This window comes from Euprymna scolopes, chromosome 46 (assembly GCF_053919585.1).
Source record: "Euprymna scolopes isolate OS-2025 chromosome 46, ASM5391958v1, whole genome shotgun sequence".
NCBI classification, from domain to species: domain Eukaryota; kingdom Metazoa; phylum Mollusca; class Cephalopoda; order Sepiida; family Sepiolidae; genus Euprymna; species Euprymna scolopes.
Window position 1 is genome coordinate 167,391,345 of NC_136527.1, and position 72,089 is coordinate 167,463,433.

At 31.5% G+C, this 72,089-nt stretch overlaps 1 pseudogene; it reads right to left on the minus strand.

The window, feature by feature from the left end:
• Positions 1-50,334: 50,334 nt before the first annotated feature.
• LOC145271997 (U4 spliceosomal RNA) lies at positions 50,335-50,455 on the minus strand (annotated as a pseudogene).
• Between the last annotated feature and the right edge of the window lie 21,634 nt (positions 50,456-72,089).

Genomic DNA, 72,089 nt, shown 5'->3' on the forward strand with positions numbered 1-72,089 from the left:
GTGTTTTTAGGGAAGGTTATTATTTTACCTTCCTAATAAAATATATTTAAAGAACACAACACAAAAGAACAACAAATCACTAAAAGGGACTTGTTCGGTAGTATCGCTTAAGCAGAAGTTTTTAGGGAAGGTAATTGCTTTACCTTCCTAATAAAATATATTTAAAGAAGACAACACAAAAGAACAACAAAATCTGTTTAACAATTTGAAATATTTATTTGTGACAGGAACTGGCAGGTCGGACGACGAAAAAGGAAGAAGGAACAGAAAGTTCTTTTTGGGGTCGTCGGTCAGTCAGTACTGTGTCGTCCTCAGCTAATAGCAGTTGTCTCCAGTCGAGGCCGTCGATGCTAGTGCAAGATATCCAGAGAAGAGGTGTTGCTTGGCTGAAGATCCGGTCCTGACTGATTGACTTTTCCTCAAGACTTTTCAGAAGCAGATGAATCAATGCACCCTTTTAGCTGATAGGTCAGCCTGTGGCCGAAGAACTCAGAGGGGAGCATTGATTCACCAGAGAAAATAGTTCTCTGTAACTGCTATAGACTACTGTTCTCATCTTGGATGTTGACTGTAATTCGACTAATCTAAATAATATTAATAAAAAAATCTGATTTTTATATCTTCATTTATTCTGTATATTTTAATAAAATAAAGATACAAAGATTAGGTTTACTATAGAAATAAAAAATAAAATAGAAAAGAGAAATTTAACTTGCCCTGAACTATGTAAAGCTTCCGTTTTATCTCCACTTGGATCTTCCGACCACTCTGTTGTATCAGTAAAGATAAAAATTAAATGTAATAAGTCCTCAGATGTACCTCTCCATCGTACAGTATATAGATACTCTATGGCTGACTGGGATAACATCCGTATATTTATATCAGACCTACCTCTGCGTTCCATGTTTAAAAAGGATGTGTCCTCTATAGTATCAGACCTGACGTTGTTAATTGTAGGTATAGATCGTTTCATACCCTCGAAAAAACCCCAAAGAAAAACCTAATAGCCAGCTGTGGTTCTCTCAAGAATGTGCTGCTGCCATTGCATACAGAAATCACCTTTTCCATTGCTTATGTACTGAGACTAAAGCCGCTTTCAGGACTGCTAGCTACCACTGTAAAACTGTAATAAAGAACGCAAGAGAGTTGTATGCTCAGTCCGTCAAGTCCAAAGTAGCTGGGCAGCGGCGTTATATGACCTTCACCTTCACCAAGGTGCACGACTTATATGACCTTCACCGAGGTGCGCGACTTGACACAAAAAACAACTTCTTAATCAACTGCTAACGCACGCGTCACTGTAACGTCCAATGAAAACAACAATAACCTTCTCACTCGACCTGCCTTTTATACCACTCTCTCAATCCCTCCTCTTGCGCATGTGCCCGGAGATTCCTGACAACCTCGAGACTTCCACTTATAAAAACCCAAGTTTTGTTGTCGCGCATGCCTACACAAGGCACAAACACGTGGGCGTTTGTTTTGTTGGTAAGTACTACACTCTCCCCTGATCTGATGACCACATAGAGTGCGCTCCGGGGGTAGCCTCTTAGTTCACTGGCTTCTGTGAAGGGTGGTATTTACAATCTCGGATTCAGGTTCTGGTTCTGGTTCTAATTGTGGTTCTGGTTCTAGTTCTGATCCTGCCTGATCAGACGAACTACAACTACCACTGTCTTGCTCGGTGACCTCACTTAGCAGCTCATCATCTGATGATTCATCGCTCTCTGTAGTTGTGGGATGTACTTCACTAGCTGGGCAAAGATCGCGCACATAGCGTGGGGTTCCATCAACAAGGACCGACTGCTGGCTGACCACCCAAGATATTCGTCCTTGCTTGAACTTGGTGGTGCACCGGTTTCCAGGGGGGGGGGGCATTGTTTCACCAGAGAAAATAGTTCTTTGTAACTGCTCTACTACCCTCTGCTTAGGCGAAAAGCTGAGAGAGAAGGATAATAGCCGTCGCAAACAAGAGAAATAGTACAATTAATTTACAATTTTTTATGTGAAAAAATGTTCCTGCTGGTCTTTTTGTTTATGTTTTTTTTTGGAAAAAAAAGCCGAGAATAGTTCTCTGTAACTGTAACTGCTACATCAGCCCCTGCTTAGGCGGAAAGCCGAGAGAAAAGAAATAGTATAATTAGTTTAAAATTTTCAGGTGAAAAATGGCCTGGTTGTTCTTTTTCTTTCTTTTTTTTTTGAAAAAAATCCAAGCAGAAATTGGCCAAAGGCATACTATATGAGCAGAGTCTTACATAATTTCTATGCCCAATTTACTCTACAACCATTACATGTGGCGGTTAAATAATTGTATTTGGATGGAGTACTCACTTCAGGTGTATGTGTATTTTGATATTGTGTGTAAGTAGGGGGAATTTGTGGCTCGTGTATTTTTGTATCAGAAAACATGCTATGTGATATACAGATATCAGTACGTGGTGTTGTCAAGCTAATCAAAAGCCTTGATTCCAGTAAAGCAACCGTTCTGCTAGATCTACAGACGATGTGCTTATAGTAATTAGCGAATCTCTCGACGGAGGCTACCTTTCTAGGGCAATTGCTCTTGACGTATCAAAGGCCTTTGATAGAGTATGGTATAAAGGTTTACTTCACAAAATCTGCTGCTACTGTATCGCTGGAACTTTATTCTCAATTATTAAATCGTTTCTCTGATAGGTTCATAAGAATAGTTGTTGATGGTCAGAAATCAGAAGCTCTCAGTATTATGCTGAAGTCCCTCAGGGGTCCATCCTGGGCCCAACTCTTTTCCTGATCTGCATTAGTGATTTTCCAAATCATATCCTTACATCATTCGTAGATATTTATGCTGATGACACTACTATCTATGTTAGCACATCTAAAACAGTAAACGACCAGCTTCTCTGATTCTCTCTCCTCTGATCTTGAGCAAGTGGTACAGTGGGAAAAAGGTGGCTGGTTACTTTTAATGCATTTAAAACAAAGCTTTTATCTTTACATCATCAACGTTCTGATCCCCATCTGGCATCAATTGAAATAAATGGCTCTCGTCTTGGGGAGGTTTCATGTTTTAACAAGCTTCTGGGTTTGACCTTTACTCCTGATCTTAAATGGAACGCATACATTAAATCCGTTGCCAAGGCAGCTTGAAAAATGGTCGGATCCTTCTATCGATCTAGTAGATATCTCACTGCTGACGCAATTCTCTATCTATATAAAAGCCAGATACGTCTAAGTGGAGTACTGTTGCCACATCTGGGCAGGAACTGTTAGAAAGGACTTATCTTGCCTTGATAGACTTCAAAATAGACTTCGTAGCCTTGTGGGGGATGTTTATTTGTCTTCTCTGCACCCTCTTTCTCATTGAAGAGATGTTGCGAGTTTGGCTCTGCTTTAACGTCATTTTCATGGCAAGTGCTCGGCTGAGCTTCAATCTATGGCCCCCCTTGCCAGACCTTTACAAGAAACACCCGTCTAGCAGAAAACACTATCACTATAATTTCCCTCATTCTTTATCTGATCCTAAACCTAAACGTAGATTCCATGAACAAAGCGTCTTTCTTAGAACTGCACGCCTAGCAGTGTCAGAAATTTCGTGAAAATAGTGAATAATTCCACCCCATCTTTCCAAGCTTATAACTCCTCGAAAAATGTAATTCAAGCCCTAATTTCTTTTTCAATTAAAGGGGCAAGGACCAAGGTTTCATTAAAAAAAAAAAAAAACAATGTGTTTTTTTTTTTAAAAAGGTTTTAAACTTCGGACTTTACAGGTAAATTTCTAAAAAAGAGCTTTTTTGTTTTAAATTTGAATATATTATTTATTGACCTTTTCTCTTCAATTTGTGATATATAAAACTATTTGACATAAATTAATTATTTACTTTTTAATAGACATTTCAAAACGAGAGGCGTGAATTATTCGACACCCTGTCTTTCCAAGCTTATAACTCCTCGAAAAATGTAATTCAAGCCCTAATTTTTTTTTCAATTAAAGGAGCAAGGACCAAGGTATCATTAAAAAAAGACAAAAAAAAAACAATGTGTTCTTCTTATAAAATAAGGTTTTAAACTTCGGACTTTACAAGTAAATTTCTAAAAATAGGATTTTTTTTTGTTTTATATTTGAATATATTATTTATTGACCTTTTCTCTTCAATTTGTGATATATAAAACTATTTGACATAAATTAATTATTTACTTTTTAAGAGAAAGTTGAAAATGGGTGACACTTGGGGGGCGTGAATTTAAAAAAAACGTTTGCCTAAAATATTATATTCGGTTTATTAAAAAGAACATAAAATTTCACATTGACCCTGAAAATATCGTAAAAATAGAATCAATAGAAAAATTTTGATAGATTTTTAAAGTTTAAAAATTGAAAAATATTAAGTTCGGAAAATTCATTACTGCTTAAAAAAAAAATTCTATTACTTTTAAAACAACTGTAATAGTTTATTTTGGAAGTATAATCCATAAAGAAAATAAATAACCCACTTTTAACAGAGAAATTACGAGATTTTTATATTGTATTCGCAGTTTCGTGTTAGGGGTGTCAAAAATTCCGGTAAATTTATACAAACACCGTGACAGCGAATTAACCCTAACCCTAACCCTAACCCTAACCCTAAACCCTAACCCTAACCCTAAACCCTAACCCTAACCCTAACCCTAACCCTAACGCTGTCACGGTGTTTGTATAATAATACCAAAATTCCTACAAAAATTCTGATACTGCTACTGCACGCCTGTAGAATTGTCTTCCGTTTTCCTGCTTTCCATCTGTCTATATTATGGTTGTCTTCAAGTCTAACGTAAACAAGTTTTTGATGAACTTTTCCATATAAGTTAACAAATTTACCGAATTTCAATTATTAACGATTATTGTCCAATTTCTACTGTACACTCTTTAACCCCCTATCATCGAGTGGCCTCATGGCCTTGATAAGTGCTGATGCCTATGCAAATAAAAAGAGAAATTTAATAAAGAAATCACAACAAACATGAAGTATTGACAAGTTTTAATCAAAATTTGCTAGTAAAACATTTTATAGGAAAACATTTCGAACATTTAACTAATTAATAGACATTTTTACACGAGGAACGAAATAATGATGACACCGGGTATACGATGACCTTAAGTTCTTTGTTCTTTAGCGGTTGATTTGTTTCTTTAAATAATTTCACGTTTAAATCGTGTTTTCATCTTTTAATTTTGATTCTTTTATATTTTCATATATTTTATTTCTTAATGAATTTGATATACAAAACAAAAATTGTATCAATTTACTAAAGAAATCCTAACAAACAAAACAGCTTTTCTGTTTTGAACACACTTTTGAACAGAAAATCTGAAAAACGAATTCACCTCACGTTTCTGGAATGAAAGGTAAGTTATTTTTCTTTTTTTTTTTTTTCTTCTTTTTTTTTTGCTTACAATTTCAAAAAATGAATCCAACAACTTTTAAAATAATCTTAAACATTAAAATAAGTTGTTTATTTTTTTTTTGCTTTAAATTTAAAAAAATGAATCCAATAACTTTTACAATAATGTTACACATTAAAATAAGTTTAATTTTTATTGCAATCCAATAAAACTATGGATTCTGCTTTTAACAAACATGAATAAAAATAAATATGAATCTCCAATCAATAAAAATCTACGAAGAAAATATTATTCAATCTGACATTAAGATTTTTTTTAAATCAGAAATTTGTTTATTTTTATTAATACATATGTGATCTCTTAGAAAATAATAATGTTTACCATAAACACAATAACTTAATTTTCAAATATGGTTGAATTGTTAGACATAAAATAACGTTATTATTTCTTAGAAAATAATAATGTTTATCATAAACACAATAACTTAATTTTCAAATATGGTTGAATTGTTAGACATAAAATAACGTTATTATTTCTTAGAAAATAATAATGTTTATCATAAACACAATAACTTAATTTTCAAATATGGTTGAATTGCTAGACATAAAATAACGTTATTATTTCAGCACGGATCACTCTCTGCATGAGTACCGAATTTTTAAAATATAATCATTATTTAAAATTTTATAGTAAGGTACCACTTTGCTATATAAATTCATCGTAAAATGAGCACCCATTTTATGACCAGTAAACGGTGAACAATAATTTAATTCAAATATGGTTGAATTGTTAGAAAATAACAATATTTATGATAAACACGATAATTTAATTCAAATATTGTTGAATTGTTAGAAAATAACAATATTTATGATAAACACGATAATTTAATTCAAATATTGTTGAATTGTTAGAAAATACCAATATTTATGATAAACACGATAATTTAATTCAAATATGGTTGAATTGTTAGAAAAATACCAATATTTATGATAAACACGATAATTTAATTCAAATATTGTTGAATTGTTAGAAAAATAACAATATTTATGATAAACACGATAATTTAATTCAAATATGGTTGAATTGTAAGAAAATAACAATATTTATGATAAACACGATAATTTAATTCAAATATGGTTGAATTGTTAGAAAATACCAATATTTATGATAAACACGATAATTTAATTTAAATATGGTTGAATTGTTAGAAAACTTAGAACAAAACTGTTTTAGCGGTTTTTAATTGTTTTAATATTTTTTAGAAAACGTTGAATACACTCATTTAGTATTATTATTAATATTTTATCCAATATTTTAGATTTAAGAATGAGATCATATTCTAAAAAGTTTACATAAAATGATCACCCATTTAATGGCCATCATTTCAAAATTCTAAATCTACTTTTATTGGCCAATAAGTTTCATAACCTTAAAAATATCCGCAAAGAAATTTTTAAAAATATAATTATTATTTAAGATTTTAGAGTAAGGTATCACTTTGCTATATAAATTTATCGTAAAATGATCACCCATTTAATGACCAGTTAACGATTAACAAGATCAACAAGATATGTACTTTTTGTGGCAGAGGAGAGTTGACTTTTGCTTTCTTTTTTTTTTTTCATTCGGTATTTTCGTGTAACAATTTAATAAACAAAACATACCATAAAATATCATTGTATATTTTTATGCAACAATTTAATAAACAAAACATACCATAAAATATCATTCTGTATTTTCATGTAACAATTTAATAAACAAAACATACTATGTAATATCATTCTGTATGTTCATGTAACAATTTAATAAACAAAACATACTATAAAATATCATTCTGTATTTTCATGTAACAATTTAATAAATAAAACATACCACAAAATATCATTCTGTATTTTCATGTAACAATTTAATAAACAAAACATACCATAAAATATCATTCTGTATTTTCATGTAACAATTTAATAAACAAAACATACTATAAAATATCATTCTGTATTTTCATGTAACAATTTAATAAATAAAACATACCACAAAATATCATTCTGTATTTTCATGTAACAATTTAATAAACAAAACATACTATAAAATATCATTCTGTATTTTCATGTAACAATTTAAGAAACAAAACATAATATAAAATATCATTCTGTATTTTCATGTAACAATTTAAGAAACAAAACATAATATAAAATATCATTCTGTATTTTCATGTAAAAATTTAATAAACAAAACATACTATAAAATATCATTCTGTATTTTCATGTTACAATTTAATAAACAAAACATACCATAAAATATCATTCTGTATTTTCATGTAACAATTTAATAAACAAAACATACCATAAAATATCATCCCATATTTTCATGTAACAATTTAATAAACAAAACATACTATAAAATATCATTCTGTATTTTCATGTAACAATTTAATAAACAAAACATACTATAAAATATCATTCTGTATTTTCATGTTACAATTTAATAAACAAAACACACCATAAAATATCATTCTGTATTTTCATGTAACAATTTAATAAACAAAACATACCATAAAATATCATCCCATATTTTCATGTAACAATTTAATAAACAAAACATACCATAAAATATCATTCTGTATTTTAATGTAACAATTTATTAAACAAAACATTATAAAATATCATTCTGTATTTTCATGTAACAATTTGATAAACAAAAGATATCATAAAATATCATTCTGTATTTTAATGTAACAATTTAATAAACAAAACATACCATAAAATATCATTCTGTATTTTCATGTAATAATTTAATAAACAAAACATACTATGTAATATCATTCTGTATTTTCATGTAACAATTTGATAAACAAAAGATATCATAAAATATCATTCTGTATTTTCATGTAACAATTTGATAAACAAAAGATATCATAAAATATCATTCTGTATTTTCATGTAACAATTTAATAAACAAAACATACTATAAAATATAATTCTGTATTTTCATGTAACAATTTAATAAATAAAACATACCACAAAATATCATTCTGTATTTTCATGTAACAATTTAATAAACAAAACATACCATGAAATATCATTCTGTATTTTCATGTAACAATTTAATAAACAAAACATACTATAAATTATCATTCTGTATTTTCATGTAACAATTTAATAAATAAAACATACCACAAAATATAATTCTGTATTTTCATGTAACAATTTAATAAACAAAACATACTATAAAATATCATTCTGTATTTTCATGTAACAATTTAAGAAACAAAACATAATATAAAATATCATTCTGTATTTTCATGTAACAATTTAATAAACAAAACATACTATAAAATATCATTCTGTATTTTCATGTTACAATTTAATAAACAAAACATACCATAAAATATCATTCTGTATTTTCATGTAACAATTTAATAAACAAAACATACCATAAAATATCATCCCATATTTTCATGTAACAATTTAATAAACAAAACATACCATAAAATATCATTCTGTATTTTAATGTAACAATTTATTAAACAAAACATTATAAAATATCATTCTGTATTTTCATGTAACAATTTGATAAACAAAAGATATCATAAAATATCATTCTGTATTTTAATGTAACAATTTAATAAACAAAACATACTATAAAATATCATTCTGTATTTTCATGTAACAATTTAATAAACAAAACATACTATAAAATATCATTCTGTATTTTCATGTAACAATTTAATAAACAAAACATACTATAAAATATCATTCTGTATTTTAATATAACAATTTAATAAACAAAACATACCATGAAATAATATTCTGTATTTTCATGTAACAATTTAATAAACAAAACATACCATAAAATATCATTCTGTATTTTCATGTAACAATTTAATAAACAAACCATACCATAAAATATCATTCTGTATTTTCATGTAACAATTTAATAAACAAAACATATCATAAAATATCATTCTGTATTTTCATGTAACAATTTATTAAACAAAACATACTATAAAATATCATTCTGTATTTTCATGTAACAATTTAATAAACAAAACATATCATAAGATATCATTCTATATTTTCATGTAATAATTTAATAAAGAAAACATACCATAAAATATCATTCTATATTTTCATGTAACAATTTAATAAACAAAACATACCATAAAATATCATTCTGTATTTTCATGTAAAAATTTAATAAACAAAACATACCATAAAATATCATTCTTTATTTTAATGTAACAATTTAATAAACAAAACATATCATAAAATATTCTGTATTTTCATGTAACAATTTATTAAACAAAACATACTATAAAATATCATTCTGTATTTTCATGTAACAATTTATTAAACAAAACTTCATCTAGTGTTTTGGCCATTACCTTGGATATGTGCTTATTAGTTTTTCCCGCGTGCCTGCTATAGAGCATGGTGTCGTTGGCAAATATACCCATTTCCAAGACAATTTTATCAGGCAAGTCATTTAAATATCAGAAATGACAAAGGTCCAAGAATCGATCTCTGTGACACACCCGCATTTATATAAATTTTTTTGGACAGATGCCCATCGAGGACAACCTGGATTCTTCTCTTATTTAAAAAGGATCCATTTATGATAAGCATTCGTCCAGTAATACCTTGGGATTTTATTTTCATCAGAAGATCATCGTGCCATGTCCTGTCAAAAGCCTTAGATATATCAAGCGCTACTTCCCTCCCCCTCCCTTGCTTTCTCCAGGGCTTTGTATAAATGTTCATAAATTACAGTAAAGAACGGGTTTGCCTAAATCCATATTGGTGGTCTGACAAGTTTAGCAGCTGTAAGGTGTTGGACTAGATCTTGATTAATTAATGACTCAAATATGTTGGCGAAAGGAGGGAGGAGGCTAATTGGCCAATTATTTAATGGGCAAGTTCTTTCGCACGAGTTTTGTAAACTGGTACCACAGAAGCAGTTTTCCAGCAGCCAGGAAAGCAAGATTCCTTAAGGCATTTGTTAAAGAGTTTAGAGAGAACAGGAGCGACTTCAGCAGAGCATTTTTTTAATAGCACAGCCGGGATGAGTTCAGGTCCACATGCTTTTGAGGTGTCAAGGTTTTTTATAATATCATGTACTTGGGAAGACGTGATCTTTAGACCACCTAGTGTGGTTTCTGTCCACAGAGTAAAATCAGGGAGGGAATGGCTTGCTGGGTCCAAGGTAGAGTTTGAGGTAAACTGGACAGCAAACATGCTAGCTTTCTCAGTTGCTGTGAAAACAACTTCATGATTCTTTGATAGTGGGGATATTGTCGATTGCTCATTATTTACTATACAATTGCAGATTTTGCAGAAATCATGAGTTCCTAATTTTTGTGCTTCAATGCATTTTCTGGTTGTTCAGTATATTTACTCTTAGCTGTTGCTACTTCTTTATTGCAATTATTTCTAGCTTCTATATACCTTTGTCTGTTTGTACAGGACTTATGCCAGATAAATCTACGGTATGCATGTTGCCTCTGAGCAATGGCAGCTGCGCATGTAGAAGTAAACCATTGGGGAGAGTGGGTTTTACTGAAGAACTTCCGTGTAGGAACATGTGCATCAATTGCTGCTTTCAACCATTCAGTAATCTCATTTGCGATATTTTACGGTATATTTTGTTTATTTAATGTTAGGTGAAAGTACAGAATAGTAAACAACACATGGGCTTTACACTTCCTCCAGAAAAAATGATGGGGATCAGAGCGGTGATGAAATATAGATTGAAGCTTGGTTTTAGATGCATTAAAGATAATCAGTCACCTCTTTCCTCATTGGACTATGTGCTCAAGATCAGAGAAGAGAGAATCAGAGAGAACTTGGTCAGTTATTGCCTTTGATGTCTTGCTATAGATGGTAGTGTCGTCAGCACAAATTTCTATGAATGCTGTAAGTATGTGTTTTGGGAGATCATTGATGTAGATCAAGAAAAGAGTTTGGCCCAGGATGGACCCCTAAGGGACTTCAGCATTAATACTGAGAGCTTCCGATTTCTTCCCATCAACCACTACTTTGATGAACTCCCCAGAGAGAAATGATTTAATAATTGAGAAAACATTTCCAGCTATACTGTAACGGGAGATCTTGTGATGTAGACAATGATGTCATATTCTATCAAATGCTTTTGCTATGTCAAGAACAACTACCTTAGAAAGGAATCAAGAGATTCGCTAATCCTATGAGATATAAGCGTAAGCACATCTGCTGTAGATCTAGGAGAACGAAAACCATATTGTATGTCACTAAGAAGCTTATTTTTGCTGAGGGGGTGGACTACTTCTCTGTTTAACACAGATTCCAGCAACTTACTCATGATGCACAGGAAACATAGATCTGTACTGAGAGGAAGATGACCGATCACCAAAATGCTTAAATACAGGGCACACTGACAAGGTTTTCCAAGGTGTTGGGAATAATATTCTTGAAGACAACGCTTAAACAGCTTTATAAGTATAGGAGCTATTTCTGGTTGAAGCTTTTTAACACTATAATTGGAATGCTGTTAGGGCCAGTTGCTTTACTGGAATCAAGGTTCTTGATTAGCTTGGCAACATGTATGTCGCATAGTGTGTTGTCTGTTACAGGATGAAATACTGACCTTGGTATAATTAGCTGCAAAGTTTTTGGCAAAGAGTTTGGCTTTGTCTTATGCTAAGGAGATTACATCAGGTCCATATTATCATTTTTTTTTGTAAAGAATAGACAATGCATTGTGGATGCATTATCAACAGCTCCACTTACTCTTGCTTCTCCTAATTTGTCCCTCAATCCTCATTTTAATGAGAGATTTTTCTGACAAAGGGAGAAGAAAAAGCTGTATTCTAGGTTGGCATTATTTTGCATTAACACTCGCTAAAGTTGTCAGAAATCTTCTGTTTCTGTGTCTATCCTTGTGGCCATATCACTAGTTAGGGTGCTGGAGGTAAACGTTTCATTTGGCCTGACGTTATCCGTCTGATTGTCAGGGACCCGAACCTTGGATTATCCACTAAGGAGGCTGTCCTATCAGCAGGCGCAAAATACTGGGTCTGCTGTATTGCTATTTGGTGAATGGATTCTGGACCATGTAGTAGCTTCTGGTGGAGCTTCTCAATGCCATATTATGTCGTAATTGTTACGGCTTTACTTTATCATGTGCTACAAAAATATTGCTTCATTTCTTTGTCTCTCTTACTTTCCCTCTCTGCCCTGCTCTCAGCAAGTCTATCGACATATTCCACTAATCCCAAAACACTATTATGATCAGTTTTCAGAAAGAAATACACGATTGAACTCAGATCTCCAATATCCAACATAGACCCCCTCAACCATATCTCTTTCTCCAACATCAGGGGTCTACGTTCCAACTCTCCAGAGGTTGAAACCCAATTACAGGAGACTAAACCAAACCTATTTTTCCTAAGCGAAACTGGCATTAGACCAACTATTTCACTATTTATTCTTTATGTGTTTCCAGATTGCACTTGCTCACACTACTGCGTTTATATTTGCTATCGTTCGCCCCCACAACAGCAGAGTTACTATTTTTAAAAGAATATCTGAAAAAATTGACCACATCCTGTCTGCTCACTTTCGGCTAACATCCACGTCTGTGGAGACTTCGATGTTCACAATGTGGAATGGTTAACCCACTCAAACAAGACAGATGATGCAGGGAGGTTCTGTTATGATTTCTCCATTGCTTATGACCTCACTCATTTTGTTCACGAACCCATCTGTGTGCCCAACACTGACGGTCAGTATGCAAGTGTCATCGACTTTTTTCTCACAACTTGCTGACAGAATATCTAATTGTAGGTATGGATCATTTCATTTACTTTCAAACATTTAAGCAAACACCTAATAGCAAACCGTGGTTCTCTCTAGAATGTGCTTCTGCCATTGTGCACACAAATCACTTTTTCCATTGCTTGCAAAGAAGTAAATGCACTGAGACTAAAGCCGCTTTCAGGACTGCCAGCAACCACTGCAAAAGCATAAAAAAGAACACAAGAGAGTTGTATACTCAGTCTGTCAAGTTCAAAGTAGCTGAGCAGCGAATTGGTTCCCACCAGTTTTGACAAATAGTGAACAGGATCCTGTACATCAGCTATCATCAATGGTCCTGAGGTAATGTCGTAAGCATCAGACAAAGCTTGCAACTAATTCAGAATGCCCTATATTTAAGAATTCAGGTGATCGGCCATCTTCCCCTCAGTACAGACCTATGTCTCCTGTGCATCAGGAGTAAGTTGCTAGAATCTGTTAAATAGAGAAGTAATCAACCACCTCAGCAAAAATACGCTTCTTAGTGGCATAGAATACGCTAGATCTACAGCAGATGTACTTACAGTTATATCTTATAGAATTAGCGAATCTCTTGACGGAAGCTTCCTTTCTAGGGCATCTGTGCTTGACATAGCACAGGCATAATGGTCTATGTCACAAGATCTCCAGTTACAGTATAACTGGAAATGTTTTCTCAATTATTAAATCACTTAGATACTTCACTGCTGATGAAATTCTCTACCTATATAAGAGCCAGGTAATCCAAGGTCGGGGTACTGTTGCCACATCTGGGAAGGAGCTGTTAGAAAAGACCTTATTTTCTGCCTTGGACTTCAAAATACACTTTGTAGTGGGGATGCCTTTTACTGTTCCCTGTGTCTTCTTTCTCACAGAAGACACGTTGCGAGCTTGTCTCTATTTTACCATTATTTTCATGGCAAGTGCTCGTTTGAGCTCCAATCTATAGTCCTCCCTCACCAAACTTTCATGAGAAACACTCGGTTAACTGTTTCAAGTCCAACGTAAACAAATACTTGATGATGCGTTCTTTTTAAGTAATCAAATTTACCAAATTTCCACTAACAATTACTACAACATTGTCCCACTGACCAGTGTATGCTTATAAACCCTTATCTTCGAGTGGCTTATCGGCCTTGATAAATGGTGACTCTTTTGTAAAAAAAACATAAGTCAAACGTAGGTATATAAAATTTCAAACATAAAAGTTTCACTGACTCCAAAAATATAATAATGTAAAACTTTTCTTAAACTTAAAAAAATGTATTAATTATTGTGCAAAAACAACTTCTTAAAATATAATAATTTAAAACTTTTCTTAAATTTAAAAAAATATATTAATTATTGTGTAAAAAACAACTGTTAAAAATATAATTTAAAACTTTTCTTAAACTTGAAAAAATATATAAATTATTGTGCAAAAAACAACTTTAAAAAATATAATAATTTAAAACTTTTCTTAAATTTGCAAAAATATATGACTTATTGTGTAAAAAAAACTTTTAAAAAATATAATTTAAAACTTTCCTTAAACTTGAAAAAATATATGAATAATTGTGTAAAAACAACTTTTAACAAATATAATTTAAAACTTTTCTTAAGCTTGAAAAACTATATTAATTGTGTAAAAACAACTTTAAAAAATATAATTTAGAACTTTTCTTAAATTTGAAAAATATATTAATTATTGTGTAAAAAACAACTGTTAAAAATATAATTTAAAACTTTTCTTAAACTTGGAAATATATATAAATTATTGTGCAAAAAACAACTTCTAAAAAATATAATAATTTAAAAGTTTTCTTAAACTTGAAAAAAGTATATTAATTATTGTGTAAAAACAACTTTTAAAAAGTATATTAATTTAAAACTTTTTCTTAAACTTGAAAAATATATTAATTATTGTGTAAAAACAACTTTAAAAAAATATAATTTAAAACTTTTCTTAAACTTGAAAAAATATATTAACTATTGTGTAAAAAACAACTTTTAAAAAATAGCAACTGTTACAAACGATTAAAAACTGGGGTTGAAAATTTATACCCCACATGTTTCAGCACTTTTTAAGAACATATTCTGTGGAGATCATAAAATTCACTAAAGTCTCTCCCATGAACAACTTGTGCTCTAGTTCTAATTAAATAACTTCATACCTATTAAGTCTGCACTTTATAAACCACACTCAAAAAGGATAGTGCCAGCTCAGAAATGTTAGGTAAACCTATCTAATTCAATGCTCACCAAACAATGAAGTACAACTACACAATATATATATATATATATATATTGTCTGATTATTATGTGAAGATGAATTAGTATTGATACAACCCATAAACATTTTAAGGTCAATCGATTTGGCAGGTGAGTTGTTACACACTGCTTACACATAATACAATTTAATGTCCGGGTAAAGTTTGTTATAGAAACAGTATAGATGATATTTAATGCCAATATGGATACTATGCGTTCGTTGAATTAGCATATCTTTCAATATAGCACTTTCCTATCATCTGCTAATTTTATTTCTTAAGATCTTCTCAGTACTATATAAATGACATGCAAAATTTATTGCAGCGGATAAAATATTAGGTGTAACAATCCTCCAAACATTCAACAGTAAAAGGAGAAACACTTTAAAATCGTTAACAAACTGGTTGTAAGGACAAATTCACAACAGTTAGCAGTGCTTGCCGTTCTGTCTACACAAACCACGGCCGACGATGCATATTAAATATCGGCAAGATTCATAAACAAAGTGTTTGTGCTCGTTTAACTTGTTGATCTAGTGTTAATTAATTCACTGTTCAGGTACCTTGTTATAATATATCATATTATTCCAGTACCTTTCACTTCAAAGCTGTAGAAGTGGAGCTCTACTCCGTCCGTTTTTATTGCCTATAACAATTCACTATAAAATCTCTAAAAACTATACTCCCTAAAATATGAAGCAGAATTAACTTTCTAAGTACAAAACCATTTTTAGAAATGTATAATCAAATGTGCTGATCTTACATGTGATTAAGTTTTAAAAAATATGTTAAGCTGAATTAGAGATGAACAGATAATTTTTTATTGGTTTGGAATAATAGGATTAAAAAATTGAGAAATAAACGAGAAGAAATAGAAAATGTAATTGTCCCAAGCAAGGAAAATATTAATCTATATGTGGTAGTTGTATTGTTATAAAATGTTTAGTTAAAAAACAAAATAATATAATTAGGTTAAATGTTTGTTATATGAAGAAAATATCAATCTATATTGTGTATTAAAAAATTACTAAATAACAATTTTGTTTTAATCAATAGTTAAAGATTAAATATTAACTTGCTGATGAGTTAAACACATGTAGTTACAACAATTTCTATGTTCAAATGAATTAGCGATAAACGGATATCCTTAAACAATCTATAAATTTTAATAATATGCTTTAAATTTGAGAAAAATATATGGAAAACAAGAAATAACTAATAAAAATAAATGTACAGATTTTACTGTAGATTTTTTCCAACCGAATTAGTTTCGTTTTTTGCATAAAATAAGTCTCTTTTAAGAAAGTGTTGAGAGATTTATTGAATTTACATTTTCCTATATCAAGTATCCCTATATACAAATATTAATTACACCATTCTTAATATTAATATATATATATATATATATATACAGTATATGCATGTGCTTTAGGAAGGCAAGAAACAGATGTTTTCTGATGAACGTAGATATATTTGTCTCATTATAACAATGACAAATATTACATTAAGATTGTCACACACACACACACACACACGCACGCATGTACACATTTTTATTTAAACAAAATACGTTTATAATGTATATATATTCAATAATCATATCTTAAAATTGCAATTGTTTATTAAAAATATGGTCTACATAGTTGCATGAAGCCATATTTGGCAACAATAAACAATATATATGGTAATCTTAGCGTTGTTAACGTATAGGATACTCTTATGTAATTTTCTAGCAAGGTTTAAGCAGGCTTTCTAATATCCTTACTATGTTAATTGTGTATTAACAAATTATTAAATAACAATTTTGTTTTAATCAATAGTTAAAGATTAAATATTAACTTGCTGATGAGTTAAACACATGTAGTCACAACAATTTATATGTTCAGATGAATTAGCGATAAACGGATATCCTTAAACAATCTATAAATTTTAATAATATGCTTTACATTTGAGAAAAATATATGGAAAACAAGTAAAACTAATAAAAAATAAATGTACAGATTTTACTGTAGATTTTTTCCAACCGAATTAGTTTCGTTTTTTGCATTAAATAAGTCTCTTTTAAGAAAGTGTTGAGAGTTTTATTGAATTTACATATTCCTATATCAAGTATCCCTATATGCAGTATATGCATTTGCTTTAGGAAGGCAAGAAACATATATTTATCTCATTATAACAATGACAAATATTACATCAAGATTGTCACACACACACGCACGCACGCACGCATGTACACATTTTCCTTAAAACAAAATACGTTTATAATGTATATATTCAATAAGCATAATATAAAAAAATGTATGGATTTTACTGTAGGTTTCCCAACCGAATTAGTTACATTTTTGGCAATTAGTAAGTCTCTTTAAATCAATTGTAGATTGTTTTGATACATTTACATATTTAGTAAAGCAAAAAAACAAACTCTTTCTGATGAACGTCGATATATTTCTCTCATAACAATCGTAAATATTACATGAAAATGTTCACGTTTATAATGTATATATTCAATAAACATATCTTAAAATTGCAATGGTTTATTAAATTCAATAAAAATTATTTACATTTTCAGGGTATATGTAACTTTATTAAACATTAAATTCACATACATATTGTTTAAATTACTGTGTCTTACACGTGTTTCATTCCATAAACCATAAATGTCATCAGACTTTTCATTCATCAAAGAAGAAAATGTTCATTTTTTTCTTGGTTCAAAAATGAAACGTAATTTTAAAACGAATTAAAAAGGTTTAAAAGATATAAATATCCCAAATCAAGTAGAAAAAAGTTAAGGAAAAGTAATTTTAAAACGAATTAAAAAAGGTTTAAAAGACAGTAATAAATCTACTGGTTATAGGTACAACATTAATATGCAGAACAATGGTAAATATAACATGACGATTTTCACGTTGTATATAATGTATATATTCAATAAACATATCTTAAAATTGCAACGGTTTATTTCTCTCATAACAATCGTAAATATAACATGACGATTTTCACGTTGTATATAATGTATATATTCAATAAACATATCTTAAAATTGCAACGGTTTATTTCTCTCATAACAATCGTAAATATAACATGACGATTTTCACGTTGTATATAATGTATATATTCAATAAACATATCTTAAAATTGCAACGGTTTATTAAACTCAATAAAAATGATTTACATTTTCAGGGTATATGTAACTTTATTAAACATTAAATTCACATACATATTGTTTAAATTACTGCGTCTTACACGTGTTTCATTGCATAAACCATAAAAATCATCAGACTTTTCATTCATCAAAAAAGGAAACGTAATTTTACAGCGAATTAAAAAAAAGTTAAGGAAAAGTAATTCTAAAACGAATTAAAAAGGTTTAAAAGACAGTAATAGATCTACTGGTCATAGATACAACATTAATATGCAGAGGAAAGAAAGAAGTTGTTCGGGTTGAATAGGCTAATTTTACATGTAATATTTAAATTCATATTAAGCATTTTTAGCTCAAAAGGGGAGCCCTACACCATAATTATGATACAAATCATTAAAAAAATAAAAAATATATACAAATAAATAAATTATGCTAAAAAAGTTGGATGAAATCATTCGTTGAATGCTAGTAACAATTCCTTGAATTTGAAAAATTAAAACATTATTTTTTATAAAAATTAAAATAACTACTAAGAATATATATAATAATAAGAATATAATGTATATGGTATACAAATGTGTATTACCAGACGTTAATTGAAATAATGAAATTCTGATAATCGATTATTACAATTGCTGATATTATTTGTATAATAAAATATGGGAATGATAATGCATTCAAAAGTGTTGGATGAAAAAATTTGTTGGATGAAAAACTGTTGATTTCTAAAAATAAAAAAATAAGAACCTAATTCTGTTGCATTAAATTATTATGAGTATTAATAAATATGTAATGTTATGAAAATATCCAGTGTAATAGCAAACACATTATAAATAAGCGGCTGTCTTTCCACACATATGACTTAAAACGAAAGCTATTTTAAAAGACCATATTAGTATCCATTGCTAATAACTAGATTATATATTGATTTGTATAATTAACTTTAATTTCCTGAGTATTTTAATTCACGTTCCTGTAAAATAAACTTATTATATATCTATTGTTATCAATATATTTTTATTATTATCAGTAGCAACTATGGTAATTGTATGTTTATTGTTCCTACAAATTATTACTATATTATTGTTTATTTTACTTTATTAATTACATAATCCCTTTATCTATTAAAAAATACTATGATTAGTATTTTACATCTAAACAATATGAATGTGAATTAAGTGTTTCTTTCTGTGATTTTTAAATGTTTTATAAAGTTATGTTTCTTGTTTTGTTGGCACGATTAAAATAAACAATAGATATTAAAATATTTAATTTCATTTATTTTTTATTTGCAGATGTTCCTGCTTGAATGTTTTTAATGAATATTAGGGGATGATCTTCCTCCTTAAACAGTATTCTATACACAATTATTTTCTTACGTGGCAGACAACAAAAAAACGTCTGCACACAAATTTATTAGACATATATGTGTGAAGAGTTATTTCATCTGGATTGTTTAGCAAATAGTAATAAGAACATCACACATATTTCAATTTGTGAAATTTTTGTTTAATGTTTTCATAAATCATAGATATCGAATGTAACATTTCAGAAAAAAATGATAATTTACAAAAGAGACTATTTTAACTTTTACACAAGGAAATATCTCTTATCAAATAAATTAAGTGATAGAAATTGAAATTTCTTTAGCATAAAATCTAACTTGCATCAACAACTCCTGATTACAATTTGTTTATAACTTGGTAGTGATAATCTTGCTCCAGGAGCAATTTAGTTTAAATATGAATAAACATATGAAGGAAAAGCCACATTCTTCTAAAGTGTGTGGATATTCTTTTACTGAAAAATCAACATTAGTTACACATATGAGAACTGACACCGCAGAAAAGCCACATTCTTGTGAAGTGTGTGGATATTCTTTTACTCAAAAAGGAACATTAGTGAGACATATGAGAACTCACACCGGAGAAAAGCCACATTCATGTAGAGTGTGTGGATATTCTTTTACTCAAAAATCAACATTAGTTACACATATGAAAACTCACACTGGGGAAAAGCCACATTCTTGTGAAGTATGTGGATATTCTTTTACTCGAAAATCAAATTTAATGAGACATATGAGAACTCATACCGGAGAAAAGCCACATTCATGTAGAGTGTGTGGATATTCTTTTACTGAAAAATCAACATTAGTTACACATATGAGAACTCACACTGGGGAAAAGCCACATTCTTGTGAAGTATGTGGATATTCTTTTACTGAAAAATCAAATTTAGTGAAACATATGAGAACTCACACCAGAGAAAAGCCACATTCATGTAGAGTGTGTGGATATTCTTTTACTGAAAAAGCAACATTAGTTACACATATGAGAACTCACACTGGGGAAAAGCCGCATTCTTGTGATCTATGTGGATATTCGTTTACTAAAAAATACAATTTAGTGAGACATATGCGAACTCACACCAGAGAAAAGCCACATTCTTGTGAAGTGTGTGGATATTCTTTTACTGAAAAATCAAAATTAGTGAGTCATATGAGAACTCACACTGGGAAAAAGCCATATTCTTGTGAAGTGTGTGGATATTCGTTTACTAGAAAATCAAATTTAGTAAGACATATGCGAACTCACACCGGAGAAAAGCCACATTCTTGTGAAGTGTGTGGATATTCTTTTACTGAAAAATCAACATTAGTGAGTCATATGAGAAGTCACACTGGGGAAAAGCCACATTCTTGTAAAGTTTGTGGATATTCTGTTACTGACAAATCAAAATTAGTGAGTCATATGAGAACTCACACTGGGGAAAAGCCATATTCTTGTGAAGTGTGTGGATATTCGTTTACTGAAAAATCAAATTTAGTGAGACATATGAGAACTCACACCGGAGAAAAGCCACATTCTTGTGAAGTGTGTGGATATTCTTTTACTGAAAAATACAAATTACTAATTCATATGAGAAATCACACTGGGGAAAAGCCACATTCTTGTAAAGTGTGTGGATTAAGTTGTACTCAGAAATCAAACTTTGTTACACATGTGAGAACACACACTGGGGAAAAGCCACATTCTTGTAAATTTTGTGGATATACTTGTTCTCAGAAATCAACATTAGTTACACATATGAGAACTCACACTGGGGAAAAGCCACATTCTTGTGAAGTGTGTGGATATTCTTGTTCTAAAAAAGCATCGTTAATAAAACATATGAGAACTCATGCTGGGGAGAATTAAATGCATACTAGACACCAAACTCGGGTTTCAGTCTCTCCATATCGGGGTTTACCACGAACTCTAGTATGAAGATATTTTCAATTTCAGGTAAACCTTGATCATATATTAAAATTTAAATGAAAATGAAAATTAAAACTAACTTAACAAACTGGCAGGACGGCGTCCAGAATAAAAAGATCCCACAATATTGCTAGGTACTAGGTTATATGAGAGAAAATAACGGTGCACCTTCTTCTAGTGATGTTTTCACAAGTAACAACACTAAGCTGGACACTCTACCAGACAAGTCAAATTCTAGTCCTGAAATCTGGCAAAAGAAAACAAAGACTACTAGGAAAAGACACTGTAACCAAGTAAAGTGGTCTATTGAGGAGACGAAAATTATTTTTCAGTTTCGCATATTCAAGGTATGAAAAATGTGGGAGGAAAATAACACAGTATTTGAGGCTCAATTAAAATCTTAACCCTTAACAAAAGAAAAAAGCATCACTAACTACAACTAAGAACTTACTTTCAATTGTATCTAAAATACATAAATATCTCCTAAAATATGTTAGTCAATTAAGAAAGATTTTAGTGAAGCAACGATTGATTACACCAAATTTAACACTGCTGAATTTGCCCAAAGCCAGTGGAATAGGAAGAAAACAATGGACATTGATTTGGTCAATGGAATACGCAAATATAAAATATCAACAATTCGCAGAAAGTTGTAAGCAATGGCAAAAGATTTTTAAGTACCACTTCCCAAACAAGAAGGAGATTGAGAAGGAAAAGTTAACATGTCAGAAGTCTAATTCTTTGAGAAGCAATGTCCTTCCTGTTTAGCAAATGTTCCAACTAAAAAAATATCCATGAAATGGCTAAAACCCTCATTTGTCAAATCAGCAATCCCCCTCCCTATAGCATGATCTGCCAAACCAAACAAGAAGACACTACAACATATTCTCACCTGACACCGCTACCTTAGTCCAAACTTTACATGCCTACCAAAAGCAAACCGTTAATATATCAGATGTGTCACTCCATCAAATAATGAAACATCTCCCCAGGGATCATTCCCAACAGACACAAAACAATTTAAATATGGGCAGACATGCCAACAGTATGTCCCACTTGAAGATGTAACACTGTACGCGAACCAGTTGGAACTAGAGGAAGAGCTGGCCAACAGGATAGAAATATCACGAGGTCTGGCTGTTGAAGATCGGCCCAGATTGGTAAAAAATTATTATGAATAAATCCTTCAAGGTGCTTGTTTTAAAAAGTCAAATATGCCCTCGAAATGATCACTCATATTAACGCACCATTGAGTGAAATAAATCATACAACATACAGGGAAGCATGGTTTATTCAGTTAAAACTCTTAGCTTAATATCAAGAGAGTAAAAGAGGAAACATGAAGGTTAAATCATATAACCCAGCCCTGAAACGAAAACTCCAGCAGAAAATAAATAGACTCTGAAAGGAAACTGTCCAGATATCTGCATTCCTATCCTGTGAAACTCCGGGCGAAAAAATAAACAAGAAGGTGAATAAGTTGAAAACTTATTATTCCCTCCAAGACCCAGCACAACTAAAAGCTAAGATGGCAGAACATAGGGCTGAGATAAAAGCCTTAGCTGCACAAATAAAAACCAACACCAAAAAATGGTAAACAGGGGAGATGAAAATTGTTATTATAACTCAGGATATGACAGATAAAGAACATTAATGTAATATCTATGTATTTCATATAGAGTTCAAGTGTGATATCTTTAAAGGGATGTTATTCCGCCTTTGACAGGCTTCTGGGCTTGTCCTTTAATCCTGATCTTAAATGGAATACGTACATCAAATCTGTTGCCAAGGCCGCTGGAAAAATGGTTGGATCCTTCTTTCGATCCAGTAGATACCTCACTGCTGATGCAATTCTTTATCTGTATAAGAGCCAGATACGTTCAAGGATGGAATACTGTTGCCACATATGGGCAGGAGCTGCTAGAAAGGACTTGTCCTGCCTTGATAGGGTTCAAAATAGACTTCGTGGCCTGGTGGGAGATGTCCTGTTCTCTTCGCTGCAACTCTATCCCACAGAAGAGATGTTGCGAGTTTTCTCTGCTTTATCGTTATTTTCATGGAAAGTATTCGACTGAGCTTCAATCTATGGTCCCACCTCGCCAAACTTTCACAAGAAACACTCGACTAGCTGAAAACATTATCAATAATTTTCCCCACTCTTTATCAGTACCTAAACCTAAACATAGATTCCATGATCAAAGCTTCTTTCTTAGAACTGCATACCTGTGGAATTATCTTCCGTTTTCCTGCTTTCCAGCTGTCTATAATATGGTTGTCTTTAAGTCCAACGTGATCAATTTTCTGATGAGCCGTTCCACTTAAGTTAACAAATTTACCGAACTTCCATTACTATCGATTACTATATTGTCCTTTGGACTAATGTACACTCTTTAACCCTTATCCTTGAGTGGCCTATCGACCTTGATAAGTGGTGACGCCTATGTAAAAAAGAAAAAAAATAGATGAACTCCGGGCAAAAAATTAAAGAAGAAGGTGAATAAGTTGAAAACTTATTATTTGCCCCAAGACCCAACACAACTAAGAGCTAAGATGGCGGAACATCAGGCTGAGATAAAAGCCTTAGCTGCACAAATAAAAACCAACACCAAAAATGGTAAATAGGGACGAGGAAAATTATGTACTCATTTTATTATAACTCAGGATTTGAGGGATAAAGAACTTTAATGGAATATCTATGTATTTCATATAGAGTTCAACTGTAATATATTTAAAGGATTGTTATTCTGCCTTACAATTGGGTCACTCAGCATGCTCTTTACAAATATTATGCTAGGTACAGTTTTAGTAGAAACAGGAAAAAGTAAGAGTCAACTTTTTATTATTATTTTCATGCAGGATGTCTGCATGGAGTTTGTATTTGACAAATGTGCCGCATGCACTATAAAGAATGGGGGAAAGCCGATATCTGAACATCTTAAGTTACATGATTGATGATATAGGAGAGGATGCCACATATAAGTACCTCGTTATTGTGGAACATGAGATTATGAAACGTTTTTGAACAAAAATACACAGCACGCCTTAAAAATTGTCACTTTTTAATTTATCCCCAAAACAAAATAACCTAGCTTGCAATCATTTTATGTCATTTTATTTGGTTTTTGGATTATTGACTCTCCTCAATGTAATGTCAATGGGATAGATACAAAGACCACTAAACTTATAACGTTACATAAAATTATATACCGAAACCAATGTATGGACAGGATATTCCTATCATAAAAAAGAGGGTCCCCGTCTCACTTAAATAAACCATTTATATCGAGCCACTATAGTAAGCATGTACAGCTCAACAGATATGACAATGGAAATAGTAAGGGACAAGGATGAACGTCTACCCCAAAAAAAAACTCAATAAAAAAGTTGAAAACTTTGATGGTGTCATGCTTAACAATAGTTTCAATGTATATGATGAACCAGCAAAACAGATTGCAAACTTTGCTGAAAATTTTGATAGTGTCATGCTTAACAATATTTTCAATGTATATGATGAACCAGCAAAACAGATTGCAAACTTTGCTGAAAACTTTGATGGTGTCACCTAACAATCTTAGTGTCACATAATTTTTCAAAAATATGTAAATATCTCTCTTGGAAGATCTGCGGAGAAATGTAACTTGACAGTCGAACATCTGGGAACATCACCAATAATATCATGCGATAAAATGACAGTGTTCTATGACAAAGATACACAGGCAGGCAGATACATGAAAGACAAGGCCATTAAGCCAGACATGGCGTTCATTATCAATGTCATAGTTCCGAATGATTTTGGATTTAATAGAGCTGAATGGGAAAAGATAACAAAATATGATGACCTAAAAATGATTTTAAACGACATGTTTTTTGGGAGAAATAAACATTATATTTCCGATTGAAATAAACATTATACCGTTTGGAATAGGGATAACTGGACTATTAAAAATGAATTTGCAGAAATACTTAGAAGCAATTTCTGGAAAACCACGCTGTAACAAAATACATATAGCAGCTATAAAGGGAATAGCGTCTATTCTTAAAAGAACCCTCGGATATAAATCTTATTGGAATTTCTCTTCAAACTGACTGAAGTTTAATAAAAACAAAGAAAAACTATATTTTTGTGAAGTGTGCGGAAATTCTTGTTCTCAAAAATGACATTTAGAGACTCACATGAAAAAGTATATATTATATTTTTTATAAACTTCAAGAGTGTATTATATTTTTATATTAATTTATTGACGTAACTAACTCAACATTTATTGCCATAAAAGAGAAAATATCAGTTAACATAATTGATTAGAAAGGTTATACATCACAATAAGTAGAACTATAAAAGTGTTTAAAAGTCGCTAAAAGTTATACAAATTACACCGTCTTCTACAAGCAAAACAACTGATTGCAGCTATGAAAATGACTAAGTATCTCATTAAATAATCTGGTACTTTATTCATAATGAAAACAATATTGATTTCTTCCAACTGATGTAATATACAAATTACAAGATGAGACTCATGGTGTAATATCAAAAGAATAAAAAACAATATTCTTGCACATTATTTCAATGTTTTGTTTTTTTATAATAAATGTGTTGTGAAAACAACTCATTTAAAAATATTTTTACACATTATTTCAATGTTTTGTTTTTTGTAATAAATGTGTTGTGAAAATAACTCATTTAAAAAATATATTCTTACACATTATTTCAATGTTTTGTTTTTTATAATAAATGTGTTGTGAAAATAACTTATTTAAAAATATATTTTTACACATTATTTCAATGTTTTGTTTTTTATAATAAATGTGTTGTGAAAATAACTCATTTAAAAATATATTTTTACACATTATTTCAATGTTTTGTTTTTTAAAATAAATGTGTTGTGAAAATAACTCATTTAAAATATATTTTTACACATTATTTCAATGTTTTGTTTTTTGTAATAAATGTGTTGTGAAAATAACTCATTTAAAAAATATATTTTTACACATTATTTCAATATTTTGTTTTTTAAAATAAATGTGTTGTGAAAATAACTCATTTAAAAATATATTTTTACACATTATTTCAATGTTTTGTTTTTTATAATAAATGTGTTGTGAAAATAACTCATTTAGAAATATATTTTACACATTATTTCCATGTTTTATTTTTTATAATAAATGTGTTGTGAAAATAACTCATTAAAAAAATATTTTTACATATTATTTCAATGTTTTGTTTTTTATAATAAATGTGTTGTGAAAATAACTCATTCAAAAACAATATTCTTACACATTATTTCAATGTTTACGTTTTTGTAATAAATGTATTGTGAAAATAACTATTTTACAAAAAATATTATTTTTACACATTATTTCAATGTTAATGTTCTTTGTAATAAATGTAGTGTGAAAATAACAAATGTGTTTTTTGCAATAAATGTATTGTGAAAATACATAGTTCACAAAAACATATTCTGTCAATATTTTGGTTCTTGTTAAAATGGCGTACAATTTGCAAAAGTCATAAATAAATTATTGTCTAAAACAAACAATTGACAAAATCACACTTTGTCAATATTCCTGTTCTAATATTCTACTATTCGTACATAAAATTTTGTGAAAATAACAAAATATTGACAAAGTCATATTTTTCAGAGTATTGCAATATGTTTATTTTCGTAAATACTTGAAAAAAAACAACCAATTCAAAAAAGCCATATTCTTATCAATGTTCTCGTTAAAAAGTGTTGTATAAATGACAACCAGTTGATACAAGTCATATTCTTGCATATATTTCTGTTGCCATAAACAATCAATTCACAAAAGCAATATTATAGCACACTATGTTAAATAAAGTGTTATATTTCACCGAAGCAGTAGTATTGACCTCACCAATACAATATAAAATTACGTGGGGTTAATAAAATGAAAAAATATATAGACGTGGGCTTAAAGTATGGCACCAATACAAAATAGAAATAGGTGGGCTTAAAGTATGGCAACCTATAACTGCACCATACAGTGCCTGAAGGGCAAGGACAATGTTTGTGCAGATCACTTGTCACTTTGTGTAGATTCGAATGTAGACAATGATGATGCTCTGGTAAAGATAGGCAGTAAGGATTACGTAATGAGTGCAATACACTCGAATCTCGTCGATGGGGTTTGCATCTTATAAGAATGTGAAGTTTGCATGAATAAGAATGCAGCGGTAAAGCAATAACGTTATCGAGTATTAATTAGGGAAAAGGAGGACGATAATAAAATTCGAGATTTAAAAAGACGAATGAAAATCGGGAAAGCGTCCAACATGGAACAAAAAAAACTTTATAGTAGACGAAGTCGTATATTATTTGTTTGTTCTTTGGTCGTAATTTTTTGTTGATTATATAAATCTGATTATGGAACAAAAACTCATGACGGTAAATAGCATTTCGGTAAATAACTTAGATGTAAGTTGTCTCCTATTCGCGTCATTAGCAGAGCAAATTGATAGCGTTAAATAGTCATTCCATACTGAGAACCGTCATTCATGTGTGCATGTATATTTCACAGTGTTTATATATTATTCGTGTCTATATTGGAGGGGACATAGAGAACGAAAGAGTGTATATAATTTTATTCTTCATCCAGATGAGATGATGCCAGGAACTCAAGCTTTTATGGCTACATGGTCTCATTTTCCCTCCTTCGCCTCCAAGGGGCATCAGCTGCTAGTCTGACGGACTCCTCTGGTCGGTCTTGCCTGCTCTCTCCTAACCTGTCTTTCAACTGACTCGAACCCATCTCAATATATTGGGAATTCCATTTTCCGGCATCAGTGTGATTTCTTCACGTTTCAAATTACATGTGTGCTTTGAACATGCATTCACATACCTTTGGTAAACAAAGAAATTCCTAAATTGAATTGTATCGTTTTTAACCTATTTTGTTAAGCATTATTTCTAACCTCGTATTGTCCATTCTTTTAACTGACATATTTAATATCCAGTTATTTCTAAAAGAATGAACAATCGCTGCATTCCTAAATTTAATATCCATTATCTTTTTAAACTTTGCTTACTGGGTTCGATTCTATCCTTTTCAAATATAATCTTCAAACATATCTATTTAATTACTGGGGTCTGTCCCCTCCTAATGTAGCAATAGTATTATGGTTCAAACGGAGATAAATAGGAGGGGCACTGAGAAAGAGGGAATCAGATAGACCAGGAGAAAGGGAATTGATAAGGATGGGTAAAGATTATAGATTCTGATTCTAGGCAAACTATTATTCTCTATTCTAAGATAAACATTAAAGAAATTAACTTGGGGATATCAAATGTTATTTAACTGGTATAAATTTAACAAATGCAACGCGGTTACTATTGACGCTTAATGAATATACGTCAGAGATATCTCCAGAAACAAACAAAGTACGAAAATAACCCCCTCCCCTAAAAAAAACTGGACTTGTTTTATTGCCTGTAAAATATAAAGACTTGTTTGTTTTTAAAGTGAAAACCGCTGTAGAAATTGTGATGAACACACACACACACACACACACACACACACACACACACACACACACACACACACACGAGGAAAAAAGATAAAACTGTATAACAGAAAACCGAAAAACAAAGAAAAAGACAGAAAATCATCGATTCAATTGGAAAAAATACTAATGATATTTTGTATTATTTTTGAAAATATGGAATGCCTTGTTTTAAATAATTTATTTGTTTTGTTGATGTAAATATTTAAAAATTGGAATGATAAAAATATAAAATATTTTTTTTTGTAAATGAGGGTTTGGAATGGTGGATATTGAGCCGGGGCGACGCCGGTAAAATCGAAGATGTACACACACGCCAGATTTTTTACTGTCCTATAAAAATGACCTGAATTGTAATTATCACCGAAAACAAAGAAAAGCTTACATTTAAGGTTGGGAAGTTAGAATTGCTTAACGCAAAATAAAGAATAATAAAAACTTGTAAAGTGAAAACATTTGTCTGCTTTATTTTGAGAACAACAAAAGAATTGTCAGGTATAGATATAATTTTGCAAGCATCTGAAAAGGGCAAACCAGAAAATATTATATATATATATATATATATATATATATATATATATATATATATATATATATATATATATATATATATAATAAGGGAACATAAGATCATGATATTGTTAATATATGTATTTAATATATATGTATTTAAGAATTCAGGTGATCGCTCATCCCCCTCTCAGTACAGGCCAATAAGTCTCTTGTGCGTCATGAGTAAGTTGCTGGAATCTGTGTTAAATACAGAAGTAATAAACCATCTCAACAAAAATAACCTTCTTAGTGACACTCAATATGGTTTCCGTTCTGCTAGATCTACAGCAGATGTGCTTACAGTTATATCTCATAGGATTAGCAAATCTCTCGACGGAGGCAACCTTTCTAGGGCAATTGCTCTTTACATATCTAAGGCCTTTGATAGGGTATGGCATAAAGGTTTACTTCATAAGATCTCTAGCTATGGTATAGCTGGAAATGTCTTCTCAATTATTAAATCATTTCTTTCTGATAGGTTCATAAGAGTAGTAGTTTAGGGGCAAAAATCAGAAGCCCAGAGTATTAATGCCGGTGTCCCTCAGGGGTCCATCCTGGGCCCAACTCTTTTCCTGATCTACATTAATGATCTTCCAAATCACATCCTCACATCATTTGTAGACATTTATGCTGACGACACTACCATTTATTGTAGCACATCTAAGACAGTAAACGGCCAAGTTCTCTCCAATTCCCTCTCTTCTGATCTTGAGCATGTAGTACAATGGGGAAAGGAGTGGCTGGTTACTTTTAATGCATCTAAAACCAAGCTTCTTTCTTTACATCATCAACATTCTAATCCACATCTGGCATCAATTGAAATGAAAGGCTCTCGTCTTCAGGAGGCCTCAAGTTTTGACAAGCTTCTGGGCTTGAACATTACTCCTGATCTTAAATGGAACACGTACATCAAATCTGTTGCCAACGCCGCTGGAAAAATGGTGGGATCTTTCTATCGATCCGGTAGATATCTCACTGCTGGTGAAATTCTCTATCTATATAAGAGCCAGGTACGTCCAAGGATGGATTACTGTTGCCACATCTGGGCAGGAGCTGCTAGAAAGGACTTGTCCTGCCTTGATAGAGTTCAAAATAGACTTCGTAGCCTCGTAGGAGATGTCCTTTTCTCTTCCTTGCAACCTCTATCTCACAGAAGAGATGTTGCGAGTCTGTCTCTGATGTATCGTTATTTTCATGGAAAGTGTTCGACTGAACTTCTATCTATGGTCCCCCCTCGCCAAACTTTCACAAGAAACACTCGTCTAGCTGTAAACACTATCAATAATTCCCCCCACTCTTTATCTGTACCTAAACCTAAACGTAGATTCCATGAACAAAGCTTTTTTATTAGAACTGCACGCCTGTGGAATTGTCTTCCGTTTTCCTGCTTTCCGGCTGACTACAATATGGTTGTCTTCAAGTCTAACGTAAATAAGTTCTTGATGAGCCGTTCCATATAATTATCAAATTTAACAAAGTTTCATTACTAATGATTATTATATTGTCCAATTTCTACTGTACACTCTTTAACCCTTATCCTTGAGTGGCCTCTTGGCCTTGATCATGTGTTGATGCCTATGAAAAAAAAAGAAAAAGTCCAATGTGAACAAGTTCTAATATAATCGTCCCCCTAAGTAATCCAAGTTACAAAATTCCCACTGTTTACTATGCTAAAATCACAATGACTAATGTATACCTATTAACTCTTATCCACGAGTGGCCTCTTGGGCTTGATAAGTGGTGTCACCCATGTAAAAAAAAATATGGGAATAGATACTTAATCGAAGGGGCATTCTCATTCGAAATAAAAAAAAACGAGGACACGTTAGCCTTACAGTATATTAAAATTAGCTACTTCTCCTTTTGGGCAGAGTTCACAAGAGAGTCGCCAACCTGATAGGTTGTAAACTGTCATCTAAGCCTCAGCCTCTGTCCCATCGACGAAATGTTGCATCCCTCTGCCTGTTCTACAAGTATTTTAATGGTGAATGCTCCGACGAACTACAAGACCTTGTACCCCTCGACGTAAATACCTCCAACAGACCAATCAAGCAGATAAATCTCACCCCTACACAAAAGAGATCAGAAGGCCGTCTACTATAATAGTTTCTTCCCCCAGAACTGCAAGACTTTTGAACTCCCTTCCGGGTTTTTGCTTTCCCAACTGTACTGACATACAGAAGTTCAAGTGTAATGTGAACAGATATCTTGCTGCTCAACTCCCTATATAGAAAGATATTCGACACCATAAAACACGAACAAGCAAGCGTTACACAAAACATCTTATATAAACAACGCTGCACACTTAAGAGCCTCAGCAGTAGCCCTAATCACCGACCACAGCTCCTCCTACAACTTACACTGCTTCGACCTGACTCCCTCAGACATCCGCAAACTCCTACTTATAATAGTAGACAACACATACTTCACCTACCAACGCCAAAAATACAGACAAATTACAGGACTGCCCATGGGTTCCAGCCTCTCAGGAATATTGGCCATCTCATACATGGACAGACTCGAACGCCGAGCCCTCAACACGTGCAACTCTATCATATTCCTCTCGAGATATGTTGATGTTCTGATCCTCACATCATCACGCACCGACGCTGAGAACATCTACGCTATCTTCTCTGATTCCGACCAACACATAGAATTCACCATCGAACACCTCAGCGATGACTGATCCCTATCACTCCTGGACTTCAACCTAAAAATATCAGATTAAGGGGCCAGCATTACTAAATTCTACCGAAAACCAGCCAGCCGAAGTATATTTATACACTACAAGTCTGCCCTCCCTACTAAGGACATCATCGAATATGCTAGGAATGAGATAACCCGCATCCAAAGCAAATGCAGCAAGCCAAAAAACAAGACAGCATGCACAAAACAGTTCCAACAGGTCCTAGAGGCTAACGGATAACCCAGCACTGTCATTAAACACCTTTGGAACACGAGAAAACATGTAAGAGGTTTCTCCACTAATACTTGCTTCCTTAAAATGCCCCATCTCAGCGACAAGATCACAACGGCTATCTGCAGGGCTATCAGAAGAGAGGGTCTCAATATGCAACTAGCCCACTCAAGAAACTTAATAAATAAACAGCAGTATATATTTAAACGAAAAAAAATTAAAATTAAAATATAGCTAGCTGAAGTAATACAAACCAACTAAAAAAAATCTACCACTCATGAAAATAAATAAATTAACAACTCCCAAGGAATGTCATCCCTATTCCCCTCCCCTTCCCCCCATCTATTTTCCTATCCCCAGCAACACTAACCTAAACACCCAGCTGCCGACCGAGAGCACATTACCCCGCACCCCACCTCCCTCCTCTCTCACATCCGACCCCTACAGTAGTCGACCGGACACAGCCCAGTGGCGATTTACGTGACCAAGAAAAGCAGAGACACCGCACACGTCAGCAGAAAAAAAAATAATAGTAATAATGATAAAGACAACATAACAGAGAACATTAAAAAAAGCTCACGCTAAATCAACAAATTATCAACAAAAAAACTAAAGACAAATAAATAAAAATAATAAAATTAAAAACATGTTAATTACCTAACCATACCATGCATAAATCCCTTACTCACATTTGCCCCGAGGCCTCATATAGCAACACAACTTCCTCTCCATCATCCAGCATGCTTTGAAACGACCTGTTACACACACCATTTGAAAAGGGAAATTTTCCGAAATTAATAATGGAATACGTCGCAGAGACTAACAAGTAAGACATTTTACCAATACAACTGAAAAAATATATGTATAAAAAAAAACTATATGTATGTACTTATTGATTTGTAAATCGCCACTTGTTCCCATCTCCTCTTACCAACAACGACTATAATTCATTCCTCGCATTGTGACAGCCTTCGAAACATCTATTACATTATTCTGTTGCTTTTTTTAATCTCACAAATTCTATTAAAATAAACATATTTTTGACAAAAATATAAATGTCAAGTTGAATAATATATTTTTAGGAGATCGGGGGTACTAGTTCACTTATTGATCAATGCTAAAATAATAACGTTATTATTTATAAAGCGATTCTAAACATGAGAAAAGGCAGAGCGTTTTATACCTATTCTATGCTTTAACCTTAAAATTTAATAAAAACAGATATCATAAAACTCTAATTAAAAAACACTATCTAAAAATTTTCGCGGATCAATAAGTACACTAGAAGATTTTTTATTATTATTATTATTATTATTATTATTATTATTGGCGTTTGTTATAAAGCAATATTATTTTTGATCGGTTGCATTGAAAACAAACTTGTTATAATATTTACAACTATTTTAAAAGTTACTTAATTGAATGTATTTAAATTGTAAAAAAAAAAACCTTACCTTTCATTCTAGGAATTCAATACGAAAAAATCGGAATTAATTCTTTGTTCGATTTGTTTTTCTTGTTATGATTTCTTTATTAAATTGATACAACTTTTGTTTTGTGTGTCCAATTCATTAAGAAAAAAAATATATGAAAATATAAAAGAATCCAAATTAAAAAATGAAAATCACGATTTAAACGTGAAATTATTTCAAAAGAAAATCAATTGCTAAAGAACAAAGAATTTAGGTTATCGCAACACGGTGTAATCATGATTTCGTTCTTCGTGTAAAAATGTTCGTTCATCAGTTAAATGTGCCGAATTTGTTTCCATATGAAGTTAAAATTATATTTGCCTATGATTAAAGCTTGTTGGGTTAGTTCAGTGTTCGGATTTGTTTTCCTATCAAGTTTGGGTGATATTTGTTAAATTTCTTCAGTAATTTCTTTTGTGTCAACTTCATTAAAAAATAAATTATATGAAGATATAAAAACCTTTTTTTTAATTTCCATTTTCACCCCCAAACAAGGCACAGTGCCACTTTGATGTAGGGGCAATATGTTTCAGAGATACTATGTAGGGAGTTGAGCAGCATTAGGAGTTGAGATATGTGTTCACATTACACTTGAACTTCTGCAGGTCAGTACAGTTGGAAAAGCAAAAACCCGGAAGGGAGTTCAAAAGTCTAGCAGTTCCGGGGGAAGAAACTATTATAGTAGACGGCCTTCTTATCTCTTCTGTGTAGGGGTGAGATTTATCTGCTTGATTGGTAGGTTGGAGGTATTTACGTCGAGGGGTGCAAGGAGCGAGAGCCTAATATATATATATATATATATATATATATATATATATATATATATATATATGTACTTATTGATTTGTAAATCGCCACTTGTTCTCGTCTCCTCTTACCAACAACGACTATAATTCATTCCTCGCATTGTGACAGCCTTCGAAACCTCTATTACATACCTATCCCACACAATGCTTCAAGCAAACTACATATCAAACATAATAATGTTTACCATAAACAATAGTTTAATTTTAATTTGCTCAAATTGTTAGTCAATTAAGTAGAAAAAATAATTTGATGTTTTTTTACACTTACCTAAATATCTCATCAAAAAATCTCCTATAAATATATTATTGTAGAATATGTGATATATATATATATATATATATATATATATATATATATATATAATGTTTACTATACACACAATAATTTCATTCAAAGTTGGTCGAATTATAAACAAACTGAACACAAAAAAATAAATTAATGTGTTTTAACATGTTTAAAATCTTTTTTTCTGTTTACACTTACCTATTATGTGGCTTAAAAATTCAATTAGCTTGTTTATAGTTCATCCAATATTGTATATTTTAGAGTGGTGATCACTTTCTTTTATAAAATTTACATCAACTGAGCATTCTTGTATCCGTCACAACCAATTAGCAGAAACTTAATGTAAAAAAAAATTGGTAAATCTAAATAAATAAAAATCGATTTTATTACGTTTCAAAAAAACCCACAATTTATTCACAAAATAAATAATTGATAAAATATAACAAAGATTTTAGAGTGGAGTATCATTCAACCTGTAAAATGTTTTTGACTTGTGATGGGGGTATGAGACGAATGGATTCGCCAATCATTTTTATAAGCACCGACTGTGCTAAACAACCAATCAAAACGTCGCAAAATTATTATAAAAATTGTCGAATTTTGGATTCAATCAGTTTGCTGTTAACCACGCCACAGACCGCATTTGATTCTTGGCCGCCATCTTGGTTACTGATCTGAACAACGCCGCCATCTTTGTTCAACACAATGTCTTAAAACTTAACAGGTTATGGGCCCAGCCATCATCTTTTCTTTGACGGATCGGAATCTAAAATCGAATTGTGTCAGGTAAAATTTCCGGGATATCTAAGGATTCGAAAACTACACAAAGTGATACAATCTCCAACGAGTAAAATTTCTCGAAAAGAACGCGACTGTTTTTGCAGAACTGATTCAATGTTTAGACGATAGTCGTCTGTCTCTGATTATAAGAGAACATTATTTATCAAAAGGGAAAATGAAAATCATATCCTTATATACCGAACTAACGTTACTGAAACGTAACGAGGATGAAACGATCACCCACTACGTCATAAGGGCAGAAACAACCGCCAATGCCTTAAAACATTATTTATCAAAAGGGAAAATGAAAATCATATCCTTATATACAGAACTAACGTCTCTGAAACGTAACGAGGATGAAACGATCACCGACTACGTCATAAGGGCAGAAACAACCGCCAATGCCTTAAAACATTATTTATCAAAAGGGGAAATGAAAATTATATCCTTATATACAGAACTAACGTTACTGAAACGTAACGAGGATGAAATGATCACCCACTACGTTATAAGGGCAGAAACAACTGCCAATGCCTTAAAACTCTCAGGTGGAATAATAAGCGATAGGTTCTTGATATCAATGACCTTCAAGGGACTCCCAGCCGATTTTAAACCATTTACAACTGTTATAACTCAGAAAGACAAACCCATAAATTTCAGCGAATTTAAAGTGGCATTGCGCAGTTACAAAGAGACTAATCGTATGCTCGTGGACAATAATAACTCCAGCAATATTATGAAGTTCAAAAATGCTTCTCGAAAGCAGACACCACCAAATTACGCAACGTATTCTTCAAAAGTAATTTTCCCAAGAAAAAGAAAATTATCTGCTATAAAGTTTCCAATGCCTATATAAACGCTCTCAAATGGACTCGGTAAAAAACGTTGAGAACTTTGAGGAAGAACATACATTTCTATTCACATGTAACTTTGACAATACCACAAACGGAAAAAATCTCCTTGTAGACTGTGGTGCTACAGCGCACGTTATCACCAAGGAATCTGATTTTATTAATTTTGATTCAAACTTTAATCCTCAAAGTCATTTTGTCGAACTTGCCGACGGCAGTGAAATAAATGATATAGTCTTGAAAAGAGGCGATGCTAAAATATTCCTAAAAAATAATAAAGGCGAAATCTGTAACTGTATTCTAAAAAAATGCTCTGTTCATACCTACATTTAAGCAAGACATATTTTCCGTGCAGGCTGCAATTAAACAAGGCGCGAATATACAATTTGGCCAAAATAAATCAAAATTGGCATACCCCAATGGAACTGTATTCGACATTAAAGAAAATGGCCGACTATATAATTTAAAATGTATGGTTCCCACAAAAACTGCCTGTCACGACTTGGAAACCTGGCATAAAATTTTAGGACAGTGCAATACAGCTGATATTAAAAAATTACCAAATGTAGTCGAAGGCATGAAAATAATACCTTCAGACGATCTCCCAAATTGTGATGTGTGTGCACAGGGGAAAATGAAAAAAGATATAAGCCGAATGCCAGACAAAAAAACTACGAAAATTCTCTTACTTGTGCATTGTGACTTAGCAGGTCCGATCAACCCGATGGGGAGAAACAATGTAATGTACGTTTTAAACTTTATTGATGATTTTTCCTGTTTAATTATGCATACTTTATCGACATACGCTTTAATAGCAGCAGCATATATAAGAAATAGATCGTTCAATAGAATATTAGGCAAACCACTGTGTCAAGCGTTTTGCAGTGTAAAACCCAAAATGAACCGAATGCATATATTTGGTTCAGATTGTTTTGCATTTATAGAAAATACCAGTAAACTAAATACTAAAACCCAAAAAGTTATTTTCGTAGGTTACGATAAAAAGAGTCCAGCATATTTAATCTACTTTCCAGCCTAAAATGCCATAAAAGGGTTAGATGTGTAAAATTCAATGATACATTAAATTTAAAAAAATGGCGATCCAGTGGATGAACAACATGAAAGATACAAGACTACGCAGTGGATTACTGTTACTCGTTGAAAAACGCACCGGAAAGTTATAATAAGGCGATTAATTCAGAAAATCATCAAGAATGGGAACAAGCTATGATGTCCGAATTGAAAACTTTATCTGAAAATAACACCTACGAAATAGTGGAAAAACCAACTGATTAAAATATTTCCTCATGCTGAGTTTTTTCCAAAAAGTTCAAAGCTTCTGGCAGTGAAACTTTTAAAGCAAGATTTGTTGCAAAAGGTTTTTCACAAATTTCTGGAGTGGAATATTTTACAACATTTTCACCAACGACAAATTTAACGACAATTAGAATTTTATTACAACTTGTCGCTCAATACAATTTAAAAATACATCAAATGGATGTAAAAAATTGTTATTAAAATGCTCCGATTACTATGAAATCGATATTCACCCTCCAGGTGGATTTAAAATGAAAAATAAAAATTTCGTCTAGAAACAGAAAAAAATCGTTATATGGACTAAGACAAAGTGCTCACAATTGGAATTTAATCACGCAATATCCCGTAGACTCGTGCATATGTATCAAAAATGTAGGTAATAAACTATTGATTTTGTTTTTTTTTGGGTTGACGATATATTACTCGCCTCAAACTGTGACAATACTTTAAAAGATGTTAAAAATAAATAAATAAAAAATTTAAAATGGTCGATCTTGGAAGACTGTCGTGGTTCCTCGGTATAAAATTTACCTGTGAAAATGAAACGATAACAATGAATCAATCACGATACATTGAAAAAATTCTGCTCAAGTTCAAAATGCAAGATTGCAAACCGCGGACGACTCCCATTGAAATCGACGTAAATAAAAATATAGAGACTGAAACAAAATAATTGGTCTCATACTCCCCATCAGGAGTCAAAAACATTTCACACATTGTTCCTCAGAAAATTAAATTTCTGACGTAGTAAGATTTCTTTCTCAATCTACTTCTTGTTTCGGCAGTGGTGCTTAAAAATCTTTTGCCATTGCTTATAACTTCTGTTAATTTTTGATATTTTATTTTTACATATTCCATTGACCAAATCAATGTCCATTTTTCTTCCTATTCCACTGGGTTTGGGCAAATTCAGCAGTGTTAGATTTGGTGAAATCAATCACTACTTCACTAACAACTTTCTTCTCAATTGACTCTCTAACATCTTTTGGGAGATATTGATGTACTTCAGATACAATTGAAAGTTCTTAGTTGTAGTTAGTGATGTTTTTTCTTTTATCAAGGGTGAACATTTTATTTGAGCCTCAAATACTGTTTTTATTCCTTCCCTATTTCTCATTCCTGGAGTATGCGAAACAGTGAAGAATAATTTTTTTCTCCTCAAGAGACCACTTTACTTGGTTATAGTGTCTTTTCTTAGTGGTTCTTGTTTGGTCTTGACGGATTCCAGGACTAGAATTTTATTGGTCTGGTGAAGTGTCCAGCTTAGTGTTGTTACTTATGGCAACATCACTAGAGGATGCACCGTTATTTTCTTCACATGAGCATACTGAATGTACGTTTTGTTCCTGGGCGACATCCTGCCAACTTTTTGATTTAGTTTTATTTTTCATTTTCATTTAAATTCGAATATTTGTTCAGGATTTACTTTAAATTGAAAATTGAAAATGTCCTCATACCAGAGTCCAGTGTAAATCCCTTATACAGACAGACTGAAGACACCCGAGGTTGGTGTCTCGTAGGCATTCAATTTTCCCCCAGTGTGCGTTTTCATGTGTCACTAATGTCGAATTTTGAGAATAAGAATATCCACACACTTCACAAGAATATGTCTTTTTCCCTTTTGGTTTTATTTTCCTTCAGTCGAAGTTCTCAGAAATCAAGAGGCCATAACCTGGAGCTAACACTTAAAGTCTATATGAGATATATAGATATGCGAATGTTCCATTAAAGTTCTTTATCTCTCAAACACTGAGTTAGTAAAGAAATTGAGAACATAGTTTTATTCTCCCCAATTAACCATTTTTATAAGTTGTATATTTCATTTAGTCTCTTGGTTATGCAGTGTATCTTTTATTTTGGTCTCTTGGTTATACTGGATTCCATGACCAGAATTTATCAAGTCTGGTGAGTGTGAATTCTCATATGTCTAACTAATGTTAATTTTTCAGTAAAATACTTCACAAGAATATGGCTTTTCCCCAGTGTGAGTTTTCATATGTTCCACTAACTTTGATTTTTGAGAAAAAGAATATCCGCACACTTCACATGAATATGCCTTTTCGCCAGTGTGAGTTCTCATATGTCTCACTAATATTGATTTTTGAGAAAAAGAATGTCCGCATACTTCACAAGAATATGGCTTTTCCCCAGTGTGAGTTCTCATATGTATCACTAAGTTTGATTTGACAGAACAAGAATATCCACACATTCTACAAGAATGTGGCTTTTCCCCAGTGTGAGTTCTCATATGTTTCGCTAATGGTGATTTTTGAGAAAAAGAATATCCACACACTTCACAAGAATGTGGCGTTTCCCCAGTGTGAGTTCTCATATGTGTCACTAAGTTTGATTTTTCTGAAAAAGAATGTCCACACACTTTACAAGAATGTGGCTTTTCCCCAGTGTGAGTTCTCATATGTGTGACTAAATGTGATTTTAGAGAAAAAGAATATCCACACACTTCACAAGAGTGTGGCTTTTCCCCAGTGTGAGTTCTCATATGTCTCACTAATGTTGATTTTTGATGACAAGAATATCCACACACTTTACAAGAATGTGGCCTTTCCCCACTGTGAGTTCTCATATGTCTCACTAAAAGTGATTTTCGATAAAATGAATATCCACACACTTCACAAGAATGTGGCTTTTCCCCAGTGTGAGATCTCATGTGTCAGTAAATTTGATTTATCAGAACAAGAATATCCACACACGTCACAAGAATATGGTTTTTCTCCAGTATGAATTCTCATATGCTTCACTAAATATGATTTTCGAGAACAAGAAAATCCACACACTTCACAAGCATGTGACTTATCTCTAGTGTGAGTTCTCATCTTGCTTACTAATGTTTATTTATAAAAACAAGAATGTAGGTGTTTTCACCAGCTTGTGTATCTATCTTTATTGCAAAAGTTTTCTTCCACACACACACGTCTTTTTTATTTTAATTTTTTTTTATAATTCAAGCTGAGGCACTATACAGATGCCAAACACCTATCACTATTACATATATTTACACCGAGATATTTCTTTTTAAATTATATATTGTCTTTGAAAAAGTAATTTTAAACATTACTTGTCTGTAATTTGTGATTCGATTTCTTATTACCTTTTGATTTATTTGAACATTACATATATTTTTCACAAACATTTATATTACCTTCATGCTGTGGTTTGTTTTCACCATTTCGTTGTTTTCAAAAATTTCTTAAAAGGTAATGTCCAGTATAATAATTTTCTCACAGATGTTACTGTAGTGTTGCAAATAAAATAATAGCTGTTTACACCTTAATGTTTATAGGTCATGATACTTCATTAACATTGAATAATAGGGTTCAATCCGGATCATCTGGAAAATATAATTAAATTCAATAGTTTTAGTATTTGCATTCAGATATGTGTTTGTTTATTGTTGTCAATATTATTGAATTGAACTCAATACATATAGATTAATTTAATCTTAATTAATATAACATGACAAATATGACCGAATATTTTCAAATTTGGCACAGAGTTAATCGCTTTTTTACGCTATAATAGTCTAATTGAAATTGTATCTAGCGTTTTGTTGTATTTCATCTTAGTTAGAATACACACACATACATATATATATATATGTATATATATATATATATATATCTTAATGATACAATAAGTGCAAATTACAATAATTACATGAAAAATTTGCCTTGTCCAAGAACATAATTGATATATGAATATGCAAAAGTATAAAAAATATATTGAAACATTTCCTTAATCTGTGTTTGATTTTTTTTGTGACAATTTTTATTTTTTTTATTTGTGTGTTATTTTCTCTTATATATTTGTCAATTTTTAGTTCATCTTAGGTTTGTTTGAGTAAATAAAGCCGTTTATTCATCAGAATATAAATATATGACAGTAATTTTTTTTGACATTCTATAAATTATAATTTTAATTTATTTTTTTACTCATCCTCACCTGAAACAAAGCACTTGGACGTAAGGGGATTAGTGATTGAGAACACACGGATGATAAAGATGTTGGTTTACATTACATTTATACTTCTGTCTATCAGTACAGTTAGTGAAACAGGCAGCATGAAGACTAGCTGTTCTAAGGAAGAAACTATTAAAGTAGAAAGCTTTCTGGCAATGTAGTTGTTCCAGTTTTCCTTAAAAGGCTACGGAACCCCATCCAGAAAGAAAAGATGTCGCGGTTTTGCTCACCTGGAAATGAGCATTGGAAGTTCAGAAGATGCTTATCTGATGTGCAACAGATACAACACCTAAACTGCACAAGCAAGTTAGGAGCCAAAGTGGAAAGTCCTGTACCAAAGTATAAAGCACTGAGGCCTCAACTAGTCATCTTCAAGGCTGACGGACTGCAAGATGATGATGATGATGATGATACTTTTAAGATTTAATGCTAAACTTCTGACTAACCAACAATATCGATTTAGGCAAGCCAGTTCTACAGAAGACATCCTAACTGTAATATACCATTCACTTGACAGAGCAGGGGAGGGAAGAGCGGTAGCTCTAGATATATCTATTATTGATTACTGTACATGCAATAACTTTTATCACCAAGTGGCTTCTGGGCCTTGATAAGTGGTGACTATTGTGTAAAAAAATCTCAGGCTTTTGACAAGATATGGCATGATGGTCTTCTCAGGAAAATCAGATCATACGGTATCACTGGAAGAATACTTAATATAATTAAATCCTTCTTAGATAAGAAAAAATCCAGGTTATCCTTGATAATCATACATCTAAACAATATGATATAAATGCGGGAGTGCCTCAGGGGTCTATCCTTGGACCTCTATTATTCCGAACATTCATAAATGACCTCCATGACAAAACTGTCTCTGAGATGGGTATATATGCTGATGACACCATGCTCTATAACAGACACAACAGGAAAACAAATGAACACATGCCCAAAGAAATGGCAGAAAAACTAAAGGATGACCTCCAATCTGTAGTGGAATGGGGAGAGAAATGGATGGTCACATTCAATGCTGCCAAAAGTAAATTTGTTTCCTTCAATAACTTCAAACAAACAAACCTCTACCACGAATAGCAATGGCCAAAGACTCTTTCACAGGAAACATGACTTGGAACAATTATATTGAGAGCATTGCCAGGACCGCTGCTAAAAAGTTATGTTCTTTCTATCATGCTAGAAAGCTACTAACACCCGAAAGTATCCTGCCTCTCTATAAGGCCACCATCCGCCCATGTATGGAGTATTGCTGTCATATTTGGGCTGGTGCATCTGCTACTAGTCTCTCGCTCCTAGACAAGGTTCAAAAGAGAGTCGCCAACATAATAGGTCCTAAACTGTCATCTAGGCTTCAGCCTCTGTCCCATCGACGAAATGTAGCATCGCTCTGCCTGTTCTACAAGTACTTTAACGGTGAATGATCCAATGAATTGCAAGCACTTGTGCCCCCACGACGTGAACCCCCTCACAGTTGAGATCCCTAAATGTAAGATAGCCTCCTACTCCGAACCGCTAGACTTTGGAATTCCCTTCCGGGTTCCTGCTTCCCCAACTGTACTGACATGCAGAAGTTCAAGTGTAACGTAAACCGACATCTTGCTGTCCAATACCCCATATAGTACCCCTGTAGCTTATGTTCCTGATAGTAGTCCCCTATATCAAAGTGGTAACGTGCCTTGTTTGGGGTGAAAATGTAATATATATATATATATATATATATATATATATATATATATATATATATATATATATATTGACAGTCATAGAGATAGGTTACTTGACAAAATAATTGCAAACTAAAACTTATTAGAAAAATTGAAATATATTTTTATATGTAATGCAATCCTGATAATGTTATATATTTTTTTAATATAGATTTTCTTGGATTCAAATATAAACGTTAGTTTAACAACTGCTGACTAAAATTGTTAATTATTAATAAGATACTTCTAATACATTGTTATTTACTTAATAAACCATTTACATTCACACCAAATAAAGAGCATTGAGACATAATTGGATGCTATGTGAGAGAGAGGCATACAAATAAAGGCACCGTAAGTAATTAAACTAAATGTAAAAAATTGTTTCCCACTTTTTTTACGAAACAGGTTTTTATGTGAAACACTTAACATGCATGTGGCTAGATAAACAGTTTTGTTTTTTTCATTTTAATATTTTTGATTTTATATCTTTTAAAATAAATTTAATAGATAAACAGTTTTTTTTTCATCCTATAATTTTATCTTCTTTGATTTCCTTTATTTTTTAAGGATGTATACTAGTTTGTGTAAGGATGTATACTAGTTTGGAGACGATGCATGTATTAATCATACATGCTATTTTTTGTGGTTTTAAATAAAAAAAACACCTCCCCTCATACGTAATAAAATTTAAATTTAAATTCTATTATATCGTTTTAAATAAAAACCTCCCCTCATTAATAATAAAATAAATAATAAAACTTCAATTAAATCATATTTTTTGCTGTTTAAAAAAAACACCTACTCTCATTCGTAATAATGTTTATATTTAGAAAGCTATCCTTACCACGAGAAAGAAGGTCCTTGCTTATTAATTTATACTTTCAGCTAACAAATAAATATACGGAACATTTTCTGTGTTATAACTTATTTACCTTTTTTTTTTTTAAATAGTACGTCATGTTAGAAGACGAAAAAATGGTTGGTATAAAATGATCATCTCAGAAGTCATGATAATCGTCCAAAAAATTGTAAAATCTAAAAAAAAATTATAGAAAATAAGAATCCGGATGGCAGTTTTTGCAAAATTTTATGTCAAATGATTTTTACAATATTTCTTTTTCTTTTTTTTAAATTATAAAGTGAAAGTACAGAATAGTTAACAGGATATGACATCTAATCCCCATCTAAAAAACGTAAACAACCAATAACTAATATGAATCCCCTGTCTACTCCCCTGCAACAAAAATTTGAAACTGCGAACGATTACAAGTATCATTGACTGCTAACTGGTCATAAAAGGAGTGCTAATTTTACATTAAATTATGTAGGAAAGTGATCCCCACTCTAAAATCTGAAATAAGTATTATTAATGTATAATTCCTTTAGTGGGTATTTTTAAGGCTGTATAAACTTAATAGTCAAAAATAAACTCAATTTTTTTTTTAGAGTTAAACTACGCTGGGTTAGATTATAAAGACTTACGAATATTGTTTTCTACATTAAGTAATTGCTAATTGATGATAATTGATCATTTTATGCAAACTTTATAAAAGCATACTGTAAAATATTACATATTGGATGAAACATAAAAATTAAAACGGAATTCTCCAACGATATAATAGTTGTTTTTTTTTTGTTTGTTTTTTTTTTTTTACTTAAAACCTTTTTTTTTAATCTTAAAACAAAGAAATAAAAAAAAATCGTTTTCGTGATCAGATTTATTAACAAAAAGCTTAATTCGATCAACTTTGAATTAAATCATTTTCTCAGAAATCACACAAGTTTTACAAAACTAATCATATTTTTAACAAAACTCTAAATATCACATTGAATAAAATATTTTAATGATATTTTTTAAATCATAATATTATTATCATATTTTATTGGATTGCAACAACAAAAATAAATAAACTTATTTAAATGTTAAGCTTTAACAGTTATAGATTAGATTTTTAGTATAAAATAATATACAAACTTACGTATATTTCCAGGAATTCAATACGAAAAACATCTGGATGAATTCGTTTGTTTCTTTAAAAAAAAATTTTTTTTTAAAGATTTCTTTAGTAAATTGATGACACCTTTGTTATGTGTCCAATTCATTAAGAAATAAAATATATGAAAATATAAAAGAATTAAAATTAAAAGATGAAAAACACAATTAAACGCAAAATTATTTAAATAGAAAATCAATTGCTAAAAGACAATGAATTTATGTCATCGTAACACGGTGTCATCAATATTTCATTCCTTATGTAAAAAATGTCGGTTAATTAGTTAAGTGTGCCGGTGTAATCATTATTTTGTTCCTCGTATAAAAATGTCCGTTTATTAGTTAAGTTTTCTGAATTGTTTTCCTATCAAGTTTAGATTGTATTTGTCAATGTCTGGAGATTTCTTTATAAAATGGCTGTTTTTTTTTTGTGTGTGTGTGTATGTGTGTGTGTGTGTGTGTGTGTGTGTCATTTATTAACATAAAAAATAGAAGTATTGAAAACACTTTAATAAAATTTTTTTTTTTTTTTAAAGATTGATTATTTCATTATTAATTGGATTAGTCAAACTATTCTTAACATCCAAGATGAAAACTGTAGGCAGAATAATCGGCAGATTTGCCGTTTCGGGTTTGTTTTACTCTACACATAGATTCGAAAAAGTTGTCAAAAAACAAACATATAACAAATAAATGTTATCAAAGGCAAGTTAAATGACTTTTCTACCTAACTGGATATGTTTTAGTGTTTATATTTAATGTAACATATTTATTCAGCTCGACAAACATACAGTGTTTATCGATGTATTGGAAAATTTAAAATGGCAGCCGACTGACTCTCTCTCTTTGAGGTGGTAAATGTGTAAAAATGAGTTATAAATAAAAAACCAGACAAAATACTGTTAGAAACTCGCTTAATATATGTTACCGTGACATAGGCCGACATATATTCAGCGGGTTTTTAACAGTATTTTGACTGTTTTTTTTATTTATAACTTCTTTTCCCAAACTTGCCGTCTCAGAGAGAGAGAGAGAGAGAGAGAGAGAGAGAGAGAGAGAGAGAGAGAGAGAGAGAGAGAGAGTCGGCCGCCATTTTGAATTTTCCAATACATTGGTAAACACTTTATGTTTTTCGAGCTGAATAAACATGTTACATTAAATATAAACACTAAAAACATATCCAGTTAGATAGAAAAGTAACTTATCTTGCCTTTGATAACATTTATTTGTTCTATATTTGTTTTGTGACAACTTCTTCAAATCTATGTGTACAATAAAACAAACCCGCCGTTTCGTCGTATAAATAGCCTCGAACCATATAATCACTAAAAGGGACTCTTAAAGGTCAACACCGGTATCGAGCATAAGTTTGTTTACATGTTTCACAAAGTTTAAATGGCTAAAATATAATCACGTAATTATTGAAAATGTGATCATGTGATTAAAAATTTTTTTTCTTTAACCACGGTGTTTAACAATTTGAAAAAAAAATCACGATGAAGATTAAAAAATTATTAAATGTGTTTAATTTTATAATTGAAAATTAAAAATATTGAACAACAAAAATAAAATTTTCGGTACTTATGTATTATTTCATTGAAAGCCATTCTTAAGATGGGGAGGGTGTTTTGTAACTATTCTGTGCTTCCACCTAACAATTAAAAAAAGAAAAAAAAGATATCGTAAAACGTTAATTAAACTTGAAAAACTATTTAAAAATAGCGCGGTACCAAAAATACATAATCACCAAATTTTGGTTTAATTTTACAATAGATATTTTTCTCGGATGCATATGACGGCAGATAGTACTGCGTTATTTTTATATAGTTTTCATTTTTTCAGTTTAAATTCAAGTTTCGCGATTTTTTTTAATTATATAAAGTTGTAATGTGGAAGCATAAATTAGTTACAAAACACCCTCACCTCCTCATATTAAGAATGGTTTTCAAAATAATAACGTTATTATTTCAGCTTGGCACCAAAAATACATAAGTACTAAAAATTTCATTTTTATTGCTCAATGTTTTTACATTTTAAATTATAACATAAAATGGGTACTTGTATAGATTAATAAAGACATTAAAAATGAAAATATCGAAAAAAAAACTTATATTGTACGTATCCATTATGGAATGAAGTTCTCTGGAAAAAAATACTTAATTTGATCAAGTAGTTTTTTTTTGTTTATTTTTTTACAGCGAAAAAAAACAATTTGTTATGAAACCAATCAAAAGGTAGCCATGTTTCGATTTCTAAAAAGAAAATCTACTATTTAAGATGGGAATGGTGGTGTCGGTGATTTAAATTGAGTTATCTCCCCATGGTGTGTTCTAAAAATCCAAACACGGCTATCTTCAGTTCACGCTCATAAAACGTGTTTTTCCGCTGTAAAAAAAATTACATGAATAAATAACTACTCCATCAAATAAGTGAATTTTTTTTTAGAGAACTTTAGTCCAAAACGGATACGTACAATATAACCTTTTTTTTTCGATATTTTCATTTTTTAATGTCTTCATTAAACTGTAGAACTATCAATGAAACATAGTTAATCATTGTAAATCTTCATCTTGGATTTAAAATTAACCATGTTCTTTAACAGAACATGGTTAATTTTAAATCAAATTTTAATCACCTTTTCAATAATTATGTGATTATATTTTATCTTTAAGAGTTCCTTTTAGTGATTACTAGGTTCGAACAGGTAAAAAAAAACTTCATGAAGCATTTCTCTTGCTACTGTTTTCGGGTATACTTACAACGAATCAGCACCCCAACCTCCCCATGTTAAGAACGGTCCTCGGAATAAACACCCATAACCTTCCCATGTTAAGAATGGCTTTCGGATTGGACACCCACAACCTTGTCAGCATACCCGAAAACCATCATCGAGGTTGTCGATAATATAACATATTTCTTGGTTTTGGTAGGGCGGTTATTTTAGGCGAACAACCACGCTGATAATTAATGTACCTATTTACAATGCCTCCCCAAGGGACAGAGTTAGACACCAGGGTCGTTTTTTAACGTGGAGAAAAGGTACAAAAATAAAAATTGTCTCAGTCGTGAAAGATTTATCCTATACTAAAAGAGAATGAGAAATGGAAGTGCCGCATCTGAAGACAAGATACTACACATTGATCTTGGCCAAAAGGCCAAAAAGATATACAATATGCTTTTAAAAATAATATTTGTTACGATAGAAGGAAAACGCATATATAAACTACATGCACACATTAATATGGCTTATTATTTTTAATGTAATAAGAAAAAAAAGGTACTTGTACAGTTTAGTCAAAACATAAAAAAAATGAAAATATCAAAAAAAGGTTATATTGTACGTATCGGTTATGGAACAAAGTTCTCTGAAAAACAATTTCACTTAATTTCATCTAGTAGCTTTTTTTACAGCGAAAAAACAATTTGTTATGATACTGAGCGTCCGAGCAAAAGGTTCGATTTTTAAGAAGACAAGCTAGAATTAAAGATGGGGAGGGGGTATCGGCGCTTTGCATGGAGTTATCTCCCCGTGGTGTGTTCAACAAATTTCACAATTGCTGACTTAAGAACGTGTTTTTCTGCTGTAAAAAAAAAAACTACTCGATCAAATGAAATTAAATTTTTTTCGAAGATCTTCAGTCCAAAACAAATACGTAAATTTGACCTTTTTGGATATTTTCATTTTTTAATGTCTTAACTAAACTGTACAAGTACCGAAACAAAATACCAACTTTTACTTTGCTAATGCTCTTACTTTCAAAAACAAATCAAAATAATTTTTATGTGTAATTATTTTATTCACTAGATTAATGTATAAAGATTTTTGTAAAAAAAAAAAACTTTTTCAATTTAATCTTTAGAAAAAATCTAATATATCCTGTGCATAGATGAGTTTATGGCGCGCGCACGCGGGTAAAACGATGGCCGCCAAAGAATACAATGCATAACACAACTTTTTATATTTCGATAACTACTTAACTTATTTCCGCAAATTTTCAATGCGATTTTTTTATTCAGCATAGTTGAAAACCTATAACAGTTGTCATTTAAAAGAAAACTGTGGAGGTGGACCTAATTTGAAAATTTACCAAAACATAAAATGAAGATTAAAAAAAACATATACAAGATAAAAATGGGGGGGGGGGTTATTAAATGAAAAAGGGTACAATAAAAAATGACATAAAACGAAAAAAATAAAATGCCAAAAAAAAAAGACAAAAAAATCTACACATGAAAAAGAATAGCATCGAAAAAAAACCTAGTACTCCCGAAGAAGGAGGTAAGGCATGGGATTTAAATATTGTCTGTTTTTATTTTCGATATTACACCTCCTTAGAGGTGTCCAGAAATTGCGGTTGGCACTGGGTGCCATCACGGGGTATTGGGAATAGTTTTCAACTAGCAATAACAATGCCTCGGAAAATCTTCATTGGCTTTTATGATGGGATGTGTCTGCTAGCGGCTTCGGCTGCAGGGAGACAGGGTAGTACCAGTCAAGGACTCGTCACTTGACACTCAGCCCAACAGGTGAGGGGCCGGGAACCGGCCCAGCACCTGTTGGACTTAGGTACACCGCCTGGCTAATACCTAGGAGGTCCACCCTCCCAGGCCTTGCCACCGGGCTTTCCGGTGGGGCAAGTTTATTGCTTGCTGCCTGAGGCGCCCTGACCGGGGAATGCCGACGGGGTTACTCAGGCAATTTTTAAAATTGCAGGAGTGCCCCTTCTTTAGGGGAGCCTGCGGGTATCCCACTTTCCTGGCCTTGTGCCAAATAATGCTGATGTGGGCAGCATTTAAATAAATATCGTATCACCTCTAACCAAATTATCGTCTCCAATGAAATACATAGCACAGACGCATTACAACCTTAGCGATCCCAAGTTTTCGTTTTCATGTATTAATTAAATCAGCGTATTATACAAAACTATTTTAAGCTAATATTATCAGTCAGAAGAGTATTATGTATCATTTAATAAATATATTTTATTCATTTATGCATGTAAAATAGTTTAAAACAGCCTTTGTTTATAAAAAGTGCACGATTAAATACAGTTGTTTGCCCTTGACGCGCTAAAATCTTAAATATTTATTATTATTTGTCGTGTCTTTGAACGATATTGTTCTTTAATTGTTGAAACGTGATAGCAAAAATACTTAATTTTTATTTTATTTTATTTATTTATTAAGAGAATAAACAACGCTGGGTTACATTGTAAAAGATTTACAAATATATTTTTCTACTGATAATTAATGATGGCCAATAACTATTTAATTATTTTATGTAAACTTTATAAAAGAAAGTGATACCCATTCAAAAATCTTAAATAAGGGATACAACATACAAAATCAAACGAAATTCTCTAGCGACATAATAGGTAAGTGTAGACAGAAAAAAAGATTTTTTTTTATGTTAAAAAAATTAGGGACTTGGGCACTTATGCTACCAGGCTGAAATAACAATCTTATTATTCAGAAAGCCATTCTTAACATGGAGAGAAGAAAGTGTTTTGCAACTATTCTGTACTTTCACCTAATAATTTAATAAAATAACATTTCGCAAAATTCGAATTTAACTTAAAAATCAGATTTTTAAAAATAGAACAGAAACATAAGTGAATAATCATTTAACAATTAAATACAAGAAAATTAGTTTTATTTATTTATTTTTATTTTTTTTTCGAATTGAATTATTGTGTTTACGGGTCTCAGAAATCACACAAGTATGTTCTTTTTAAGAATAGATGCAACATAATAAACTCTTCTACCCACCATCTGTTTCCCACCTGACTACAACTTGGATGTCTTCCAATCCAAGATAAACAAATTCCTGACAAACCGCCCCATTAAGTAAGACACTCTATCAAATCTCCAATACTAATGATTACTACAACACTATCTCATTGATTACTGTACATGCAATAACCCTAATCACTGAGTGACCTCCGGGCCTTTATACGTGGTGACAGCTATGTAAAAAAAAAAGTTTTGTATTACTGTTCACATAGATTCGAAAAAGTTGTCAAAAAACAAATATATAACAAATAAATGTTAATAAAGGCAAAATAAGTTACTTTTCTACCTAAATGGATAATTTTCTAGTGTTTTTGGTACTGGTCGCGATAAGAGTTCCCTGCCGAACACCCTAAAAAAACAATGACTTCTCCCCACGCATGCGCAAAGGACATGTTTTAGTTACCATAGTAACTAAACGATCATAAATTTTTATCGACTTTGTTTTACTGTTTATGAATATTGAAATAAAAGACATTACTACACATTTATTAATAATATCTCACTTTTAATCACTTTTATCGACTTTTTTTTTTACTGTTTTACTGTTTGTGTCACTTTTATCGACTTTTTCTTTTCTTTTTTAAATGTGTTTTTAGTTTTGTGTGTTGAATGAAACTTTTTTTTTCATTACAACAATAGTTATCAACCCCGGTTAGCTAATTCCGTAAACTGAGATTCTACTTTTTTAGGCGAATTTGCGCCCTCCCCATGTTAAGAATGGCTTTTTAAATAATTTCTTTTTAAATGACGACGTCTTTACTGTTTATGAATATTAAAAGAAAAATAATTACTAAACATTTATTAATAAAAAAATGGGTGCTAGTGCACTTATGATCCGCGCTATATTTAAAATCGTATTTCTAAGCTTAATTAAAGTTTAATGTTTTTTTTTATTCAATTGTAAGGTTAAAGTAGAGAATAGGTACAAAACTCCCTCCCCATGTTAAGAATGGCTTTTTAAATAACGTTATTTCAGCCCGGATCATTAAGTGCACTAGTACCACAAAATGGTGATAGAATAATAAATTTACATACGTTTGTAACATGTTTATTCAGCTCGAAAAACATACAGTGTTTACCGATGTATTGGAAAATTTAAAATTGCGCCCGACTCTCTTTCAGACGGTACGTTTGAGAAAAGGACTTAAAAATTAAAAAAAAAAAATAAACAAAATACTGTTAGAAACTCGCTCAATATATGTTACCGTGACACGGGCTGACATATAATCGGTGGGTTTTAACAGTATTTTGTATATTTTTTTATTTTTTTTTAACTCCTTGTCTCAAACTTACCGTGTGAAAGAGAGAGTCGGGAACCATTTTAAATTTTACAAGACATCGGTAAACACTATGTTTTTCTAGCTGAATAAACATGTTAAATTAAATAAAAAAAACACTAGAAAATATATCCATTTAGGTAAAAATGTAACTTATCTTGCCTTTGATAACATTTATACGTTATATATTTGTTTTTTGACAACTTTTTCGAATCTATGCGTAGAGTAATACAAATCCAAAAAAACAACACTTATCTTTTATCCCAGGAATTAAAAATAAATGAAAAAAAATAAAAAAACACTAGAAAATATATCCATTTAGGTAGAAATGTAACTTATCTTGCCTTTGATTTTATTTGTTATATATTTGCTGTTTGACAACTTTTTCGAATCTATGCGTACAGTAATACAAATCCAAAAAAACAACACTTATCTTTTATCCCAGGAATTAAAAATAAATGAAAAAAATAAACATAATTTAATATTTAAGGTTATTAAAGAAATCGGATTAGAAACGTAAACAAAAAACATTTAAAAAACTCACCTTTCATTTCAATACAAAAAAAAGAAATCGGGTTGAATTCTTTGTTCTTTTGTGTTCAAAACAGAAAATTTGTTAGGATTTCTTTAGTAAATTGATACAACTTTTGTTTTGTGTGTCCAATTCATTAAGAAATAAAATATATGAAAATATAAAAGAATCAAAATTAAAAGATGAAAAAAAAAATGATTTAAACGTGAAATTATTTAAAAATAAAATCAACTGTTAAAGAACAATGAATTTAGGTCATCGTAATAACACGGTGTAATTATTATTTCGTTCCTCGTGTAACTCTTTTGAGAATTATCTCCCTTTGATTTCAACATTACATTGTTCTTATGCTGATGCTAACCGTCGTTCGACTAATCATAAAAATAAAACGTAAAGCTGATTTTTTATATCTTCATATTTTTTATTTATTAATAATTTATTACAAAATAAGAAATTTACAAAAGAAGTCCAAACGTTCACCAATATAATCTAAATTTGATAGGAAAACAATTTGGCACACTTAAATAATGAACGGACATTTTTACACGAGGAACGAAATAAGGATTACACCGTAATACGATGACCTTAAGTTCTTTGTTATTTTACAGTTGATGAAATGTTTTATCTAAAAAAATAAATCTGATTTTTAAAGCTTCATATTTTTTAATGAATTGAACGAAATATAAATTTACAATAGAAATACCCCAAAACGTTTAAGAATTGCAAAATCTAAACTTTATAGGAAAACAATTCAGACATTTTTACACAAGGAACGAAATAATGATTTCACCGTGTTATTACGATGACCTTAAGTTCTTTGTTCTTAAGCAGTTGATTTTTCTTTAAAAAATTTCACGTTTAAATCGTGTTTTTCTTCTTTTAATTTTGATTCTTTTATATTTTCATATATTTTATTTCTTAACGAATTGGACACACAAAACAAAAGTTGTATCAATTTACTAAAGAAATCCTAACAAACAAAAACAGATTTTCTGTTTTGAACACACAAAAAAAGAAAAACAAAACGAATTCATCCCGATTGTTTTTTGTATTGAATTCCTTGAATGAAAGGTAAGTTCCCTTGTTGTTGTTGTTTTTTTTTCTCATTTTAAAAACAGTTATTCAATAACTTAAAAAAAATAATCTTTAATATTAAATTAAGTTTCTTTTTATTGCAATCCAATAAAAAAAAATTGTTTCAGTCATTATTTATAACAGACATGAATAAAAAAAAATAAATATTGTCACTGTTTATATTTATAACAGACATGAATAAAAAAAAAAGTATGGGTACTGTTTTACAATTTGTCATTGTGCAGAGGAAGACGACTCTCATTTACTAAGAGATTCGTCAATTTTTTCATCTCATAATTTAGGACGCTCGATTCAAGGATATTTTTTTATTAAATCAAAACATTAAAAAAAGAAACCTGCAACGATTTTTTTAATGTAACAAAGTTGACAGCATTAATAAAACAAAATATAGTCTTTCGCGACAAATAATAGAAAACCAATAAACAAACGATATTTTTATTAGATGAAAACGTTTTAAAAATAACCTGCGGCAACGTTTTTTTTTGTTTGTTTTTTTTAATTAAAAATTAAATGTTAGGGTAAGTTTTTTTAGAAATTAGTTTTGAACCTTAAAAAATTCAAAGAATGAAACTTTAATAAAAAAGGGTGAAACTTTTTAAGCTGCAGCGACTTTTTGTTTTACTGTAACAAAGTTAATAATAATAATAATAATAATAATAATAATAATAATGATAATAATAATAATGATGATGATAATAATAATAATGATGATGATAATAATAATAATGATGATAATAATAATAATGATGATAATAATAATGATGATAATAATATTAATAATAATAATATTAATAATAATAATAATAATGATAATAATAATAATGATAATAATAATAATGATAATAATATTAATAATAATAATAATAATAATGATAATAATAATAATAATGATAATAATAATAATAACGATAATAATATTCATAATGATAATACTAATAATGATAATAATATTAATAATAATAATATTAATAATAATAATAATGATAATAATATTAATAATAATAATAATATTAATAATAATAATAATGATAATAATAATAATGATAATAATAATATTAATAATAATAAAAATATTAATAATAATAATAATATTAATAATAATAATGATAATAATAATATTAATAATAATAAAAATATTAATAATAATAATATTAATAATAATAATAATGATAATAATAATAATGATAATAATATTAATAATAATAATAATAATAATGATAATATAAATAATAATAATAGTAGTAACAACAACACCAAAATTTTTAAAAATGAAAATGCGACGAGAGTTGTAGAGAAATTGTAAACAAAGTTGATAACATTAAAAATACAAAAGGAAGCTGCAGCAACATCTTCTACATTTTTCACGACAATTTTTTTTATATAAAAGTAAATGTTATGGTAAGGTGTGGATCAATGTGCACTGGTTGTCCAACCTCTAAAAAGTATTTATTCGGAAAGCCGTTCTTAACATGAAGAGGTTGGGGGGGTGTTCATTTTGAAAGACGTTTCCCTGTAATCAACTTCTTTAAGGTAAGTCTCCAGATGGTTCCTCAATGCATGGGGGGTGGGGGTGTTTATTCTGAAAGCTATTCTTGACATAGGGAGGTTGGGAGGTGTTAATTTTGAAAAACATTTTCTTATTTTCAACTTCCCCATAATCAACTTCTTTAAGGTAAGTCTTCAGTTGGTCCCCCAGTGCACTTGTTTTTTTTAAACATTAGTTTTACTTGTGATGTTAAAGTCTTTAACATTGTGAAAATTCGACGAAAGGAAATTTTTTTTCATACAAAACTTTTCAATAAAACAGGATGAAATTCTGATAAAAAGTCTATTATTTATTTTTTGTTTGTTTTACTGAACAAAGCTTGTAATATTGTAATAACACCAGCATCTAGTTTTTAACAAATTGCATTTTTTTTTAATAATAATTAATTGCTCTACAACTATCGTCGCCTTTTCATGTTTTGTAATGTTAAAAACTACATGTTGGTGCTATTAACATTATAAGCTTTGTTACAATTAAAAAAAAAGAAGTTGTTACAGCTTTAAAAGTTTCTTTCTTGTTTTATTAAAGAGTTTTATTATTTGTTTTTTAAAGGTTAAAGACTAACGTTTTAAAGATCTTACCATAACATTTATTTTTTAATTTAAAAAATCTAGAAAAATGCAGCTTTTCAAAAAAAATTTCATCTAATGAAAATATTGTTGGTTTTAGCGTCGTAAATTATGATATGAAAATAGAAACGATTCTCTTATATTTTGTATTCTATTTCTATGAAAATAGAAACGATTCTCTTATATTTTGTATTATATGTATTGTAATGTTATCAACTTTGTTATGTAAAAAAATTGTTGCAGCTTCATGTTTTTACTGTTTGCGTTCAATAAAAGAATATCGTTAAATAAAGCGTCCTAAATTATGAGATAAAAAACGAATCTCGTAGAAAATAAAAGTCGTCTTCCTCTGCACAATGACAATTAGTAAAACCACGCCAAAGTATGAATCTCTGATTAAAAAGAAAAGACTCCTCTTAAAATATATTATTCAATCTGAAAGTAAGATTTTTGTTAAAATCATAACTTTTTTTGTAAAAGAAATGCTATTTATGATATAAAAAATGTATACCATTAGCTATACTTTAATTCGATGTTGGTCAAATTTTTGACAACTAAGCACAAAAACATTTTTTTTTGATATTTAATTGTTTTTACATTTTATTTTTCCATTTTCACTCAACTATTATGTCGCTAGAGATTTTCGTTTGCTAGTTGAATCGGAAACACTTTAGTTTATAAAAATTGCATAAAATGAGCACCGATTTATTGGCCATCACCACTTAGCAGAAACTTAATCTAGAAAAAATATTGGTAGTTTACCCCTTCAAATCAATCAATATCACTCAATAACGAACCCCTCCCCAGACTTTAGCCATCTATCTCTGTTTCGATCTGTCCACTGCCATGTGGGACCCATGTGTTGTATCAGGTCGTCCCTCCATCTTGTTCTTGGTCTTTCCTTTGGCCTTTTATGTTCACGTGGTGTTCATTCCGTTGTCCTGATGGACCATCTGTTGTCATGTTGTTTACTTACATGCCCTTTCCATCTGTGTTTGGATGTTTTCATGACAGTATTGATATCAACACCTCTTGTTTGTTGGTGGATCCAGATGTTGGTATTTCTATCTTTTAGAGTGATGCCTAACATTATCCTCTCCATCTTCCTTTGTGCCACTGCCAAGATTTCACTTTAGCGAGTTGTCAGAGCCCATGTTTCACTACTGTAGATCATCACAGGTAGTACATATTCATTGAAGACCTTCCTTTTGATTGACATATTTGCTTTTCTGCTTCTCATGATATTCTGTACTTTCCCAAAAGCTGCCCATCCCAATGCTATCCTTCTCTTTATCTCAGGGAAGAGATTTCCATCTTTCGTCATTTTCTTTCTCAAATTGATGTAGCTTTCAACTTCCTCAATGGTCTTTCCATCAACAATTAATGGAGACTTGGCAGCGTGATGGTTTAACGTCACCTTGGTATTCCCAAGGTGCATGTTGAAGCCAACCGGTTTTCTCTTAGAGAGGGTTTTGTTAAGAATGTCATTTAGTTCTGAGGAGAGTTTGTCGTCGTCAGTACTATATCATCAACAAAGACGAGATGTGAAAGGTGTTCACCATCGATGTTGACTCCCCTTCCCTCCTACTTAAGCCGTCTGATTATCGCATCCTGGGGACAAGTTGTCAAGAGTTTAGGTGTAATGTTGTCACCTTGTTTTGCTCCCCTCTCCATCTTGATCTTGTTGCTGTCATGATGGCGCTATAAAGTAGCTTTTAATTAGAGATAGCCCCGCTGTACAGGTCTTTCAGCAAGGTGATATATATAGAGTAAACTCCTTGGTTCTCAAGGGAAGTGAAGAGTCAATCAAACTATAGAGTAAAAAGCCTTTTCATAATCCACAAAAGCAAAGCATAGTGGAATCTTGTATTCATAGGCTTTCTCTTGCAGTTGACTGACAGCCTGGATATGGTCGATGGTGGAGTAACCTGCTCTGAAATCTGCTTATTCTGGTGGATAATGACTGTGTAGTATCCCTAATATATGTATTAGCACGACCAGAGACCATACTTTTTATGAATGATTTATCTGGAACTTGTCCACTGGAGAGTCACTTATTAAACAGTCTTATAAACATCTCAATCAGGTATGTAGTACTTCTGCAGTACCACCATCCTCTCCTGCAGCCTTGCCTGACTTAATAGCTGCTCTCTCTTCCGATGTGAGGATGGGTGGAGGATGTTCCTCAGATGCACTCAGTGCATGAAGGAGTGTTTCCTGGTTGCCTGATGGCCTAGAGGTTAGCATAGAACTCCTCTCACCTTGAAATAATTCTGTCTAGGTCATGGATGAGTGTTATCTTCTTAGAGATAGGTGATTTTGTTTCTGCTGAGGTGCTGTCTTTTTTATGAAGTTAATGCCTTTGCTTACGTATTTGTTGTTCATTTAAGTTTGAAATTTCTTTTGCCATTCTGTGTCTCAGAGTCTTGCATATCTAAATGTACTCAATGTGCTGTACATTTGTATTACATCTTCTCATCTGTTGTCGCTTCTCTCTCTGCTATTTTGTAATTGTTGAGAGTTTGTCTGGTTTCTGTGATTTGTATTGACAAGTTTTTTCAAGAATGGCCCGGCTGATCTCTGATATCACATTTTTTGTAGTCAGTGTTTGGATCTTCTGATGTTGCTAGTGTCTCAAGTCTGTTGGATAGTAGCAGTTGGAACTGTGATGATTTGTCTGCTAGACCCTGGGTGTTTGGTTTCCTGTGGTTCTTGATACGCTTTTTCCTCTCTAGCTTGGTGTCTATGGTAAGAGAAATTCTGATCATTTGATGGTCACTTCCTTTGTTTAACCTGTTGATGGTAAGAGAAATTCTGATCATTTGATGGTCACTTCCTTTGTTTAACCTGTTGATGGTAAGAGAAATTCTGATCATTTGATGGTCACTTGTTTTACCTGTTTATGGCAGAAACATCAGTCACAGGTAAAGAGGAATTAATTTCATTTTTTGTGCTGCCATTAGGGGATATCCAAGCCAAGCGCCTGTTTGTTTGTTTTTTTTCTTGAGGAACATGTTCCTGATCTTTAACTGGCTGTGTTCTACAAAGTTAGCTTTGCTGTTCCTTTGTCCGTAATCGTATGGACCAGTACTTGATTCAAATGTATTTCCTATTCCAATCTTTGCATTGAAATCCCCTATTAGCATGATGTGACTGGCGTTGCTAATTAACCGAAGTTTATCGACATCTTCGTGGATCATCTCCACCTCTTCCTCAGTATGGCCTGTTGTTGGAACGTAAATTAATATTTTTAGGTCCTGCTGGGTGTCTGGCCACCGTCCTCATCAAACAAGCTTGATGGGAGTGCCGGTTTAGTCGCCAACAACCCGACCATGGACAGGCGGTACTGGTTTACATGTTACTAGTAGCATTTTCATCAATGACCTGAAGGCGAACAGTAAAGTTGGATCTAGGAAGGGACCTATAAGATTTAAGACTTTTGAACCTGGTCTAAAACGAATATTGTTATGATAGTTGAACTAGCCTATATCAATGCATATTCTAATATTATCTTTGAAAGTATATTTCCTCAAATTATTAAAACAAATGAATACAATTACGATGATGGGGACAAGAGTATCCATGATAATGATGATGATGTTAAAGTCGAAAGAAATAGAAAATGGCCCAATTTGTTGTTGCCTACAATATGAAAGATTATCGAATCGACTATTGCTATTCCATGGAAAATACGGCAAAAAGCTTTAACGAAGCAATTAATTCAGAACATTGTAATGAATGGAAAATAGCCATGAAAAAAGAAATAGATGCTTCGACCAAAAATAATACCTAAACGGTAGTACCTCTCCCAACTGATAAACATGTTATTTCTACAAGATCGGTCTTTACAAAAAAGACTACAGCATCAGGCGTTGAACAGTACAAACCTAGATTTGTTGCTAAAGGATACTCTCAGATTTACGGTATAGAATATTGTTCTACGTTTTCACCGACCACAAACCTAACAACAATCAGAATTTTATTGCAAATCGCATCGGAATATGACAAAAACCTCTATCAAATGGACGTAAAAAGTGCTTATTTGAATGCCCCAATAGACTAGGCAATTCATATTACCCCTCCAGAGGGATTTATAATGAAAAAATACAGTCTAAAGCAGAGTGCTCAGTGTTGGAATACAGTATTTCACGATTATATGATTAAATAACAATTTAAACAATGCCGAGCAGACCTTTATTTATATATCCAACACAAAGACAATAAACTACTGTTTTTAATTTTAATCGCATCAAATTGTGACATAATGTTTGCGAATGTTAAGAAAAAGTTAAGTAAAAGATTCAAAATGACTGGTCTTGGCAATGTATTCTGGTTTGGGGGGGGTAGAATTTACTCAAATTAAAAGACTTTTTTATGATGAATTAGTCGAGATACATTGAACACATACTATTACAATTTGGAATTGGAGAGTGCAAGAAACGCTGTACACCGGTCGAAAATGATATTAATAAAAATATACACCCAAAATCTGAAATAATAGGCGATAAATTATACCGAAAAATCATAGGAAGTCTTGTATATTTAATGACTGCGACGAGACCTGATATATGCTATACAATAATAAAACTGTCACAAAAATAATCAAGACCGACAATGAAGGATTTAAACAGAGCTAAACAAGTCCTTTGTTATTTAAAAGAACAGAAGTTAGTATTTAGAAAATCAAAATATCCCCTAAAATTAGAAGGATTTTCAGATTCAAATTGGGGAAACGAGGAAGATCGAAAAAGTATATCTAGATATTGTTTCAGACTTTCAGAAAATGGGCCTATTATTTGAAATGGAAATCTAAAAAGCAACAGATTGTATCTCTCTATGTGTAAAGCAGAATTTATCGTGATCACACACATGATCGAGGAAGCACTCTACCATAAAAATATCCTAAAGACTATTTTAGAGCTAGAATTAATGAAAAACCCCGTAGTAATTAATTGTGATAATCAAGCTATTTTAGTCTATACACAGAACACGATATTAAAAGAAAATACCATTTCATAAAAAACGAGGTAAAAGGGGAGTCATTATTTTCAATTACTTATCATCAGAACAAAATATCGCTGATATATTCACGAAACCCACAAAAAGAATAAAATTAAAGCGTTTTATTTCAATACCCGTAGGAGGATTTGACTGAATAATTTTTCACAGGCCTGTATGTATATAAATTTCTATATATTGAAGAAAAAAAACGTCCTGGGTATGACGTTAAACTGCATCAATTTTGTTTGTAATAAAACTTTAACCTCCTAATGCATAACTAATACTTTTACTGAAATAAAAAAGTCACTTTTTTGCAAACATTTTCTTTGTAAAGTTTCTTTTTGACAAATAATTTCGCATCAGTTCTTTGCAAATATTTTTTTGACAAACCCTTTAATTGACTTTTAATTTTTATGCACATTAGTTTTCTTTCTTATTTATCAAAATGTCCTATTTTTTGCATTGTTTTAATTCACCAAAACAACTCTCCTTTAAAACGGGTACATTTTGTATGTGTATGTATATTCATTTATATGAGTATACGTTTTTGAACAAAGCTGCATAATCAAATTTAAGAAATGGTAAAAATAAGAAATGTCTGTATTTCTCTTTTCTGTATACATAGATGTTTGACATTTGAACAAAATTAAAAATGGCGTCTTTTTACATTTTACTAAAATTTAAGATTCAAATATTTTTAATTTTGTTATGGATAATTGAATATAAAAATATATAAAAATATATTTTTATTTTTTAGCAGAATGAACCAAAGGGACTTCCCCCATTATAAAAAAATAGGGAGTATGTTACAATATTTTTGCACTATAATAGGGTATGATCCCACACAGTCGGGAGATTCTATTTATAAACGATGCTGCTAGGAACGGACGAATCGAATTAATTCATGTTCTGCTACCAACCAATCAGAAAGCAGAATTGCTCCATATCCATAAATATTAAACCTTTCTGTTTCACATATGTTTTCTTCATGTCAACACGGGAAGTATTTTTGCTCTGTGGATTCCAACTTGCGAACTGTCTACTGCGAACGAGTCACCTCTCAGGACTTGTGTAGAACAACGAACCATTGGAAACTGTTCTGTCTACTGCGAACCAGTCACCTCCCAGGACTTGTGTAGAACAAGGTACCATCGGAAACTGTTTTGTCCACTCCAGATCAGTTACCTCAGTAAATTAAAAAAATGTTTGTACCAATATATAATAATATAATAGATGTAATAATATGATTGACAAATATAAATAGACATTTGAAAAATATATAAGAAAGAACAACAATATTAATAAATAAAGCATTAAAATGTATAAAATTGCACAATATTTGTATCGACTGGTACTATGTAAAGTTAGAAAATAGTTATGTTTTATGTGACACTTAAGATGTTTTGGATAAAGTTAATTTATGTGTTCCATGCAATAATAATGAATACAATAAACAGAATATGTATAAATGCTAATACTAAACATATTTTATTTTTATTTTTTCAGATGTTCGTGATTATTGGATTTTAATGGAATATTACTTTATTTAAACATGATGCTATAAACAATTATTGAATGACATATGTGTGACAACTTACATTTTTAAGGTAATTTTTTTTTGGTGCAATTTTTTGTGTTTAAAATAAATCAAAACGATAAGAGATTGAATCACAAATCAAAATGGAAAAATCACTTAATGGAAAACAATTACAGTATGTTAAAATAGATCTATTAGGAATACATGAGATACTGTGAAAAGTATAATAGTTCTGTAGAATCCACGAACATGAAAATGTTTGGCATCTGGTCGAATCCTCGGCTTTAAAAACTAGAAAATAAACTAAAATAAAAAGAGAAAAGAATTCATGAACCTTCTTATTCTGAATAAATCCTTAGATAAAAATATGAGAACTCACACTTGATTAAAAGCACATTTATGTGATGTTTGTGGATATTTTTGTTAAAAAACATTAGTGACACATATGATAATTCACACTGGATAAAAGTCATATTCTGGTGAGATGTGTTGATATTTTTCTTCTCAAAATTCTAATTTAGTAAGACATGAGAATTCACACTAGGGAGATATCAATCTAACCAGTTATTATCAGGGCTTATGAAGAAAAACCTGATGTCCTACCTTATATCCCTGATGAACCAAGTGCAAAAGAGATCCATAAATTATTATACTTATGGGAACAGCGAGGATACTAAATAGAGTTCTCGGTTGGGTTCAATAAATAGCAGGGCAATATTGGCAGCTGGTTTGGCTGCCCCATACCCAGCATTACAATCTTCAAAGAAAGAAAATGAAGACAAAAAGGGAAAAACCACATTTTTGTGAGGTTTGTGGATATTCTTGTTCTAGAAAACCATCTTTAGTGGAGCATATGCGAACACACACGGGGGAAAAGCCATATTCTTGTGAAATGTGTGGATATTCTTCTTCTCAAAAATCAAATTTAGTGAGACATATGAGAACTCACACTAAAGAAAAGCCACATTCTTGTGAAGTGTGTGGATATTCTTGTTCTCAAAAACATAATTTAGTGACACATATGAGAACTCACACTGGGGAAAATGCCCATTCTTGTGAAGTGTGTGGATATTCTTGTTTTGTAAAATCATCTTTAGTGAGGCATATGCGAAAACACACTGGGGAAAAACCACATTCTTGTGAAGTGTGTGGATATTCTTTTTCTGAAAAATTTCACTTAGTCGAACATATGAGAACTCACACTGGAGAAAAACCACATTCTTGCGAAGTTTGCGGATATTCTTGTTCTAAAAAATATGATTTAGTTCAACATATGAGAACTCACACTGGGGAAAAACCGCATTCTTGTGAAGTATGTGGGCATTCTTGTTCTCAAAAATCATCATTATTGACACATATGAGAACTCACACTGGGGAAAAACCGCATTCTTGTGAAGTGTGTGGATATTCTTGTTCTCAAAAATATAAGTTAATGAAACATATGAGAACTCACACTGGGGAAACCCCATATTCTTGTGAAATTTGTAGATATTCTTGTTCTCAAAAATCATCGTTAGTGCAACATATGAGAACTCACACTGGGGAAAAGCCATATTGTTGTGAAGTGTGTGGCTATTCTTTTTCTAAAAAATCCAATTTAATGAGGCATATAGGAACACACACTGGGGAAAACTAACTAATATTCCTGGAGAACCAAGTGCAAAAGAGATTCAGACAATTGCACTTAAGGGAACAGCGAGGATACTAAAAAGAGCTCTCGGTTGGTTTCAATAAAAAAGCGAGGCAATGTTGGCAGCTTGTTTGGCTGCCTCATATCCAGCATTACAATCTTCAAAGGAAGAAAAATAAAAAAAGAGAAACCCGTATTCTTGTGAAGTATGTCAATATTCTCTTTCTCAAAAGTCACTTTTAGTTAAACATATGAGAACATACACTGGGGAATAGCCACTTTCTTGTGAAGAGTGTGGATATTCTTTTTCTCGGAAATAATCCTTAGTGGCACATGAGAATTCCCACTGGGAAATGTGTAGATATTCTTGCTCTGAAAAATCAGCTTTAGTGAAATATGAGAACTCACACTTGGGAGAGCACATTAATGCCTTGTAGACATCATCCTCGAGTGTCTTTGTTCTCTCAGTACAGAGGTTTGTGGTGAGAACTTGAATGCCTACTAAACTATCCTCGGGTGTCTAAGGTCTCTCTGTAAAAGGGTTTGTCCAGAACAATGTTGCATGAGGATACTTTTCCCCAGAAATAAACATTCACATTTCTATGTATCTCATAGAGTTCAAGTGATTGTCCCAGATTGTATTTCTGAGAACTTCCAATGAAGTAAAATAAAAAAGGAAAAAGCCACATTCTTATGGAAGGTGTGGATCAAAAGTTAAATTTAGTAATACGTATGGGAATACACACTGGGACCATCTGTAAAAAATAAGCATCCAATATAGCAGCAAATCCTGGGAACATCTACTTGAAAGAACAACCTAGCTTGAATATCCTGGTGTGGAACCGTATATAGTTATATGGAATAAGTCAGAGTTGCAACCTTGGTTGAAGTGAGTGTCCCTAATGATGAGGTCTGAACAGATCTGAAAGGGAGAAACATACTAAATACCAAGGTCTCATGTATGATATGAAAAGAAACTGGAATCTTAGAAATATATCAATCATACCAGTTATTATAGATGCCACAAGGCTTATGAAGAAGAACCTGAAGTCCACCTTATATTCCGGGTAAACCAAGTGAAAAAGAGATCCAGACAATTGCACTGGTTTGGTTGCCACATACCCAGCGTTACAATCTTAAAAGGAAAAAAAAGCCGTATTCTTTGAAGTATTTGATTATTCTTTTTCTAAATATCACTGTTAACTAAACATGAGAATCACACTGGGGAATAGCCATATTCTTGTAAAGATTGTGGATATTCTTGTCATCAAAAATCAAATTTAGTGTGACATATTAGAATTCAACGTTTGTGACATATATAGGAAAACAAAAAAAATAATTAAAAAAGGAAACGCCACATTTATTCAAACGAGAACTTCAAATAAAACAATATTACTTAAAACAAACTTGAAACGACCCATTATTGAGAAAACCATTCTTGATGAATCCTTTTAAAATAGAGCGAATACACCGAAGTGAATAATTGCTTAAACCGATATATATAACATTTGGCTTGTTGTTTCATCAAATATTTTTGTATGCAAAATCCGATCCCGCATTTTGCTAATTCCTACCCTCTGATGAGAAGGAAAGTATTTCTCCGAAACTCCGCAGATTAAGGACTATCCACTTATTTAGTGTTTCCTTTTTAGATTAAATATGTTTTTAACTCATTTAAATATGTTTTTAAAGTATTTTTAACATGTTTTATTAATTGTTTGCTCGTATATATTGTTTCTGTTCCTGTTCTAAGAAATCAAGTTTATTTATGATGATTCATACTGAGAATTCAAAATTATGTGGCAAGTTACAGGCATAGTCAGACAACATATATATATATATATATATATATATATATATATATATATATATATATATATATATATTATATGAAAAAGTGAAGACTCATTATTCTATTATAGATGTTGTTTAATTAATCGGTTAAATAACAGCTTTTTTACTTACTTAGTTGCATACACAATCTGTGGACAGTCATTGTCCGTAATGCAGTTTAAATAAATTTTAAATAACAGTTTTTTACTCACCTTGTTACATACACGATTTATGAACAGTTATTGTTTGTAGTGCATTTTAAATAACAGGAGGAAGTGTTTTCTCACCAAAAAGCAGGATTTAAGAAAGTGGCAGAGAATTCTATTCTTGGCTTGGACTAATGAGAATTCACACTAAGTATTTTAGTAGTATGGCAAGTGCTCGTCTGAGCTTCAATCTATGGTCCCTCTTGCCAAACTCATGAAAAACATTCGTCTTGCCAAAACCATCATCAAGATTTTCCTCCATTGTCATAACTTTGATCAGTAGAGATCATGAGTTTTACAGCGCCGCATCTCTGATCTTGCTCGTTGAACATTGTGTCACTTTCAGATATGATAGACGGCTGTCTTTACTCTTGATATTTGTACACAACTGACCAACGAGTAGATGATCTACAACCAAAAAAAAAACTCTTCCTCCAAGGGAAATGGAATCTTGTCTTTTTCAGGGCGACAAATGTATCATTCCACACTGTATGTAGTGTCTTTTTGCCTTAACAGTTCATAATGATTAGTTACTCACATAATAACACATTGGATATAAACTCTCAATAAAATCTGTGTTTTTTTTTATATTTTAATTATTGTTTGATCTGCCGGGGACAACTATTCATTTATTTTTACATATTTTTTCTTCTTTATTTTTTCATGTACTTAACTTTTGTAGAGATAAGTGTTAAGTGATTTTTACTTTTTTTTGATAAATTCTGGATCAAGTCATAAAAAAAGAACATTAAATGAATATAACGAAATAAAGTAACCATATTAATTTTAATTATTGTTTCATCTGCCAGAGACATATATTCATTGATTTTTACATATTTTTACTTTTTACTTCTTTATTTTTTCATGAACTCTGAATCAATTTAAAAAAGAGAACATTAAATGAATAAAGTCAATCAAATGAAGTTACCATATTAATTTTTAGATCAGAAATTGTTTAGGATTGTTAAAATTTATATTAACGTGAGAGTTGAAGTTTGTTTTTCAAAACTATATTCGATTCTTTTTACCAAACATTTTCTACAACCATTAATATATGTAAGAAGTATTAATATATTAAAATATGTAACGTTTAAATAATTGAACCAATGTTGCACACACTTTTGAAATTCAATATTTTTATTTCTATTTGATAAAATTTTAAAGCATTTGAATTTCGATAAATACGTTACATTTATATAAGTTTCTGATCTCATCGATATTTGTAATGTTCCATATTTACAGGTGACAGCCTCATTCAATGTTTGTAATGTTTTTGTTTCTTAAGCTTTTAGTTCGAAAACCGACAAAACTGTTCACTGTGTAATTCTAGATCTTCATTGTTTTCTTAACTTTCCAATTAATTTGCCAGTTATTTTCATTTGAATAAGCTAAATAAAATTATTCAATTACTTTATAATGTTGTTTTACGTGATTTGAATTTTGTTTCTCACTTAATCTTAATAATTTCTATCAGATTTTACTCATTGTAATGTTAGGCGATTTGCTTGTTCTTGTTTTAATAAATACCATAACAAATATTTAAAAGCTGTGGAGGTATTTATTTACTCCACTAGTTTTAAATATCCCAGTACCACAAACAATACTTACAGTTTTCAATTTATATAAGAGTTTCAAGGCGTCGGTGAATTATATGAAAGATGGGTGAACTCCAAGAAAAACATGACAAATAAATTCAAGAAAACACAATAAAGTACAGACCGATGAACAATGCGGTAAATGTGGGAGCTGCCCTAAAAATGGAAACACACCTGGTAGAGGCTCGTGTTAATCCTGTAAAAAGCAACCCTGACTCAGACTAACAGGTCTATTAAGAACATAGACTTTATACTGAAAACCCGATAGAACTAATGTTCAGAACTAGATAAATGATGATTTTGAGAATATGTCCGTAAAAAGGTTAAAAAAAGGCCCTGACACAGACTAACAGGTCTATTAAAACAGACTTTATACTGAGCACTCTTATAAACCCCGATAGAACTAACATTCAGGACTAGATAAATGATGATTTGGGGAATATGTCCGTTTATTCAGCTAAGAAGCACGTTAAAAAGAAAACTCAGGGGCATTCATCACATTTAATACTACAATCAGAAAAAAGATGTGAAAATTAAGGTTGACACAAATGCCAAAAGAAATGAAATTTTGCACATTTCAGCAAATGTTCTCGAAATGTGTAGATCAAAATGGCCAACCACATCTCGCTGCATTGCGTAAAGAAACTGCAGTTCTTATGGTTTACATCGGATCGATTACAATGGGATACTACTGAATGAAAGGCATTTTGCTTGCGCACATTTCAGCATGATGCAAAAAGACACTGCAGTGCTTCTGGCTTACATCGGATGCGTTACACAACAACAGAGATTCGTACTTATTCAACGCGTCTATTAAGTTCGATGTAGTGACCTAACTGAGACTGTTTACGCATAACAGGATTTCTTTTCCTCTAAAGTTTGAAACATGCATTCTCCATCCAGATCACTTAGTGTGCCTCATCCAATCATGCAGTATGTGAATTAGTTGTTATTTTAATATACCAATCAACTGCACGAAAATCTGCTAGATCAATTTGATCAGATTGGTATTCGATAGTTTATGTGTCAGGAAATGCTTTATCCACATGAAGGTCGGAAGATCATTCTTATGGTTGTTTAATCTATGAAGCGTGGCGACCGAAGGAAAAGGCACCAGCGCCCACATAGCCTCTCTGCTAGAAGGACACAGTGAACGGGCAGTGCCGGTTCTCGAATTAAAACTTAAGCCCCTCAACCAACACTCAACTGATGAATCATGGAAAAAAAACAGGAGAAAGGGCTCAGACACCATGAGATGAAAAAAGAGCTGAAGAGCCTCGACGCTGGTGACAATGTTTGAGTCCCGCTATCCCAGCCCAGCACGGGAGCGTGGGGGAAAGCAACATTCCGAAAACGATTGATCGGCAGTCCTATGAAATATATGCAAGAGACGGACAATTACACCACCGAAACCTAACCCTAACCCGACAATTACCGAAACAGGCGATTCTTGCACAAAAAGTCCGAGTCAAAAGGACGCCATCAAACAACACACACAGGTGATGCTTACCCAAAGTCCCAAATACAGCCTGAAAAAACTATGCCACAAAGAGAAAGGATCTGCATGGAAGACGAGTTAACTGAATAACGCATCCATGAATAAACAACAGAACACATCATTTGAAAACCTGCATGCGACAATAAATGAACAATGGTGGCCCTTCCTCTATTTTGCTATTCAAAACCCGGCCTGTACTCCTTTCACGTAAATAAAAACAAAATGAACAAACGCCGCCCCTGAACGAAACTCTTACCATTGCTCTTATTTGTCCTGACTTTTCCTTTAAAATTATTTTTAAAAAGAGATTGTTATCGTCAGATAGTTGCTCAATAAACTTGCAATTGTATTGACAGAATTCATCTAATAATGTGTAATGCGTATTCGTTTAAATTTTAACCCCTGAATGTGTTTTGTCTTATACACGGTCCTTCTCACACGTGAGCGTAACATATAGCATGTATTTTTTCAAATGTTTTAAAATATAATGAATAAAATATACATAATCTGTTTTTAATAAATAAATACACTTTCTTGTATAAATATGTTTATTTTTGTAAATCTATGGCATGTATTTTTTGCAAATGTTTTTTTTATATTTAATGAATAAGATTTTGCGTAAACGGTTTTTTGTATAAATGTTTATTCACTTTGTATTTTTTTGCAAATGCCTTTATATATTTTATGAATAAGAGTATATGCAAATTGTTTTTTGTATATGTTTATTTACTTTTGTATATACTTTTTATATATTATGAACAAGACTACGCCGTGCTCTACAGAAGAGTAGTGTCCAAAACGTGCTCTAGAAATGCTCACCCATTTTTATATCCTACTTCATATAAAAGAGAAACAATTTTTTTCTTCAATTTTCACCCCAAACAAGGCACAGTGCCACTTTGAAGTAGGAGACTACTATCCGGGACATAGTTTGAAGGGGCACTATGAACGGAGATGAGCAGTAAGATGCTTGTTCACATTGCGCTTGAACTTCTGCATATCAGTACAACTAGGAAAACTGAATCCCGGAAGTTTCAAAGACTTGCAGTTCTGGTGAAGAAACTATTGGAGTAAAAGGCTTTCTTACACCTAGGGATCTCTACTGTAAAGTGGTGAGACTTAGTTTTTCAATAATATTCACTTTTCAATGGACAGTTCGTTCTGTTAAGGTCACATATTTTGTATACTCCTTTGAGTATGCCGGAGCAACCTCTTATAATAATGTCCCTCTATTCATATTGTGTGACATCCTGATTTGTTGCTTGGTGTAAGTGAACTAGTTTTTGGGTTATAAAAGGAACAAAATACATTCTTACGTCCAAGTCAATGGTTTATTTAGTTTTTATTTGGTAGCAACTAATAACATAGCTTTTCCAAGACGATATACAATTGTCATATGATACCCTTGAAAATATATTGAATGCATTGGAGGCGACGATGAGCTGGAACCAATTTTTTTTTTTTAATTTCCAGAGGCTTATGATGAGTTACACCTGGAACGCACTTCCATAAATGTAAGTCTGAAATTGTTCACAGCCAAAAAAAACTGCAAGAAACTTCTGCTCTATGTTGGCATAACGTTGTGTAGTCTCTTAAAAATTTGGATGCAACTGCTATGGGGTTTCCATGTTGAAAGAGGGTGGCGCAAAGTCATCTACTTGATGCGTCGACTTGGATGATGGTTCGCTTTGCAGGGTCAAAATACGACATTAACTTCTGTCTTTGTAAATTAGTTGACTTGCTGGAGAGATTTCTGGTGATTTTCTGTCGACTGGTACTCCACTTCTTTTTTTGAAGACATCTCTCAATGGTGCTGTGAGATCTGACAGGTGTGGAATGAAAGGTGTAATGTGCGTAGGTACACAGGGGACGATAATAGGGGAAACACCGGAAGAATCGGTAAAACAGAGAGACAGCATGTAGATACTTGCGGTCGGCTCTCGGCTGAATAAAGTCTTAAAACAAACTTG